Consider the following 72,089-nt stretch of genomic DNA (forward strand, 5'->3'; position numbering starts at 1 on the left):
CTCCAGCAGAGATTTTGGGACTTATCCCACAGAAGCCTCAAGTACATTCTGCACCTCTGGAAAGTGCAGTTCCTTTTTGGTGAGCAGACTTTCCGAGAGGGAGAATAGGGTAACCCCTCCTGCCCGTGGAGTCCTATTCAGGCTGAAGAGAAGACCCTACCAGATCACGGCACCAACAGCACCAGTTTGGGCTGAGTATCTCTGCCCCATAGAGGGGTAGACGCTCAAATACAGTCTCTGCTGAGAGATCTGTTCTTTTTCACTCTTATTCAGAGCACAAAAAGGCTGCACAGCCCTGTGGAGCGGGAGCGATAGCGCGTTAGGCATAGCCCAGAGAAGCGCAGTTTTGCCGTTTTTAGAAATCATGTGGCAGTGAGCTTCCAGCGCAGTGCCAGTTCAGAGGAGCCGGGGGACTCTCGCTTACCCTTCCCCTTCACAACGTTGCCAGCCTGGCTTCCCGGCTTTCTCAGTGTGGGGCGGCACAGCTCGCATGGCTTGGGTTTGCAGCACGACGTGTGGGGGCTCTCAGCATGGCATGGGGCGGCTCCGGTTTCAGGTTTGCTGTGTGGGCGGGGAGGCTCTGTCTATCCCCTGATGCGGCACAGTGAGTTCCAATTCCGTGCTGCTGCCAGCAGCACTTTAAAAAGCTGTACAAGCAGCTGCGTTGTGAAGGGCTAAAGGTCTGCGTGTTTTCGCTTCTTAACCACAGTTATTGGAAATAGGTAGCTGATTGGTTTTGTTTTCGGTAGGCAGGATATTGTGCTGTGCCTTTTATATCTAAAATGGGCTCTAAGTAAAGCACAGCACAAAAAGGAGTATGATTGTTGGAATTTTAGTTAGTGGAAATGTAACATTTTCTAAAGGAAAATGGAAACATATTATAAGGTGGTTTTTTCTACACTTCCCACAAATTTCTCCTGAACAAGTCTATAATATTTAATTCTGGGATAAAAAAGGGCATGAATTGATAACTTTGGGAAAGTCCAGGGACATGTCCTCAGCTAAATTTGTGTTTTAGAGCTTACAAGTTGAATCAGCCTTACTCAAACAAAGAGAAGTGGAGAAAAAGCCACACAAGGAATGTACCTCTGCCCTTCCTCCCCCCCAGCTCTGAACCCTCTACCCCAAATCTTGGTATTTTTAGGAGAGCAGATTCTGCTCATGCCCAGGGAAGCCGGCTCCCTGAGCACCTTAAAATGCCTGAGTTCAACTGTCCACAAAGTCCTGGCCAGACCACGTGGAACTCTCCCCATACCCCTGTGTCCCCTGCTCTGAAACCCAGAGCACATGTTCACTTTTAGGAGAGCAGTGACCCCCAAAATGGCTCCCAGACCCCAGGAGGCCATGAAAATGGAGGATGCCACGTGGCACCATGCCATATCTGGTCTCCTTCTTCCCATGATTCCCTGAAGCATCCCAAAAATCCCTCCTCACCCTCCACCCTCTCTGATCCTCATGACACCTTCCCTCCCCCCACCTTGCCTGCCATACCCTCAGCTCCACCCCTCTCCCCCTCCCAGCGGGCGTCTGCCAATGTGATGTCACCAGGTGTCCCCGCCCCTGCCCGCCCCCTGTCCCCACCCCCTGTTCCCACAATGTCCCCGCCCCATCCCACAGTGAGGGTACGGCCACTGCTTGTCCCCATGGCTGTACCTGTGATCCCAATGCTTCTGATTCAAAGGATATAGGGCAGGGAACTGCCAACCCAATACAGGGTTCCACTTTGTCATTTGTCCCTGTTACATATCAGCATGCAGGGCAAGGGGGAGGAGCCCCAACTGCTAATTGAAAAGTTTTTGGACAAGAAATGATAAGAGAGGTCTGCAAAGCACACAAAGAGCATGTGGCCCACATAGCCCACATAGCCTATACTTCCATGTCCTTTTAAATACCAAACTGGGTAGGACTGTAATAGTCCCACATGATTTAAAACAGCTTTTTTTGTTCCTCATGGCCTCTACAGAATTCAAATTATGGGAATTGGCATGGAAACAACTGCTAAAAGAAGCTCTCCTAGACTTGCATGCTGATACAAACACAGAAAAAGATGCCAATGGCATGCCAATCAACATTGAGCATCTCTCGAATGGTCCTTAGCGCCAGTCTAAGCTGCAGTATTCCTGTAGAAGCACTTGAGAGAGTCAAAGAAGCAGCTGAAAAAGCCTTCTTTACCCTACAACCTGAAGGCCCATTTAACCCATACAGTAAGATCAAGCAGCCACCATCAGAGCCTTTTTTAAAATTTGTAGAAAGGTTAACGAGCTATTGAAATCCAAGTTAAAAAAGAGAATGCAAGGGAAGAAGTTTTAGAGGAAATGACAATTACAAATGCATATGAACAGTGTCAAGCAGCAATTTTAAACTTACCTCTAGAACATCCCTTCTCCTAGGTTCACTTTATGATGCTTTTATCCCCAATTGTCTTCTTCTGTTAATGTTGAATAATAAGTTTTGCACCTTTAAAACTTTTTCCAGAGAGTGAAGAGGGGAGAGAAGAAGTTTGTTTTCAGATACTGCACTCACTCCTCCACATTCTTGCTCCTAGACTGTGTTGTCTGTAGATAGACAGACAGTGAGACAGAGCTCTCCTTTGCTTTTAGTTAGTTTAGCTAGCTGAGGCAAAGAAGTTCCCTGGACTCTACTTTTTTTTTCCTTTCCCCTTTTCTTTAGACCTGTTCAAACCTGCTCTGGACTGAACACCAGAAGAGTACTGGAAGGTTGCACCTGTGGCCCACCAGGCCGGGCCTGGGTCATGGCATTTCCAGCTCCAGAAAGACTGATAAGAGACTGAGTGAGCTGGGCTGCAACCTAGGGAAGGGACTTTCTGAATTTGTCATCTCTTTTGGAGCAGCAAGGAGTTTTATTGATTAATATTGTTTAGGTTTTATTGTTTAATAAACAGGTTTTTTCCACTTTTCTCCAAAGAGCTATTTTCTCCCGGACCAGGTGGAGAGAGAAGTCAAATGAATCTGCTTTCCTAGAAGAACCCCTTTAGAAGTTCTCTTCCAAATTTGCCATGAACCAAGACCCTCCACTACACTAAAAGATAATGCTTCTAGTTTGTAACAGGAAAGTGCCTCTGGTGAGTGTTGCTGAAGACACCAGACCAAAGCTGCTGTCAAGACCACCAAAAAGAGTTGCCGTTGCCAGCCCAGCGCCCATTCCCTCAGCCCAGCTGTACCCTGGGCAGCAGCAAAGACCAGCAATGGTTGACCCCACAAAGCCATGCCTGCTTTGTAACAACCTTGGGCACTGGAGTAACCAGTGCCCCCTGAACAAGCAGTTTGATGAATTCAGAAATAGCAGGGGAGGAGAAATACAAGCGCTTTCTGGGGGTGAGCAACAACAATAAAACTGAATGTGGAGTGTCAGCCTGCCAGGCATGCAGACACAAAAAGAGCAGGCACACGGAATGGGCGAACGAAAAAAGGCCAAGTGCGCGGTAACATCCCTATTCCTCTGAGTGAAGCAGATGCTTCAAGGACCAATTCTGCTGGTCCACCGCTGAAAGTGAAAGCAAATAACCTGTGTTATGACTTAGGTGAACCTATGTTAACCACAACTTCTATTACTGAGCCTTTCACTTTGCAGCTGACAGAACCACTCAACTTGAAAGACACTAACTGGCATTTTGTCTCCGTCAGCCCACAACAACAGGGTACTTGGCACTGAATTCGCTGTAAGTGCATCATCATTGGGGACACCAAACACACACCACTAAAGATCAAAATTGCTCCAGGAATGACAACATCAGATCCTGAGCAATTAGTTCTCAGCCTGCACTGTTTCCACCCACCCGTTTCTTCCCGAAGGACATATCCTTGCACAAGTGCGGCGAGGTGTATGTGGCCAATAAGGCAATGTCCGGCTAGCAGAGGGTCAATGGCTGACACCCAGCTGCATAAACTGCCAGCCCCCCTCGGCGTCTGTTGGCCTAGGGCTGAGCTGGCTTGCAGACGGAACTCGCTGCTGCTGGGACGAGGAAAGGAGCTGCACACTCACTGGGGGTGAAGGTTGGTTTATTAATGAAGTAGCCAACTGAGGAGCACCAACCAGAGAATGGCCCCGAGGGGAGGGAAAAGTGAGGTTTTAAAGGAAGGGGGTGTATATGGGAAGGATTTACAGGGAACCAATAGGGAAGGGTGAAAGGATGAACTTAACATAACTGACATAAGGGAGAAACCAATAGATACAAAGTAAAGGAGGGGCCCTGGGACCTCAGCCAACCACAACCCCCAGAGAGAAGAAGATTCTGGAAAGCTGGGAGGAGTGGAGGGTGATTGACTGGGCCCAGGGAGGAGGAAAAGTTTACTTATAAGGACATAGGGGGAGGAGAAATTATATAACTTAGGTAACTGAAATTACCAAGGGCAGGGGTAACCATAGTAACATAACCAACGGTAGAGCTACGGCGGGAAAACTGGGGAGGGCAGAAGCATTTACATTAAACAGGGGGAAACAATACATAAAATGGGGGAGTAATGCAATTAACTTAACAACACACTACAACACACAAGCTATCCCACTGCTGAGTTTACCTGACAGCAATGTCCACAAGACAGGCCAATTGATGTCGGTCTGACCTGCCATTCAAATTTATCATCTCAGATCAGTTGCCACACCTCCATGGAATCATTTTCCAGCAGGAGAAAAAACAAACACCTAAGGCTAAGGAAACACCTAAAAAGGGCCAGGATCAGAAGGATCGTCTCTTGATCATAGACTGAGTTTTCCTCAGTCACCAAAGATCCAAGAGAATGACAAAGTCCCAAGAGCTGGTAGCACAACTGATCTGCAAAGCTAGGACCCGGATCAGGGAGCTAGCAGGATGTGACTTCAAGTGCATTCATATTCCATTCGAGTTCAAATCAGGCCAAATTACTAAGAAAATGTTAGAACATTTGCTTCAGGAAAAGGAGGTGTTGCAGTTTGCTCTGGATACCTACTCAGGACAAATTTCTATCCATCAGCCTGCCCACAAAATTTTCAAACAAGAGGTTCAATTTACTGTGAAACTGAGAAGTGTTCAAAGTAGGAGACCTTTAAAAAAGGCTCTGACCATCTTTACAGACGCATCCAAGAGGTCCCACAAGTCCATTATGACTTGGAAGGATCCTCAAACCCAGCACTGGGAGATAGACATTGCTGAGGTGGAAGGTTCACGTCAGGTTGCTGAGTTGGCTGGAATTGTTAGGGCTTTTGAAAAGTTCTCAGAACCATTCAATCTGATTACAGACTCTGCATATGTGGCACGAGTGGTATCCAGGCCAGATGAAGCAGTACTGCAAGAAGTGTCTAACATTGCACTTTTCGAATTGTTCTCAAAACTCATAAAGTTAGTTTCCCCCTGAGAGCAACCATTTTATGTGATGCATGTCAGGTCACACACTGACTTGCCAGAGTTTATCGCTGAAGGCAACAGAAGGGCAGATGCTCGTGCTGCGCCTGCAGAGATGTCCCCTCTCCCAAATGTTTTTGAACAGGCAAAAATCAGCCACCAGCTTTTCCAACAAAATGCACTTGGCCTGGGTTGTCAGTCTCACATCACTCAAGAACAGGTCAAAGCAATTGTGGCCACTTGCTTTATTTGCCAGCAACATGCACTCCCTACAATGAGTACGGGAGCAAACCCAAGGGGGTTGAACAGTTGTGAACGGTGGCAAACAGATGTAACACACACAGAGTCATTTGGACAGCAGAAATACATTAATGTTAGTGTAGATATCTTTTATGGAGCAGTTCATTCCTCTGTCCACACAAGAGAATCATCTTCCAAGGCCATAAAACACCTCTTACTGGCTTTTTCTTTCATGGGCATCCCCAAAGAGTTGAAATATGATAGTGGGCCCACTTACAAATCCATGGAATTAAGGAGTTTCCTGCAGCAATGGGAAGTAGAGCACAAAACAGTCATCCCCTACTCCCCTACACATCAAACCATAGTAGTAAGGACTCACTGTGATATCAAAAGAGTCCTGGACCAGCAACATCAGGTTCTGAAGGTGAAACATCCCCACATCCGGTTGTCCAGGGCACTGTTCACAATCAATTTTCTGAACTGTTCTTTTGACAGCCTGAATCTGCCCTTCGTGCGCCACTTTGGGGGGAGCAGTCAGATGTTAGTGAAAGAAAAACCTTCAGTCTTAATAAAGGACCCTGAGACTTGGAAGATAGTGGGACCTTATAAATTCGTTACATGGGGACGTGGATACACCTGCGTGTACACCCTCTCTAGTTCAAAGTGGGTTCCTTCCAAATGGGTAAGGCCCTAGGTCCCCAAGTTCTTAGGGAAGTCTACAGAAGCGCCCCAGGTTGCTAATGCTGCTTTGGAGAAGGAAACACTGCGCGTGTTCCCTGGAAGAAATTCCATTTAAGCTTCCTATCTGGAATAGTTTGTAATATATGTTTTTCTGAAGTTCCTTGTACCAATTGAGATCACACTGTTCGTGTGCAGTCTCCATGAGACCGAGCCTGCTCCTCCCAATCATTTCACCAGCAATCTATTGGATTGTCCGTCAGTACAAAGCAAATGTATGGACCACCCTGAAATTATGACATCAAGAGAGAAACATACGACTGGCTGAGAGGACTGTTCAAGGGCTGGGGACTCTCACGCTGGTTGGGACCTATGCTGAAAACTGTACTTTAGTATTGTTTATTCTAGTTATTGTTATTGTAGTCATTAGCAATGTTTTCGGACTAATCAAGCACATTAATTCACAAGTTCACAAGTTAATTTCAAGCTCATCTTCCCCTGCGGAAGTCTACCATTTGGAAGCCCTCAGTCTTCCTGTAGATGATGATATGGAAGCTGCAGAAGAAAACACTGACCCTCCTGAAAAGGAGGAACCAATTTACCTACCGTGGTTTGGCAAGGATTTTCCCCCCAAACCCAGTCCTCTTCATTTTAAACAAAACAAGGGGGACATGCAGTGTGATTTCATGGGTTGCCTCAGATACCTTGGGTTTCTCCCCGTAGATTTCTTCCCCAGGTGTGTCAATCACCTCTCCTTTTCCCCACCCTGACCCCTGCTGAGCACTGTCTCTCAGTCCTGGCATTCCAGAAGGGCATTGAGTGATTGGTAGAGTTCAAAAAATGCCTTACACCCCTGGAGGACATTGGGCCATCCTGGTGTCATTTGCCCTCAGAGACTTCTCCCCCTGCACCTGGTTGGTGAGAACCCTACCTCTTTCCTCCCCCTCTCCCTGAGGTTAAAAGGAACAGCAACCACACAGGTCGAGAGGTTCTGTTAGAGCTGTCACTGGATTCAGAGGCCTTTGGGGCCAGGAATAAAGCTCTGGATTGAAACTCTCTAGCAGAACCCAACTCCTTTCCTTCATCCTTGCCTTAAAGCTACTCTGCCAAGGTAAACCTGAGATCCTGCATGTCTGGACTTGTCTCTAACACCCAGCTGCAGCATCCAGCTTAGCCAAAAGTGTCTCTGAGGTGAAAACACCACAGTTGCGGCCTTTTAGTCAAGCAGCAAGGGCCGGACAAGCCTGTAAATTTCTGTTGATCGCAAACAAATATGGTTGAATCTGACTGTCCTCAAGCCTAGGGTGTCCCGCCGGTATCCCATGCTTATATAGCATTCCATATAGCATTTCGAAGGGTGAGAGCCCAATCTCCGAATGAATTTATCATTGTCCTGATATTAAGCAACGCTAAAGGCAGGCATTTCATCCAAGACATTTGAGTTTCTAAAATTAATTTGGACAACTACACTTTCAAAGTCTGATTCATTCTTTCCACCTGTCCTGAGCTCTGGGCATGCCACAGAGTGTGGTATTCCCACTGAATGCCTAGTGCCTCTGCAATCTGCTTAATAAATTTTGACATAAAATTGGTTCCTTGGTCCGAATCAATGTAATTCACCACCCATATTGGGGCACAATTTCCTCTAGCAATTTTCTGGACACTGTCTAAACTGTTGCCCGAGGCCTGGGGAAAGCCTCCACCCAGTGGGTCAATTTGTCCACGATCACCAGCACGAATTTGAACCTCCCCACTTTGGGCAATTCAGTGAAATTGACTTGAATCCTTTCAAAGGGTTGGTACGCAATGGGGCAACTCCCCAGAATGGCCTGTCTTGCCTTAGTCTTATTAATTTTCTGACAAATCAGGTGTCCTTGTACCTCTTGTTTGGCCAATTCATAAATTCCCCTGCACTCGAAAAATTTTAAAAATTGTTCCACTAGGGCCTGCGCCCCCCATTGTGTTCACTGGTGCAGTGTCCTCAAAATCCTCCTGGTAAAACCCTTAGAGACTAGTTCTCTCCCATCTGGCAATTTTAACTTACCGTCCTCCAATTTCCCCCCAATCTTCTCATAGCTTTCAATCTCCTTTTTGGAGGGTTGAGGAGGGTAGTCTGGGACCTCGATCCCTTCAATTTCCGGGGTACTTACCATCATCAGTGCCACGGTCTTGGCTTCCTGGTTTGCCAAATTGTTTCCCTGCTGGGATTCATAAAATTAGAGGGTTTTTAGAAAAGTGGTTAAAAAGGCAGGCCTCTGACAGCAGAATTGTGAACATTGCGAATACAACGAAAAGTTTTCTAAGCAGTAGAGCAGAGGTGAGAAATAGCACAGTAAACTTTTGTAATGTCTTCATAGATTGCAATAACGTTTTTTAATATATATCTTTAGAAGGTTAGTATGAATGAGTGTCTGTGCTTTGTCTCTCATGAATGAGCCATTGTGTTAACTACCATTAGGTGTTTCATATGATTGGATAGAATTTTTGTCAATATGTCTTGCTCTATGTGTAATTGGCTGAAATCTATGCTGGGATGGCTTTATGCTATGCTGTAATGTAACACCCCCTTGGCATTTCCTTTGGATCAGAGAGCTGTTAACATAATCTGTCTCCATTGTCCTAACAATGTACTGAGACTGATGCGTTGAATAAATAGCTCACGACACTGGTTCGGAGTGCCCTGTCTCATTCGTGAATGTATATAGTTGCCAGCGGCAAATAGTGTACCTCGTGCGAGGAAAGTAGACTAGGATAAAAAAGAAAATTGTGGAAAACCTGGCCGCTGGAGACCCAGGTGTTAATCAGGAGGACTTTACCATCCCCCTTGCTGCCTGCAGCCGACGTGTTTGTAAGTAATCATTTTCAAGGGGGCACCTGGGTGACGAAAATGAGAAATCTCTTAACTAAAGCAGAATGGGATGTATTTTAGCAATTAGACACAATGTTACATGAGAAAGGATGTTCCGATATCTCAAAAACTGAGCTTAAAAATTTACTCATCTAGGTGAAAGCAAATACTCAAAATATAAATTTGAAGTCTGCTTTTACCTTGGATTTTTGGGATCAGATAAACTGGAGAATCTATAACTTGTTCTCTCTCAAAAAAGATGAGAGCCTAAGGGTGCTTGTACCAGTCTCTAGGGCTTTGCTGGAGTGTTTTAAAAAGACTGATACTAACCAGGACAGTTCTGACTCACAAAACGAAATATCTTGCGCTGACTCTTTAAATCCAAGTAAAATGGATCTTGCATGCTTATCGGGTGTATCTCCAGACTCTGTGGACAGTGTTGCGTCCTCTGTTTCTCCCGGGCTTCCTAGCATCCCTGCAGCCAAAAACAGCCTTCTGTCCCTCCTCTGGGAAAAAATGAACTCTTACCTTGTCAGGAAAACTGTTCAGACTTTTCGTTGCGTTCTGGGAATGTGAAAATTTGTGAAACTTGTTCGGGGAAGTGGGTAAGATTGTAGACAGGGGAGATAAGAAGAGGTTTTGTGATAAAGAAACTGTGTGTTCTAAAGTTATGCATGCAAGGACAGTGAAAACTGATTTGGAGTCTACTCTCCCTGATGGGGGGGTTGGAGCTGTGGGGGTTGCTCCTTCTCGGGAAATTGCCGCTCCGAGTTCAGTTCAAGCATGTTGGGTGCTTGGGAATTCGGGGAGTTCTTTTTTGGTGAACTGTTCCAATAATTCAAGGCCTGGATTTTCTATGGTTTGCCAAGCTATTAATACAGAGAAAGAAACAGCAGCTTTGCTTCCAGAGAGCAGGGGAGTAGAATCAAATGTAATGATTGGCAGTGGTAGCCAGGAATTGAGTCAAGCTAGAGGGAGGAAAGAGCTGGATGAAAGAGCAGAACATCTTCAAAAGTTCTCTGGAAAAACACAATTTGAAGTTTTAAAAACCCCGGAGTTTGTTCCTCTTACTTTGGAGAAAAAAGATAGAAGTTTAAATCCTCAGTTTGATGTTGGCAGCCCTCCAGCTGAGTTTTCGTTGGCAGGGACATGTCCCGTTCTCGGCTGTTTTTGATGGCCTGGAAAGGCTCGGGACGGCCTTGGACAGCCCGCGCTCCAAAGGACAAAAAGAGTCTTCAGGTTTTTTCTCAGTCTTTAGTGTTTATTAGTTTTTATCTACAAGATTTTCTCTCGGCCCGACAGAGGTCTGCACAGCACGCCAGCCATGAGCACACTGCGAGCCCTCGGGGCGGTCACTTATCTTTATACCCAAAACTACGTATAAGATACTTACCTATTTTCCCCAATGCTTTTCACCCTTATTGACAAGCGCACTTTTAGTAAGAACCAATCCCAAAGTGCCACCACCACCACAGAAGATGGAGGCCAAGAAGAAGAAGAAGAAGAACAGGACACATCCCAATTCCTCCATCTTACTTCTCTAGACCCCCCCCTGTACCGAAATTCTAAAACCTGTGTTTCACACTATAATTAACCTATCCCTTCACCATTTATCCCAGTGAGATCCTCCCATCCTCATACAGGTGTCGTCTCCTGTGCAGGATCAAGGTCCAGCCACCAGACACTTCTGGCAACATTCCAGGACCTCCGAGCCCCCCAAGGGTTGTCTCGGTGTCCCTGCACATCAGGACTGATGTGCTGAGATCCCACAGGGAGACACTGTGAAACATGTAGTAATGCTTCTAGTGTTATCAGAGATATAAATTCGAGAACGAACACTGAGGCAAATTTTGGCTTTGTTCCTGGATTCGGGGAACACGCCTCCTTCCCGGCCCCTTTGGGCAGGGCTTCCGAGGAGGCGTGTTTTCTGATGGACCCCTCACCTGTCCTTCATGGCAGGGCTCCAAGGGGGCTATGCTGTTTGGAGGTCTCTGCCAAGAATCTGGAGGTGTGTCCTCATATTCACACTGACAGAGTTCCCGGAGCTGGCCAAGTTCCCGGAGCTGGACGAGTTCCCGGAGCTGGACGGGTTCCTGGAGCTGGACGAGTTCCCAGAAAAGCTTACAATGTCCCTGTCAAGAATTTGGACATGAGCAAAATGCCTGGAATGTCTGGTATTAGTGAAATGGTCTGCTTTCCAGAGTCAGAAAAGGTATTGATGAGAGGTCAGAGGTAACATGCAAACTACAATCGAACAAAGTGAAAATTCTGATTTCCCATTAAGGTTGCCAGATTGGCCTTACATTAATCAGAGGTTAGAAAAAGATTTAGACTCAAAGAAACAATTCCTTGCATTACCAGTAAGATATGGTAGGAATGACTGAAACCCACGATATGAAAGACTCAGTCACCATGATAGAAAGGAATTACGTCAGGCTTTGAAAGAAAGTGGATTCTCTTCTCCCTATTTTAACAATGTGTTGAAAAATACTTTTAACTCTTATGATTTAGTCTCTGCTGATGGTAGGAATGTGACTTCTCTGATTTTAACCAATTCACAGTACCGCCTATGGGAATTACAATGGAAAAAACTTCTTAATAAGTTCCTTGAAGGATATGCAAATACTGATTATGCAGATTTAGATGTTGCTCAATTAGCAGGTGACTCACCTTACCATAGAGCTGAAAATCAACCAGTAGACCTGCCTCGGCCTGTATTAAAAGACATTAAAGATGCTGCGAGAAAGGCCTTGTTTTCAATTGAGCCAGCTGGCCCAAATTTAAATTCTTATCCACTGATCAAACAAGGTGAAACAGAATCCTATGGCTCTTTTTTGGATAGATTAACTCAAGCAGTCGAAAGGCAATGTACAGATGAACAAGCCCATTCCTATATTGTTCAAAACCTTGTTTATGTAAATGCTAATGATGAATGTAGAAAAATTATTTTAACTTTGCCTGATCAGCCTCCAACCATTACCCAGATGCTAACAGCTTGCAGCAGACTTATGGGTTCACAAAATCCTTCCAATTCACAGGTAAATGCTTTGGGAAAAATATTGGAAGACAATTTGACACAACGAATGGATAAAATTGAAAAGCTGTTAGCACTGGCAGTTGGATTCTGACAAAAGGCCTCATTGCTTTGTTTGTTGTAAACCTGGTCATGTTAAAAAAGGATTGTCATGTGTAAACATTTCAACCAAAATAACTTTCTACCTGTGATAAGATATGATTGTCATGATGTATATGATCTGCTAATGTCTTGTTGTACAAGTTTTGTCCTCAGTTCACAGAAGTTTCCAAGATTCCAGATTCTCCACGACATAGATGATTTGCTCATTGCAGCTTCAACGCAGACAGAGATGCAGCAAACCTGTGCTAGTGGTGGGACTGAAATCCAGCCTGCTGGACTTGACATTTTTATGACCAAAATCCTAGGATACAACAAACATCCAAGGCTGAGACATCAACTCTCCAAAGAAGATAAGCTCATTGCTGTGTTCCGGAAAATCCTGCTGTAGTTCGGGCTTTTCAGCTTTACCCTCAAACCTTTTAATTTAATCACAGATTCTGCTTATGTTGCTAATGTGGTTAAGAGATTAGAAGGGACAATTTTAAAGGATGTTAGCAACGAAATTTTATATTGTTGGCTTTCATGTCTTTATACAACTTTGCAGTATAGACCTAATCCATATTTTGTTTCTCACATAAGGGCTCATTCTTCCCTTCCTGGATTTTTAGTGGAAGGAAATGCAAGAGCGGACAAACTGACAATGGTTATTTCAAACACTTTGCCAAACATTTTTGAACAAGCAAAATCGAGTCATGCTTTTTTTTCACCAAAATGCAGAAGCACTTGTACAAATGTTTCAAATCTCTAAAAATCAAGCTAAAGCTATCAGTACTTGCCCTGACTGTCAGCTTGTGCAACCTCCTGCTTCTACAGGAGCGGTCAACCCCCGAGGTTTGCAAAGCCTGCAGTTGTGGCAAACAGACATCACTAAATACCCTTCCTTTGGTAAATTCAAAAAAATTCATGTTTCAGTGGACACATTTTCTGGTGCAGTTTAGCTTCCCTTCACACAGGTGAAACAGGCAATCATGCCGTCATTATTTCCTGCAAGCTTTTGCTTCATTGGGTGTACCCCAATAAGTAAAAACTGACAATGGTCCTGCATACATATCTCAAAAATTTGCCACGTTTCTCAATGAATGGGGTGTTCGGCACATCTTTGGTATTCCCCACTCTCCCACAAGCCAAGCAATCATTGAAAGGACACATCAAACCCTAAAATGCACTTTAGATCAACAGAGAGGGGGAATGGAGATCACACCACAGATGAGGCTGAACAAGGCTCTGTATGTTTTTAATTTTCAAAACAATTCGAGTGCAGAACCTGATCCACCAATCTTTAGGCACTTTTCAAATAACACACAGGCAAAACGGAAAGAAAATCCTGCTTTTCTAATTAGAAACCCTGAAACTGGACAGATTGAAGGTCCTTTTCGATTAATAACGTGGGGCAAAGGGTATGCTTCTGTCTCTACAGGTGCTGGAATTAAGTGGGTCCCTGCCAAAAACATCAAACCATATCACACCTCAGAACCTGCTGACGAACCCAGAACAGAGAAAGCAAGTACGCAGACGTGACCGAACAGCAGGATCCCGGGTCTCGCCTCACATTCCTTGTGCCTGACGTTCTTTGTGCATCGGTGGAACCTGCAAACTCTGATTCTGTGGTAATGTTATTTATGAGTGTGCCAATTGTATGTTGAATGTTTGTTTAACAGATCTAATTTTTGGCAAAAGTTTAGGTTATTGTTTTTGTTGAGAACAAAATTTTAAAATTGATATATCTGTAAGGATTCTGCCAAAACTTAGCTCATGAAAAAGATGGAGCAAATTCAAGTTGTATGTTTGTATTGGTGGATTTTAATTGTTTTTTGTTGTGCAGATTTGCCTGTGGAACAACCGAAAACAAATGTTTGGGTGACCTTAGCCAAGGCAGCCGGCTTGGATATTATATGTTTGTCTAACTCGGAACCAGAAAAACCTTTTTCAACCTGTCTGGTTGGTGTGCCAGTAAAAGAGTTGCCTTTGATCAAAAAACAATCCAATGGTAAGCCAGGTGGAATTGACAACGGAAACAATCCCTCATTGAACTGGAACATTTGATCCAAAAAACTTCTCAAGGCAGCATCTGAACCTCAAGAATTAGAAATCCTTGGCTCTTTGACCATGGATTTTTGTTTTACTTTCATAGCTCGTGCCTGGCGAAAAGGTCATCCCCCAAAGTACAATGTTACCCCCCATTATTTTGCATATAGGAATTTGATATTTTGGTGTAATTTTGCAAACAGTTGGGATGTGCTTTCTGAGTCTGATCAATATCCACGGCAATTGCCGAAGGGGTATTGGTTCATTTGTGGAAACAGAGCTTGGCAAGGCATTCCAGCACACCTTGAAGGTGGCCCTTGTAGCATTGGTATGCTCACTATAATTGCCCCCACTGCCAAAGCAGTTATGAAAAAGAAACAAAGGAGAACGAGAGCTGTTCCTCATTATGAGGAGAACTGTCAGAGTGATTTTATGCCTTGGAATGCTGCCAGAAGGGTTTCAGCAGGTTTGTTTTTACTCCAATTGGCTTCAGCAGTGGCATTGAAACAATTAGATCGAGTTGGATGCTGGCTGAGCAAACAAGCTAATGCCACATCCTCTGCAATTAGTGATATGTTAACCAATGTTGATAGTGTTAGACATCAAACTCTTCAAAATAGAGCAGCAATTGATTTTCTTTTCCTGGCACAAGGACATGGTTGTGAGGAATTTGAAGGATTGTGTTTTATGAATTTGTCCGATCATTCTGAATCCATGCACAGAAGCATACAAAAACTGAAAGATCTGACAGCTCAAATTAAAAAAGATGGTGGTTCCTGGCTGGATGACTTGTTTCAAGAATGGAGCTTTGCACCTTGGCTAAGACAACTTTGCAAGATAAGTCTTTATGTGTTGGATGTTCTGGTATTGATATTGATAGTAATACCCTGCATACTTCAGTGTGTAAGGAGAATAGATGAACAAAACGGTCCGAGAAGTTTTTGTCATACAAGAGAGAGAATTGGGAAGTAGAAGCACAGAGAGTGTTCAAAATCTCACGGAGGTAGTAGACGAAGGTGTAGAGATGGAGGAAGGTTTTGAATTAAGACCCTGGAATCGATCAGAGTTTTTTGAACAATGACTTGTAACTATTGTCAGACATGATTCATATCTCTTTCAAGGACTGGGTCTTCACAGCATCAAGCTGCTGTGCTGTAACATAGCAATGCTTAAGATCAGCGCAGATAGGCCTCCAGCAGATAATAAGCAGAAATTTTACAGTAGAGCTATGAAAAGCAAGTAGTAAACGACAAGAAAATGCAAGTTTCTGTTTGAGTCAACAGAGAGGGGGAATTGCTGGGATTCATAAAATTAGAGGGTTTTTGGAAAAGTGGTTAAAAAGGCAGGCCTCTGACAGCAGAATTGTGAACATTGCTAATACAGCGAAAAGTTTTCTAAGCAGTAGAGCAGAGGTGAGAAATAGCACAGTAAACTTTTGTAATGTCTTCATAGATTGCAATAACGTTTTTTAATGTATATCTTTAGAAGGTTAGTATTAATGAGTCTCTGTGCTTTGTCTCTCATGAATGAGCCATTGTGTTAACTACCATTAGGTGTGTTTCATATGATTGGATAGAATTTTTGTCAATATGTCTTGCTCTATGTGTAATTGGCTGAAACCTATGCAGGGATGGCTTTATGCTATGCTGTAATGTAACACCCCTTTGGCATTTCCTTTGGATCAGAGAGCTGTTAACATAATCTGTCTCCATTGTCCTAACAATGTACTGAGACTGACGCGTTGAATAAATAGCTCACGACACTGGTTCGGAGTGCCCCGTCTCGTTCACGAATGTATATAGTTGCCAGCAGCATTTCCCCAGGTTCAGAACTGTATCCCTGCCTGATGCCCTTCACATGGACCACCAAAATTTCCTCTGGCCCACTTAGTGCTTCCTAGATTTGCCGGATCAATTCTCTGTGCATCAGTCCCTTTCCCCACATGTTGATCAACTCCCTTTCTTCCCAGATTTTCCCGAAGGTGTGAACCACCCTAGAGGCATAGCTAGTCTGTAAAAATTGTTCCCTTCTTCCCCTTCAGTCCTTTCAAGGCTCTCAGAACTGCTGTGCTGGTTTAGGGCAAATTTGGTAGAGAATTTCCAAAGGAGGGCCCCATCCAGAAAGCAAACCCACACGGCCCTTTCCCCAAACTGGTTCAGGAAGAATTCCTCAGAGAGAAGTGGAAAGAACCTGTTTATTTAACAGGCACTGCACCCCCCAGCACACAGAATGAACAATACCAGATGACACCACTCTGAAAAAGATGACAAATTCAGAAAGTCTCTTTTGGGGGTGGTCGCTCTGTTCTCAGTCCCTCTGGCGCTGGGGCAGCTGCTGCAGGCCACAAGGTGTAAACTCTCGGTGTTCCCAAGTCCCAGTCCGGAGCAGGTTCAGGATGGTAGAAAAAGGAGAGGAGAAACAGTCCAGGAAGCAATTTGGACTGTTTAGCTAAACTAGCTAATGAGCAGAAGCAAAAGCACGCAGGAACGAAGCAAGCAAGAGCGAGAGTAAAGCAAAAAGCAGCAAAAGCCGCAGTCCCTGTGTCCCAGCCAGGCTGATAAGAAAACAAAAACAAAACTTTCATTCTTCAGAGCCAGTCTTAAAGGTACAGAACATAATATCCAACATTAACAGAACATATGAATGGGGATACAAGCATCCTAATGTCACGCTAGGACAACTGCGTACAGTTCGCAAGCCTGTGCTGACCAACCCACACTCAGGGGGCCCGCTTCAATCACTTTTCCCATTTGTCCATCCACAACTGCATACCTTGACCTTCTTTTCGTGTCAATAACCCTGCTTGACCCATCTACAAACCATTTTTCCCCTTCATCTAATGCTTCCTCCTCCAAATCCTCTCTGACTTTTGTCTGCAACTCAACCACTTCCACACAATCGTGAACGAGTTCCTCCAAAGCTTCCACAAACAAGAACTGCGCAGGGTTTTGCGTCGTTGTTGTCTGCAATTCCAAATACTGTGAATGAATCAAAATGGCCTCGTACTTTAGAAATTTAGCATCAGTGAGCCATTTATCTGCTTTCTGTTGTAGTATACCCCACACATTGTGCAGTGCAAATACTACCAAAGGTGCCCTGAAGGTTACTTTCTTAGCTTCCTCCACCAGCAATGCTACAGTGACAATCGCTTGCAAGCAGGTGGGCCAGCCTCTGCTGACCCGGTCCAAAAGCCTTGACAAGTAACCTACTGGTTTCCTGACCCCTGCCCAGTCCTGTGTCAGCACCCCATGTGGTGTGTGATTGCTCACGTCCACGAAAAACTGGAATGGGTGCTTCACATCAGGGAGGCTCAGCATTGGTGCTGCCATGAGTGCTTCCTTGACTCCCCTAAATTTATCCTTGCCTTTTCTGTCCATTTGACTCTGTCGGTTGTGAGTTTCTTGTATAGAAACTTCACCTTCTCACTGTACCCTTCAATCCACGGCCGGCAGTATCCCAACAGACCCAAAAGTTGTCTGACTTCCCTTTTTGTTTGCAGGGGTGGTAAGGCAATATTCCCTGCCACGCTTTCTGGATCCAATTTCTTTTTTCCCTTGGTTAACCAATGTCCCAAGTACCTGACCTCGGGCTCTGTGAATTGCAACTTCAACTTCGACACCTTCAACTCCTTTTAGCCCTAGAAAGTTCAAAAGTTCAATGGTACTCGCCGGCACAACTTCCTCCCTTGGACTTCCAACCAACAAATCATCTACATATTGTAGCAATTTTGTCCCCTCCGTTGGTACAAAGTGACTCAGTACCTGCTCAAGTGCTTGCCTGAATAAGTTTGGGGAATCAATGAAGCCCTGAGGCAACGATGTCCATCTGAGCTGCTGCTTTCTGTTCGTCTCCGGGTCTTCCCACTGAAATTCAAAATAATCTCTGCTGTCCTCTGCTAAAGGACAGGTCCAGAAAGCATGTTTCAAATTAATCACACTGTACCACGTGTCCTCAGGAGAAATGTTATTCAGCAGGGTGTAAGGATTTGAGACCATGGGGAATAAAGTCTTAGTTCTCTAATTCACAGCCCTTAAATCTTGCACTAGCCTGTAGCTACCGTCCATCTTTTTCACAGCCAGAACTGGGGTGTTGTGTCAGGACCTGCACGGCTCCAACTTTCCTTTCTTCATTAATTCATCAATCACTGGTTTCAATCCCTTCCTCCCTTCCATGGAGACGGGGTACTGTTTGACCCAAATGGGGTCCTCTGATCTCTCAATTTCAACATGGATTGGCTCTATGTCCAGCCTCCCCTTGGACATACCAAACCTTCGGATCTATTTTCTCCTCGTTCTGGACGGTAAGTTTATACAGTCTCACCCTGAACCAGGAATTTTCCACTGCCAAACCAATTTCCAGGGCTACCATCAAGTCCTGCTCTAGCAAATTAAAGTCCACGTCCTTTATCAATAACATATTTCCTGTACATCTTTTGTTTTCTGTCTCTATCTCAACATCTTTTATGATACCTATTTGCCCCAATTACCATCATTGAGTCGTTGCTTAGAGAGCACCTTTGCGGTAGCTGTTGCACCGCAGTTCGTTCTGCCCCAGAATCTACTAAAAAACACAACTCTTGCTTGTAGGATCCTATTCTTAATTTTATCAAGGGCTACCTCAGTGTTCTGGACCCCAAACTGAAAAGCCCCTGACACTCCTAATCTTCCTGAAACACCCCCTGGTCCTTGGCTTTGTTGGGACAATTCCTTCGAATGTGTCCCTTTTGCTTTCAGTAATAGCACTCAAAGCCCTTCTTTTGGTTATTCGATCCTTTTCCTTCAGAAGGGTTTTGCTTCTTTGCTGGCGCCGCTTTTGCCATGTCTCTGACCTGTTCCTGTTTCTGCAGCTCCCAATACCTTTGCTTGAATCTTCTGTTTTTCTTCATCTCTTCTCTGTAGACCTTCTGGGCTTCTCGGAGCAATTCCTGCAATCCCTTGTCCTGCCATCTGTCTGTCTTCTTTAACTTTTTCTCTATGTTCGCCCAATATTTTGTCCACAAACTGAGTTTTCAACAAAACCACCCCAATCAGAGAATCGGGATCTGTCCCTGAATACATTCTCAGACTCTTTCGGAGCCTCTCCAACCACTCCTTGGGCATTTTGTCCTTTCCCTTGCATTCTCTGAGTACCTTACTCATGTTCCGCCCCTTGGGTAGCGGTTCTCTGACACCCTGAATTATCATGTTCCTTAGATTTATCATTTTCTGCCTCCCCTTCTCCGTCTGGGCACTCCAGGATGGTTTCTGGTTTGGCCACCTCTGGTCCCTGCTCTCCCCATTGGGATTTCTACGTTCCCAGTCTTTGATTGTGGCTTGTCTGATCATCTGTCTCTTCTCATTGCTGAACAGCGACCTCAGGATCGCATTGAGATCCTCATAAGTGTAGGTGCTGGTCCCTAGAAATTCATCTAGTCTTTCTGCCACCCCCAAAGGATTGTCCATCAATTTTTCCCTCTCTTTCTTGAATGCCCTCACATCTCCAGTATCAACTGGCACGTGTACGAAACCAATAACTCCCGGAGTCGTCAGCACCTCCCATAAAGGAGAGATGCCAGGCTTCTCCTCCTCATCCTCACTGTCTCCAGTGGTTGCCCTCCTCGTTTGCCGCCTCGTTTGATGGGCCAGGGGAGAGCTGATTTTCTTGGGAAAATTACCTGATTTTCTTTGGTCGTGGGGAGGGTTGGTGGCAGCGGCTGCTCACATGGGGGCGGAGGCGCCACTGCCTGTTAACATGGGAGCGAAGGCACCGCAGCCTGCTCCGGTGGGAGCGGCGATGCCGAGACCTGTCCCTGAGGGATTGCCGCCTCAGGAGGCAATGTGGGCACCAGTGATACCTGGGCTGGTCCAGGCTGGGGTGGAGGGACAAGGTAGGGGGTAGGGAAGGATTCTCCAGGGGTTCCCACTCCTTTCCCCAGCTCATACCAGGTATAAACCCATACAAGCATATCTCCACATCTCAGCATACTCAATTTCCTCAAAATCCTGCGGGCGGCAATTGAATACATGGTCGTAAAGGGACTCACATGTCCATGCCTCAAAAGTGCTGAACACTGGCCAAACCACATCTTTTCTGATCTCTTTTCCTCCCCATTTTTCCATGCAAAAATGTATCATTTTTTCCTTGGACCTCCCCACTCTCCTGGGGCTGTTGTCCCAATGTTTTAACATCCATCCCAACGGATTTTCCCTTGGAATTTCTGGCAGAACCTTCCCAGGACTCTGGGGAGATTTTTCTTGGGGCTTTTTCTGGAACCTGCTTTTTCCCAACCCCATTTTTCCAAAAATCCCACCTGCGAATTTTCTCACCTTGTCTCCTCCGGCTGGGATGCTCGATGTGGGTCCCGAGTCTCTGTCCAATGTTGATTTCCTGAGCTTGCGAAACGCCACCAGTCTTACCCAGTCACGCAGAGAACTGTTCCGCAGACTTTTAAACTGGTCTCAGATTTTCTTACCTGTTCCTCCAGATCAGAAGGCAGACAGGCTATCAGAATTTTCCAGGACCATCTTTATTCCCTTTCTGACCCAACCATGACCAATTCCCCCCTGAACTCCCTACGAGTCTTGGGTCCCACGTGTGTTAAGAAAAAGTGTCTGCTTCCCCCTTGACCAACCACATCCCTCATGAGATAGTAGAAATGCAATCGTGTGGAATGTGGAAATCCACACTCTCTTCATGATAGAATCACGTCTCACACACACACTCGGTCACACCCCACTCAACCACGTCATACTCACGGTTCCTTTCCCGTGAGGATTCTTTGTGCATGTTGATTTCCGAGTGGATCCCCTCCGGATTGTACCGAGTTTCCGAGAACTGGGCCTCTTTTTATCCCTCTTTGGCTGTGGCTCTGGTTTTGGTTCAGTGATTTTTGATTGGTCTCACAAACTCCCAATCCCATTCAGACTGCTGAAATCAGCGGGGCGCCTTCTGGCTGGGAAGGGGTCCACGAACCCCAAATTCAAATCATGTTGGGGTCACCAGAATTGTTAAAAATGATCAATTGTGAGCCAAATTATCAAAAATTGCAAAAAGATTTATTAATCTTTCTGCACGACCGAATTATGGTCTTCAAAACCACCACAGCCAAAGAGGCAGCGTCAAACCTGGATCTGACCTCTATCACATGGGAATTCCCCCCAGTTCATGAGAACTGCTTCTTACGGTGAGGTTTTATACAGTTTATTGTGCCTGAGGCGAAGGAGTCCAAATTTCTTTTGTAACTCTTCACATTCATCGCTGCTCCTTTCAGTGTGCAGAGTGGGACAAAGATCGTCTCCAGGTGGATAGTAAGCGTTGGGCCCTGGGGGAACCTTGTATTCAGATATATAATTCTGGCATTGCTGGCTATCTTGATTGATGCTATCAGCAGGGCAATGATCGCTCTTAGGCGGTATCCGATGACTCGAGATACTGGTGATCATCATCCTGGAAGCATCTATTCTTACACTAAAGCATTGATCGTTATCTTAGCTGTGTCTGGGAATTCGTTTGAATCTGAATGGACATCCGCTCTCGGAGCCGTGTGTGGTCAGAGACACGTTTTGGATTTTACAATCCTCATAACATACATTCTTTAATAGCATGAATTATTTCTACCATATATTACACTTTCTTTCCCTTGAATGCATTCCAGCTACCTTCTTAGCAGGAAGACTCTCTCTATCATCAACGCCAAGATACCCACTTGCACACATTAAGCACTGTAATAGGGGAATACAGGAAAAAGTTGCCTGCTAAAGCTAAAGGAATTCACAAGACTAAGCCCCATTTGTTATTACGCTTGAATATTTTCCCAGCACTTCTCCTTCATATTCTGGGTATCAAACACAAACATTTTGTCATAAAGTCCTGCAAGTGCTATTGATGAATGAAGACACATTACAAATTTCTTTCTGAAATTAATGTAGAAAACACAAAATGCCTACTAAAATTATTCTGCTCCCTTCCTAATCACTACTCAGGGAAAACCCTCAGGCACATCTCCCAGCAGCTCAGAGCTGCATTGCACAGTGCTTGCTGTGTGCCAGACAGCACAAAGCAGGCTGGCCCGGTGGGCCTGAATATTCCTGCAAAACACTCTGCATCTCACACCTTTGCTCGGGCTCAGTGCAGAGCTTCAGGATTGCAGGCACTTCCTTCCAGAGCTGCGTGAGGTGCTGGCTCCTGCAGATGTGCCCTGCCAAGCTGTCCCTGCCTCACGCTAGCCTCGCTTCCCCTGGCACAAGAGCCGGGCCTGAAGGAGGCTGCCCTGGGCTCCAGCCTGCCGAGCAGCCCAGCTCCCTGCCCCGGTGCCCAGAGTGCTGCACACACTGCTGACCTTTGCCAGGAGTTGCAGGGCAGCCGGCAGAAGAGGAGGAATCCTCAGGCAGCCCAGCGGCCCTCGGCTGCCCTTGGCCTTTCTCTGCTGCTGGGCACACTCCAGACGGCCAATGCCTCCAGGCTGGGCTGTGTCCAGCATGGCTGCGCTTCCCCTCAGCAGCAGCCAGCTGCCACCTGGGCTCTGAGAGTGGAGGATTCACCCGCTGCCAGAAACAGGCACCCAGGGCCCGGCTGCTGCCTCTTGCAGCTCCAGGGGCCTCCTTCCAGCCTGCCTCTGCCGGGGCTCTGCTGGGGCTCCACCCCCGCCAAGGCCAGGCCCGCTATCACCTCCCAGACGCTGACAGCTCTGCACCACAGGAGATCTTCCCGAGCACCCTCTCTGATCTTTCTGCTTTCTCACTTGAACAAGGCCCTCCTTCTGCCAATGAGATTGCACTTAGGCATACAAATCCAAGCGGCAGGAACTCAAATGCTCTTGAGTGACAACTGAAGGCCTGAATCCACACAGGATGTCTTGGCTGCCTCTCCCCTCCTTTGGTTTTGCCTGCAAATGCCATTACTTTTTCTGCCTCAACTAGAAATACCACAGCTGTGCCAAAACCAGCCAGTGGGCCATATTCCAAAGGCAGTGTGGTCTGGAGAGAATGAATGAAGAAGAACCTTCTCCACTTACGAACCACACCAAAGAAGCCATAAGTGTGACTTAGCACCAGGAAGTGGTCATTCAGAAGAAAATGCTGAGCTGTCTGAAGGGGTCTGAAGGAGGGGAATCTTCCAAATGAGTTGATGTTTCAGAAACTTTATTTAATATTAATCCTATTCTATAAACCTAAACTATAAACTTACTCTATAAACCAAAACTACTCAACAATCCTATTCTAGAGTCCTACTCTACAATCCTACTCTAAATTGGTTACGGAGATAAGACCTTGATTATTACATTCTTTTTCTCCACTCCTCCTTCTTCTTTTTGATTGCGCTGATGAGTGGTGCTAGGATACATGTTGGCTTGGCTGAACGTATAAATGGATGCTGTCCACAGGAAAAAAAACAAAACAAAGAATATTGAACCATGACTTTCCAGGCTCAGTGCTTCAGAGACTCAGTCAGGGTTCCTCTAGATCCTAAAAAGACCCAGAAAAAGCAGCAATGGGACCATCTCCTCCCCCAGTCATCATGTGCATGACCTTGCCATCACAGGCAAACCTGGCCTGCAATCCCACTCATCTGTTTTATTATGATGTCTTCATCTTTCTGGGATTTTTGCCCTGCAGGTGCTCTAGAAATGGTGCTTTCTGTCCCTGGGGTTTCTTCCTTGCAGGAAACTCCAATGACTTACATAGGTCCCTGCCTTTGCAAGACAGGCACTGTGCAAATTTCCACAGGGACAGAAAGCAGTGTCTACCTTTCCATGCCCTGCTCCTCTTGTGCCACTTTCCAAGACTTCAGAGTGGTTTTGAAGAAAGTGGGGACATCTTTTTTAACAGGTCCAGTTACAATAGAATGTGATGAATATTTTTAATCAAAATGGGGATCAAGTCAGACTAGGTCTAAAGAAGAACTTGTTTACTCAGAGCATAGTGCAATACTGGCACAGGCTGTCCCAAGAGCTTGTATGTGCCTCATTCCAGGTAAGACGCCAATGAGCTCTGAGCAACCTGATTGCTTTAAAGATGTCCTTGCTCATTGCATCAGGAAGGACCTTTACAGGGCCCTGCCAGCCCAGCCCAGTCTAGGATTCCTCACCATTTTCACTGGAAGAGCAGCAAGAGTGGAGGTGAGGAGGAAGGGGGCTCATGTGATGCCTTGGACTTGAGTGGAGGAGGAGCCCATCCCTCAGAGTCTGTTTCACCTGCAGCCCCTTCACATTTTACCTGCAGGAGCTCCTTGGCAGACCAGCGACACTTCACATCTATTTGCAGGCAGCAGCTCAGGAAGTCACGCAGGCAAGACGAGAATCTGTTGGGCTGCCGCAGCTCTGGTCTCTCTCCCCTGGCTGTCAAGAATTGTGCCTGCAGTAAAAGGAAACACCAGGCTGCACCTGCTACTTTCACATCTCTAGGTGCTCTCCCAAATCCCTTTGTTTAACCTCTGTTCTTCAGTGGTAGTTTCTGCCCTGGCAGAGACCCAGAGATGAGTTTCCTTTACCAACCAAAAACCCAAACCCCGATGCAGCCACAGATTTTCCACCATCCTGCAGATCTTGCCTTAGCAGCTGATTTCATTGACTGACCTAGTAAGTGGGAACTACATCAGCAAAGCATGTTTCCTTCCCTGAGGATTCACACCAGCTTGACAGGCTTTTTGGAAGAGGGACTTTGCTATACTAACTAATTTCAAGGATTAGTACATGAAAGGCATCTCTGCAGTGCTTGTTGGTCACTGAAGCACAACTGCCATAAAACAAATCTCATTGAGCTTTTTTTCCTCTTCTAGAAAAGAGTGGTAAGTGGAAGGAAAGAAAGGAAATCCACCAGCTATTCCTCAGGAAAGGAAAACAAACATTTGGAATCTCAATTTCAACACAGACACATTAAGATGTATGCACAAATATATTGAGATGAAAATGCCTGCTTGGGTGCACAGGAGCCACCTGTAGCTCTCTCTCTCAGCTGCACATTTTTGCTTCTTTATGTGGCAAAAGGAAACCTTTTCATGGTCAAATCAGAAGAAGAAGTGCCATGCCTATGGTCACTCTCTGCTCATTTGGATGCTCAAGTCAATGCATTAAAGGCGTACCCATCGCAGAAAGTATTGGGTAAGAAATGGGAGGTTTGGCAGCATCTCTATGACCCCAGGCTGTGGCCTGGTCTCCATAAAAATGCCCATCACAATGCAAACATCTCTGTGCTGGTGGCACTGAAATAGATGGTGACCAAAGAGACTTTGTTATTATCCTCTTCAACCCAAAGGAAAATTTCCAAGCCTAAAACAACAAACACATTCTGCTTGAGTGTAAATAATTAGGACAGCTTTCTTTCTTTTCCCACACCACCAGAGGTTACAAAGGTGGTTTTATCCTGTCCCTCTGCAGCTTGCTCAGCCACTGGCCATGGTGGGGAGCTGGAGTCCTCACTGTCATTAGAACTGTGCAGGCCAGGGATGGCCCTGCCCCTATGGTAAAGAAACACAGAACTGGTGACAACTGCCCACGTTGGATCCCAGCCCAGGCACCTGCCTGCAAGCTCATCAACTTGTTAAAGTACCAAGAAACAGCCAAGGGTTTGGTGTACAATTCTAACTGCAGTTGGAGAAAAACGCATCCTAAACATATCCAGGCATCCCACACACGTGACTGAACAATGTACAGATGACTTGAAAATCTGAAAGTTTCAAAGACCCACAGGATTTGAAAAACATGCTACAGTAGGGAGGAAAATTGATGTGCTGTGGTTCAAAAAGGGAAAAGAAAGCAGAACTGCTTGGGCATTGCTTTGGTGGTTGTTTCTCTTTCACTTTTTCTTTTTCTGTAAAATTGAAACTGGGAAGACTCAACCTCCATTTCGAAGGATATTTATCACACATCCAACCGTTCCACTGAAAAATTCCTGTCCTTCAGAGCCAAAGCTCCAACAGGGTTCAAAAAGCAAATGAGAAATGTCAGGCATGGCTGGAGGCCAAAATGGCAACTTTCTGAACTGGTTAGGTTTCTGAACTGCCACTTCTCTTCTGATGCAACCAAATCTATAGTGGATGCTGATGTGCTGCAGGGACATTTTTAGAAGGGGAACTCGGTGGAAGTGGTGTCAGCAGATGGCAATGGGATTTTGTCCAATGGCACACAGAACATGGGACAGGTGAGAAAGACACTGGGATGAGTCAGTATTTGTTCCTTACCGAAACAGGAGTTGCATTCCTGCAAGGAACTTCTCGTTCCACCATTTCAATGCCCACGATTCCCAAAGACCATATGTCCACTTTGGGGCCATATGGTTGGCCTGTCACCACTTCAGGCGCCAGCCACCCAGAAGTGCCGGCCACGGAGCTCTGTCTGCTCTGCTCAGGGGTGAGCTGAGCAAAGAGGCCAAAGTCAGCTGTGGGGAAAACAACAAACCATGAAAGCCAGCTCTAATTAGGAAACTAAGCAAAGAATTCCCCAATCTCAGTCTAAGAATGTGCTCTTGAATCTCCCAGAGAACTGTCCACGCTTGATTTCCTTGGGGCTTTAGCCAAGGTAGTACTGAATTGGCCACATCCAAAAAAACCCCAGGTTTTTTAATGCTCCCTCCAACAGTGTACTTTATTCCCCTGAAGCTTTAGATTGTAGCTCCCTCCCTCTGGAAGGGACACACACAGACCAAGAGCAGTCTTGAGTTCTTGTGGTTTCTTCTCATACCTCTGTGCACATTGCAACTGTGCCCTCAGCTCACAGCACCTGTCCCTGCACTGCCACCAGCACCATTTTTGGGGAGCTGGCAGTCACTCAAAGCAGCCCTACACCCCACATCCCTGGAATGCTGCACCTGACCAAGAATACACTGACCCAGCTTGACAGAACCATTGGTTCTGAGAAGGATGTTGCAGCTCTTCACATCTCGGTAGATCACATGGTTTGAGTGAAGAAAATACAGTCCTCGCAGGCACTGAGATAGAAAAGAGAAAGAGGAGGGCAAAAACAAGTGATGGGATTTCATCACACAAGAAAGGAAACAAAGATTCTAACAGATTCCCTCTCCAGGAGAATGGGTAGTAATGGCAGAAAACAGTGCCACTGAGAGGAAGAGCTGCTGCTCCAACACTTGCAGAGCAGGACCTTTCTGAGGAAAGGCACGTCAGCTTTTGAAAGAAATATGGCACCTGCTGTTGTAGACTGTCCCCTGCAAACCAGCCAGGATGACTGCTGCTGCAGTGCATGTGCTATCTCCATGCAGAAGACAAATGAGGGTTTTGCCAAGAAAGAAAAAGTCCCTCCCTTTGGTGTGAAGCAGATCACTTTTGGGTAGGAGGCTGCATGACAAAGGTTTTATTGCTGGCCCCAGCACAGACTTGGAAGTATCACAGCAGTTACCTTCATGAAGTAAAGAGCATTTTGGCTGCACTACTATCCTTTTCAGGGGAGGACTGTGAGAAATGAGTCTCTCTTTTTTCTGTGCTGCTTTTTTCAAATCCTGCCACCAGTACCTTTGATTTCATTGGCAAGGAATGCAGTGAAAACAGGCTCCAGGCAAATGTTTAGAGAGGCAAAATGGAGAACAGCAAATACAAATACAAGAGGAAGAGTCAGAGTACAACAGAAGGAGATAGGAGTACTGGACCTGAGTACAGTGAATGCAGGGGAACTGGCAGGCCTTTCACTTGAAGTGCTTTTACTTGCCCATTGCATACCAGCCACACAGAAACAAAGCTCGGCACATGAAAACTCTCCTGTTCTGAGCCCCTGTTTCCCAGACAATCCTGCCCAAGCCCTCAGAAACACAGATGGGATTGCTGACCTCCAGACAGATGGCTGCCATCTGGTCTTCAGACAGGCAAGTCTTGCTGATGATGTCGCTCAGAGTGCCTCCATCCATGAACTCCATTACTAGCCAGAGTTCATCACCCACAAGGTAGCTGAAAGAAGGAAACAAGGGTGTGGAGATGAACATGCATGGCTAGGGTGTGTTCTTGATTGAGTCTTGTTTCCAGGTTCCTTTGTGAAGAGGACAGAATCAAAGGAATAGACATTCCCTCTCAGCTGTGCATTGATTGCAATCTGTGCAGTCTCAAGAAGAAAGGCACAGCTGTGAAAAAGGAGCTTAAATGGTCAGCAAGTAAAAAATGCAGTTTATTAAGACATAAAAAACCTGTCACACTGTGTGTTTCTGGAAATAAGCACCTAGTCTTCCTGGCATGCAGAGCAATGGAAAAACAGGGGACACAATCCAAGGGAAATTCATATTAGTCTATCTGGATGGAAAAAGACACTTGATAAAAATCAAGCCCCAAAACAAAGTGGTGGCTGTGAACTTACAGGCTATTGAATTAGTAAGATATGACTGATCCAGGTTTTTGAGTAATTTTACAACTATGTATGCCAGAGAAGACTCATGCAGACAAGATGCACTCTCTTCCCATCCATTAGAGATGAGCAGAGCAATAATAATTGGCCAATAATTACAGCTCTCTTTTCTGCCACTGACCAAAGTGGGATTTTACCTTGCATATTTGCTCTCTGTAAAAAAACATTCACAAAATCTCACCAGTCTAAATAGTTGACCAGGTTGGGATTCCTATTAATCTTCATGACCATGAGTTCATTGACTTTTAATTTCTTCTTCCTCAGTCCTTTTAGATTTATTTTCTTTATGGCCACCTAAAATGACATTGAAAATCAGTAACTTGAGAAGTTGGTGGCACAAGACCACAACGCACATGGAGCGAGTGATTTTGCAATGACGCAGCTGAGCTGTGCCAAACTGCCTTGTGATTAGGCACTGCAGTAATTAGGAACTGACATTCCAACAGCCCATTTCTCTTCTCCCTTGGGAGCCAGTTACAGGACACCTGCAGCCACTGACGTTTTGCCTTGTCCACTTGGTAACAGTGGTGTCTAAACTATCACCCACAAACCTCTGACCACACTCTCTGCTGCTTTGTTTGGGATTCAGAAGAAGTAATCCATGCCTTAATACTCTGTGGATACATCTTGGGCTATGGGCATGGCTTAGGGCTTTTAGGGCACCTTGCAGATCTCTCCCTATGTGCAGTTGCCAAGTGCAGCACTGCAGGTGGCTAAGGAGCTACCAGTAACTTTCCGATGGATTTGCTGGCAGCCAGAATCGAGAATTCAGGACTCTGAAGCTGTAGCCCCAAAGAGCAGGGAGGTGCTCTAAGGCACCACCTCTGTTTTAGCAATGGAGAGCGAGTAAGCGCGTCCTTGTCTGAAAGGAAGCGCTGCCCTGCGTGCCTTCCTTCCGGCAGCTGAGGAGGACAAAGACTGTGCCAGATGTATTTTGCAGGCTGGCACCAGTCTGTGCTTCTTGTACCTTTTCAGCACGCCTCTGCCCAAATCTCCAGCCACAGCTCACACCAGAGGGGAAAGCCCCTCAAGAGCAGCAGAGTCTGCGGGGCCTGTTGACATTTACCTCTCCTCCAGTGGCATTGTCAACTGCTCTGCACACATCTCCAAAAGTCCTACAAACAAAAAAACCAGCAATGAAAGTAGAAGCCATTTAGATCTTTCAGGGAAAGCCAGCCCACTCAGGACATCTCTGCTCTGAGTGTCAAAAACCGGCAGGATGCAGGAGAGCTCTGCCAGAAGGCAGATGATGGATTTCCCTCTCAAGTGCAGGCACTGGGCCTGTTCCAGAAGTGCTTGGGTTTACTGCCTCAGCTCAAAAATAGAGCTGTGTCTTTCATCTCGGGTTTCAGTTTCTAAACTGTTCAGTTTTTATCCTGACCACAGAGTATTTCCTTCAGCAAACTCTCAGAAAGAAATGCTCCTGAGAACTGTTATCTGACAGCTAACAGGGAGGAGGTTTCTCTTTCAGGCAAGCAACTTTCTTCCCTCTTTATTAGGATGGCAGTATGAATTGGAGATATAAAAAAATGCTAAGGAAATTAACACAGAAGTGTCTCACACTTGAGAGATGAGATTTTCCAGGTCCTGTTCCCTGCTGCAGGCAAGACTTTGGCAGCATGGAGGTGTCTCTGACAGTGCCTTCTGAGCAGCAAATACACAAATTCTGAGCAGCACTGAGAGATGGGACACTGGGATAGATGGGTCTATCCCTAGTGTGGGAACAGGGGATAGATGTCTGTTTGCAGCTTGCCTGACTTCATGGTGGATAGACATTCCACCACAAAAACACCTGGCCCATGCTTATGTAGAAGTAACTGTGGTTGGACTCACCCGCTGCCAATATATTCCAGAATGGTGTATTTCATCCAGGGATTTTCCTTGTTTACTATTTTCCCTGAGGGAAACAAAATGCAAGATGCTGATATTAAAGCAGAGACCTCAGCTTCCAGGAGATACAAAAGGCAGCCCCAGTGCCTGGAGCTCTGAGCCCTTTGTGCTCAGCTGGGTAACAACAACAACAACCAGGCAGACAGCTCTGCAGCACAGGTGGCCAGCACAGAGACTGATTTTCTACAGCAGTTCCTGTGGGGACTCATAAATGTGCCCGTGACACCAAACTCAGGAGAAACATTTGGTACGGCTATGCTGACACCTGCACACAATGCACTGTCCCTCAGACAAGAAATACAGCAGACGTACTCAGTAGCTCCAGAGAGTCACCCTCGACCTCCTGTTGCTGAGCAGCAGCTGGGTCAGCACGGGAGGTGAACAAACTGCCCTGGCTCCACTTCTCAGGTCGGGGAGAAAAGGCTCCTTTAGACGATGCTGCTGCTGCTGCAGCAGGTTTGGTGACAGAGCCCATGTAGATCTGGGAAAAGTAATGAGTTGATGTCAGAAAGGTGGCTGGCAGAGATTACCCTGAGATCCCTTTTTGAAATGCAAGCCCTTAGAAAGGTGCTGTCAGCAACATGCAGGGCTTTTAAATGGCTTTTTTCTGATGTCCACTTCTCAAACTGGATGGATCAAAACCATAGGCTAGTTTTACTCGAGATCATGGCCAGATTCATGTTCCATTTTCGTGGATTTTCCAAAGGATGACTGCCACAATCACCATTCTACTTCCTCTCAAGGATTCCTTTCCCACTCCAGGAGCTGCAGACACACTTGCAACTCCTTGTTTAAGTGTTCTGCCTCCTCCCACTGCGTTCTCTTTTCCTGCACCATATTTAGGTCATGTCCAACCTGCAGCACTTCTGGTGGGCACTGTTCCTGCGCCTCACTCCAAACCTGGGGCCCTTCAGTGGCAGACATTTGCTGGAAATCTTCACAGGCTGCCCAGTCAGATGTCAACACTCGCTCCTCAAATTAAACAGAACAAAGCAGTCAGACACTACAGCTTTTTCCTGTCAGCCAGGAGTCATCGACTGTGAGGAGAGGGAAAGAACAGATTGACAAGGGATACAGACAGCTTGTTTCAATCCTCCATCTGGGTCACCATGTTCCACTGTAAAAACACATCAAGAAACAAGGAGAGCAGGAACAGGCCAGCAGGAATCAATTTGGATGACTGCTGGCCAAAAGGCCAAAGGACAAGTCCCTCTATCCAGGGCAGCAGAAGAGATTCAGCACACCAGGAAATGTCCTTCAGAGTGACTGTGATACACACTACAGCAGGATGGCACTCAGAGGCATCACCCCACTCCCTGCTGCTCTGCACTGGAAAGGCAAGAATGGCAGAAACCACCAGTTTGGTGACTGCAGTGACTGCATCTCTCATTCACTCACTTGCTTTTGTAGAGCCTGAGGGAGGGGATTAAGTTTCTTTCTGATGATTTTCATTTCATCCTCCAGCCTCTTCAGCTTTGCCTTCATCCGAGTTTGAGCTGTCTGAAGCTCTGCGTTCAGCTGTGCCTTCATCTTCTCTAAAAAAAAAGAGAGAGGATGTTTCATGGGTGGAGTGCCTGCCACTTTTGCACTCACCTGGTTTTGCTGATCGCCCCTCTGCTGCTGGATATTCTCCTCTTGAATACTTCTCAAGTCTTCCTTGCTCTTTCTCTTCATGTCCATGATGTCACTCTGAGCTTCGGGCAGCTCTGCTTGTGGCTCCGCCTTGATCTTCTGTACACACAAATGCAGAGCAAGTGACTGGCAGCTGCCATCAGGCTCAGCTTTTTCCTCTTGCAGCCCCAAAATCACATTTATTCAGCCACTTCTTACTGCTTCCCTACCCATATCTGCTTCCAATGTAACCCTCCTGTCCCAGGGCTGATCTCTGCAGATTTCAAGGCTCTGTGCTTCCAGTGCCTGTGGGACTCCTGGCCTCCTCAGTCCCAAGAGCTCTGGTTTATGCCCCTCTCCCTGCCTTTCTCTCTGTCACCTGGCCAGTCAGGATTACCTGGCCATTCTCCTGTGGCTCTTCCACCTGCTGCCCGAGCTGTTCTTCCTGCTTTTGGGCTGGGAACAGCTCACCCTGAGTCTGCCATGGCATCTCTGATGAAGCACTCTGCTCCTGCTTTCTCTCTAGAAGCACCTGCACAGAAAAGCAAGAGAAGATGGGTCTCAACTTCCCATACAAACTTTGTGGGCCAAGACTCAAAGACTGCTGGGCTCACACATTCCCAAAGCACTGTGCTGCTGCTCTGCTGGGTCATTCTCTGTTCAAGGGGAGGCACAGATTCCAAAGTGACCCTAGCCCTACAAATCAGGGGCCATCTGTGACTGAAGCTCCAACAGCCTCTCAGGCAGCTGACAGGGAAGCTGGGGAATTTCTCAAGGGTCTGGTGAGGGCCTCCCTCTGCTTCTGCCATGTCCTGTCAGTAGTGACTGACAGCGTGCCCTGTCTCACAGCTCCATCCTGGCTCTGCAGGTGCTTCCTGGGTGAGCTCAGCCCTTGTCAGAGACACTTCCAGAGTTCATATTCTCTTCAGCACCTAAAACATGGAATACTTCACCACTCTAGGACAGGCAGAAATTTAAAGAATTAACATGGGAGCTTCAGGGAAGAAGAGGCTGAAGGAGAAAAACAGCTCTGAGGGGAAAAAACCACAATATCTGAAGGAGGAGGCATCTCTGCCTGCTCTGAATTGGTCGAGGGAACATGTCTCTAATCCACTCCTGAAAGGGATGCTTTAGGTGACCTTTGCACCTCCAACTGCCTTGGACCAGAGTCGGCTAAGATTCAATTATGTAAATGTTACACAGTGTAGATAGATAGACAGACACACTGATGGATCTCACCACTATCATCTCTCTTTACTGTCCTCTCTGTTGCTACACACATCAACACTCGGTCGCAGAACCCCGCTCAGCAGCAATCCTGAGATTGCTTTCCTGTTGCTCAAAAACCACATTCTTGGGGAATCTGGAGCATGTAAGTCCTTGTGGAAAAGGATCAGACCCAGGGCATTGGACTGGGAACTGCACTCTTTGTGCATCTGTGCTCAGGCAAGTTCTTCTCTTGCACTTGACCACACACGTGGTGCATAGGGAGCTGTAATCAGCCCCTCCTAGCTGCTCTGATCCCTGAGCACCAGCCGGAATGCAAGGGCATTGATTTCCTGCCCAAATCCAGGCACAACAAAAACTGCTTACCTGGCCTGCAAAAAGATAGAGGTACTGTTAATTTGAATGGGAGGTGCAAGGTGTAATTAACTAGCCTGGAACAAGAAAAGTTCCATCTGCACGAACACGCGTGTCTCAAACTAAGTGCTCTCATGAAAATGTATTGCATCTTCAAGAACTGTCAACAGGCAAAATGAAATTTTAGCAGAATTTCTCCTAGTGCCGGAAAATGGCAAAAAAGACACAGGAAAACCAACACAATCAGCACCGTGCACCTTATCAAAACCCAAAAGGCCAGAAGAGGGTGTAGAACTGAAGACTTACTCAAGAAAACTGCAGAGCACTCTCACAAGCCAAACACACCTTGCAAAAGAGTAAAAAAAAACAAACAAAGCCCTTTGACCTCCAGCACTACCACGTGCCCTCGGCCATAGCGCTGAAAAAGCCCAGAGACAGAGCTTCCCTGAGCCAAGCAGCCAGATGCTCTCCCAGAGGCAACAGGGCTTGGGGGCCTCAACATCACTGGTCAAAGGTCAAGTACTGCTGTCACTGCCTGCAGCATATCCCTAGCTCCTGGCAGCACTCCAGCAATCAGCATCCTCAGCCAGAAACAGGAAGCGCTGGCTGCTCTGAAACTTGCACCTCTGCCTTGCTCTAAAGACAGCAACACCCACAACTGGCACTTACAGGCTCAGGATATCCAGGCTCGTCTGTGACCAATGATGGAAACTGGAGCTTGTCCGCCTCAATTTGCTCCTCTTGGGCTTTTTCTCCAGGAGCAGAGGGAGCCAGGGGAGAGACGGCTCTTGGTTCTGTCAGCTGTGGCAGGGAGAGAAGCATGAGGGACAGGCCATCACCTATCATTTAGAAACTCATTTCTTTTCACATCTGCCACCACATCTTCTAAGGAGAAATCACAACATTCTGTAGCATCATAGGGAATATATATCCCACAGACCAAGTTAAAACGGGCCCATTAAAGAGAACTGTGGATGGAAATGAGGTTGATATTCCTCCCTGGCTTCTATCAGCAATCAACCTTGTTTCTGTAAAACAGAACTTTTACTTCTTGAATGCTATGAAATGGAAAAGCAGGAAATCGACAGCAATGCCTTTACTACTGCTGCCGCAGACACCGAAAACTCCAACTGGATCACCATCTCATCCAGGGCTGGAAAGGGGCAGGAAACGTTGCGCCGAGTAATCTTTGGTTGCTGGAAAAAGGGAAAATGAACACAGCAAACCTCTCCTAGAAAACCGACAAACCAACAAGGCACACGATAGAAGTGTCACACACTGCAGTGTCAAAAGCACTTGGTTTCACTAAGGGCATGTTTAGTAGGGAAACAGCCCGTGTGGTGAGTAATGTCACATAGGGACTGATGGAAGTCTGCCTGAACGTCCTCCTATGCCCCGCATTGTCCAGGGGCTAAAATTCCCTCAGCACTTCCTCATTGGCCTTGTGCTCCACACCCTTAGCACCTTGCCCATTTGATTTCAAATACTGCATCAGCCATTTCTAGATGGCCTACCTCTTCTGAGCAACATAAGGAAGCAGTCAAGGACTTGCAGCTTCACCCACACTCGAGGCTCTAAGGCACTTGCGAGACCTCCAGACTTCATCACTAAATGCATCAACACAAACTTGCCAACACTGATTTTGCCTCACCAGGAGGCTTCCCTAACAACTCACTTTCTTTGGCAACATGGAATGAGAATGGCCCTGCACAGCTTCATACAGTTAAAAACCATTTCCTTGAGTTTAATCAAAAGCCAAAAGATAACTGGACCAAAAGACTCTTTAGAACTGAAGAATAACTCAAGAATAGTGCAGAGCACTCTCAAATGCCAACCACACCTTTCCAACAAGGGAAAACAACCAAAGCCCTGTGACCTCCACGACTACATCCTGTGCCGTCGGCCGTAGCAGAAGCCCAGAGATAGAGCTTCCCTGTGCCACGCAGCCAGATGCTCTCCCAGAGGCACCAGTCTTTTTGGGGCCTCAAAATCACAGGTCAAAGGTCAAGTACTGCTGTAACTGCCTGCAGCATATCCCTAGCTCCTGGCGACACTCCAGCACTCAGCATCCTCAGCCAGCAATACGAAGTGCTGGCTGTTCCAAAAGTTGCACCTCTGCTTTGCACTCAAGAAAACAGAACCAACAACTGGCACTTACGGGCTCAGGATATTCAGGCGCTGCTGTGACCAGTGATGGAAACTGGAGCTCTTCTGACTCAATTTGCTCCTCTTGGTCTTCTTCTCCAGAGGCAGAGGGAGTCAGGGTAGAGATGGCTCTTGGTTCTGTAAGCTGTGGCAGGGAGAGAAGTATAAGGGACAAGTTATCACCAATTATTGAGAACCTCATTTCTTTCAGATCTACCACCACATCTTCTAATGAAAAATCAGAACATTCCGTAGCGACATAAGGAATCTAATCCCACCGACTAAGTTAAAACGGGCCCGTTAAAGAGAAATGTGGATGGAAATGATGTTGATATTCCTCCCTGGCAGCTATCAGCAATCAACCTTTTTTCTGTAAAAAAGAACTTTTAACTCTTGAAAGTTCTGAATAGAAAAAGCAGGAAAACGAGAGCAATGCCTTTACTACTGCTGCTGCAGACAACGAAAACGCCAACTGGATCACCATCTCATCCAGGGCTGGAAAGGGGCAGGAAACATTGTGCAGAGCAATCTTTGGTTGTAGGAAAAAGGGAAAATGAACAGGCAAACCTCTCTTAGAAAACCAACATCGAACAAGCCAACAAGGCACAAGATAGAAGTGTCACACACTGCAGTGTCGAAATCACTTGGTTAAACTGAGGGCATATTTAGTAGGGAAACAGCCAATGTGGTGAGTAATGTCACATAGGGATTGTTAGAAGTCTGCTGAAGATCCCTCCGATGCCTCCCATTGTCCAGGCTAAAGCTCCCTCAGCACCTCCTCACTGGGCCTCTGCTCCACACACTTGCCCAGCTCCTGTGTCCTTCTGTGCACATGCTGAAGCCCATCAGTGACTTTCTGCTTCCCAGGGCCCACAAGTGCACACAGCACTCCAGCTGTGCGCGCAGCGCTGCCCAGCCCAGGGCCACACTCACTGCCCTGCTCCTGCTGCCCCACTGCTGCTGACACAGGCCACCACGCCCTTGGCCTCCTTGGACACCTGGTCCAAAGCTGGCTCTTCTTCTGCTGATCTTCTACCACACCCGTGGGTCTTTTGGACCCACACAGCTCCCCAGCTGCAGAGTTGTACATTTGACTTCAAATACAGCATCAGCCATTTATAGATGGCCTTCCTCTTCTGAACAACATAAGGAAGCAGTCAAGGACTTGCAGCTTCACCCGCACTCCAGGCTCCAAGGCACTTGCCACACCTTCATCACTTAATGCATCAACACAAACTTGCCAACACTCATTTTGCCTCACCAGGAGGCCTCATAACTTCTCCCTTTCTTTCTTTCTTTGGCCACACACGATAACAATGGCCCCGCACAGCTTCATACACATAACAACCATCTCCTTGAGTCTTAACAAAAGTCAAAAGATAACTGGGCAATAAGACCCTTTAGAAATGAAGAATAACTCAAGAAAATTGCAGCGCACTCTCACAAAACAACCACACCTTTCCAACAAGGGAAAATAAACAAAGCCCTGTGACCTACAGCACTACCCCCTGTCCCCTCGGCCATAGCACTGTAGAAGCCCAGAGATAGAGCTTCCCTGAGCCAAGGAGCCAGAGCTCTCGCAGAGCCACCAGCCCTTTGGGGCCTCAACATCACTGGTCAAAGGTCAAGTACTGCTGTCACTGCCTGCAGCATATCCCTAGCTCCTGGCAGCACTCCAGCAATCAGCATCCTCAGCCAGAAACAGGAAGCGCTGGCTGCTCTGAAACTTGCACCTCTGCCTTGCTCTAAAGACAGCAACACACACAACTGGCACTTACTTGCTCAAGATATCCAGGCTCTGCTGTGACCAGTGATGGAAACTGGAGCTCCTCCGCCTCAATTTGCTCCTCTTGGGCTTCTTCTCCAGGAGCAGAGGGAGCCAGGGGAGAGACGGCTCTTGGTTCTGTCAGCTGTGGCAGGGAGAGAAGCATGAGGGTCAGGCCATCACCTATCACTCAGAAACTCATTTCTTTTCACATCTGCCACCACATCTTCTAAGGAGAAATCACAACATTCTGTAGCATCATAGGGAATCAAATCCCACAGACCAAGTTAAAACGGGCCCGTTAAAGAGAACTGTGGATGGATATGAGGTTGATATTCCTCCCTGGCAGCTGTCAGCAATCAACCTTGTTTCTGTAAAACAGAACTTTTACTTCTTGAATGCTATGAAATGGAAAAGCAGGAAATCGACAGCAATGCCTTTACTACTGCTGCCGCAGACACCGAAAACTCCAACTGGATCATCATCTCATCCAGGGCTGGAAAGGGGCAGGAAACGTTGCGCCGAGTAATCTTTGGTTGCTGGAAAAAGGGAAAATGAACACAGCAAACCTCTCCTAGAAAACCAACAAGCCAACAAGGCACAAGATAGAAGTGTCACACACCGCAGTGTCGAAAGCACTTGGTTCCACTGAGGGCATGTTTAGTAGGGAAACAGCCCGTGTGGTGAGTAATGTCACATAGGGATTGTTAGAAGTCTGCTGAAGATCCCTCCTATGCCTCCCATTGTCCAGGCAAAAGCTCCCTCAGCATTTCCTCACTGGCCTTGTGCTCCACACCTTTGGCAGCTTGCCCATTTGATTTCAAATACAGCATCAGCCATTTCTAGGTGGCCTACCTCTTCTGAGCAACATAAGGAAGCAGTCAAGGACTTGCAGCTTCACCCGCACTCCAGGCTCCAAGGCACTTGCCACACCTCCAGACTTCATCACTTAATGCATCAACACAAACTTGCCAACACTCATTTTGCCTCACCGGGAGGCCTCATAACTTCTCCCTTTCTTTCTTTCTTTGGCCACACACGATAACAATGGCCCCGCACAGCTTCATACACATAACAACCATCTCCTTGAGTCTTAACAAATGTCAAAAGACAACTGGGCTATAGCACTCTTTAGAAAGGAACAATAACTCAAGAAAATTGCAGAGCACTCTCACAAACCAACCACACCTTTCCAACAAGGGAAAATAAACAAAGCCCTGTGACCTCCAGCACTTCCACCTGTGCCCTCGGCCATAGCACTGCAGAAGCCCAGAGATAGAGCTTCCCTGAGCCAAGGAGCAAAAGCTCTCGCAGAGCCACCAGCACTTTGGGGCCTCAACATCACTGGTCAAAGGTCAAGTACTGCTGTCACTGCCTGCAGCATATCCCTAGCTCCTGGCAGCACTCCAGCAATCAGCATCCTCAGCCAGAAACAGGAAGCACTGGCTGCTCTGAAACTTGCACCTCTGCCTTGCTCTAAAGACAGTACCACACACAACTGGCAATTACAGGCTCAGGATGTCCAGGCTCTGCTGTGACCAGTGATGGAAACTGGAGCTCCTCCGCCTCAATTTGCTCCTCTTGGGCTTCTTCTCCAGGAGCAGAGGGAGCCAGGGGAGAGACGGCTCTTGGTTCTGTCAGCTGTGGCAGGGAGAGAAGCATGAGGGTCAGGCCATCACCTATCATTCAGAAATTCATTTCTTTTCACATCTGCCACCACATCTTCTAAAGAGAAATCACAACATTCTGTAGCATCATAGGGAATCAAATCCCACAGACCAAGTTAAAACGGGCCCGTTAAAGAGAACTGTGGATGGAAATGAGGTTGATATTCCTCCCTGGCACCTGTCAGCAATCAGCCTTGTTTCTGTAAAACAGAACCTTTATTTCTTGAATGCTATGAAATGGAAAAGCAGGAAATCGACAGCAATGCCTTTACTACTGCTGCCGCAGACACCAAAAACTCCAACTGGATCACCATCTCATCCATGGCTGGAAAGGGGCAGGAAACGTTGCGCCGAGTAATCTTTGGTTGCAGGAAAAAGGGAAAATGAACACAGCAAACCTCTCCTAGAAAACCAACAAGCCAACAAGGCACAAGATAGAAGTGTCACCCATTCCAGTGTCGAAAGCACTTGGTTCCACTGAGGGCATGTTTAGTAGGGAAACAGCCCGTGTGGTGAGTAATGTCACATAGGGATTGTTAGAAGTCTGCTGAAGATCCCTCCTATGCCTCCCATTGTCCAGGCTAAAGCTCCCTCAGCACTTCCTCACTGGGCCTCTGCTCCACACCCTTGCCCAGCTCCTGTGTCCTTCTGTGCACATGCTGAAGCCCATCAGTGACTTTCTGCTTCCCAGGGCCCACAAGTGCACACAGCACTCCAGCTGTGCGCACAGCGCTGCCCAGCCCAGGGCCACACTCACTGCCCTGCACCTGCCCCACTTCTGCTGACACAGGCCACCACGCCCTTGGCCTCCTTGGACACCTGCTCCAAAGCTGGCTCTTCTTCTGCTGATCTTCTACCACACCCGTAAGTCTTTTGGACCCACACAGCTCCCCAGCTGCAGAGTTGTACATTTGACTTCAAATACAGCATCAGCCATTTCTAGGTGGCCTACCTCTTCTGAGCAACATAAGGAAGCAGTCAAGCACTTGCAGCTTCACCCGCACTCCAGGCTCCAAGGCACTTGCCACACCTCCAGACTTCATCACTAAATGCATCAACACAAACTTGCCAACACTCATTTTGCCTCACCAGCAGGCCTCATAACTTCTCCCTTTCTTTCTTTCTTTGGCCACACACGATAACAATGGCCCCTCACAGCTTCATACAAATAACAACCATCTCCTTGAGTCTTAACAAAAGTCAAAAGATAACTGGGCAATAAGACTCTTTAGAAATGAAGAATAACTCAAGAAAATTGCAGAGCACTCTCACAAACCAACCACACCTTTCCAACAAGGGAAAATAAACAAAGCCCTGTGACCTCCTGCACTACCCCCTGTCCCCTCGGCCATAGTACTGCAGAAGCCCAGAGATAGAGCTTCCCTGAGCCAAGGAGCCAGAGCTCTCGCAGAGCCACCAGCCCTTTGGGGCCTCAACATCACTGGTCAAAGGTCAAGTACTGCTGTCACTGCCTGCAGCATATCCCTAGCTCCTGGCAGCACTCCAGCAATCAGCATCCTCAACCAGAAACAGGAAGCGCTGGCTGCTCTGAAACTTGCACCTCTGCCTTGCTCTAAAGACAGCACCACACACAACTGGCTCTTACTTGCTCAAGATATCCAGGCTCTGCTGTGACCAGTGATGGAAACTGGAGCTCCTCCGCCTCAATTTGCTCCTCTTGGGCTTCTTCTCCAGGAGCAGAGGGAGCCAGGGGAGAGACGGCTCTTGGTTCTGTCAGCTGTGCCAGGGAGAGAAGCATGAGGGTCAGGCCATAGAACTTTTACTTTATAAAAGCTCTGAAATGGAAAAGCAGGAAAACGACAGCAATGCCTTTACTACTGCTGCCGCAGACACCAAAAACTCCAACTGGATCACCATCTCATCCAGGGCTGGAAAGGGGCAGGAAACGTTGCGCCGAGTAATCTTTGGTTGCTGGAAAAAGGGAAAATGAACACAGCAAACCTCTCCTAGAAAACCAACAAGCCAACAAGGCACAAGATAGAAGTGTCACCCATTCCAGTGTCGAAAGCACTTGGTTCCACTGAGGGCATGTTTAGTAGGGAAACAGCCCGTGTGGTGAGTAATGTCACATAGGGATTGTTAGAAGTCTGCTGAAGATCCCTCCTATGCCTCCCATTGTCCAGGCTAAAGCTCCCTCAGCACTTCCTCACTGGGCCTCTGCTCCACACCCTTGCCCAGCTCCTGTGTCCTTCTGTGCACATGCTGAAGCCCATCAGTGACTTTCTGCTTCCCAGGGCCCACAAGTGCACACAGCACTCCAGCTGTGCGCGCAGCGCTGCCCAGCCCAGGGCCACACTCACTGCCCTGCTCCTGCTGCCCCACTGCTGCTGACACAGGCCACCATGCCCTTGGCCTCCTTGGACACCTGGTCCAAAGCTGGCTCTTCTTCTGCTGATCTTCTACCACACCCGTGGGTCTTTTGGACCCACACAGCACCCCAGCTGCAGAGTTGTACATTTGACTTCAAATACAGCATCAGCCATTTATAGATGGCCTTCCTCTTCTGAACAACATAAGGAAGCAGTCAAGGACTTGCAGCTTCACCCGCACTCCAGGCTCCAAGGCACTTGCCACACCTCCAGACTTCATCACTTAATGCATCAACACAAACTTGCCAACACTCATTTTGCCTCACCAGGAGGCCTCATAACTTCTCCCTTTCTTTCTTTCTTTGGCCACACACGATAACAATGGCCCCGCACAGCTTCATACACATAACAACCATCTCCTTGAGTCTTAACAAAAGTCAAAAGATAACTGGGCAATAAGACTCTTTAGAAATGATGAATAACTCAAGAAAATTCCAGCGCACTCTCACAAAAAAACCACACCTTTCCAACAAGGGAAAATAAACAAAGCCCTGTGACCTACAGAACTACCCCCTGTCCCCTCGGCCATAGCACTGCAGAAGCCCAGAGATAGAGCTTCCCTGAGCCAAGGAGCCAGAGCTCTCGCAGAGGCAACAGCCCTTTGGGGCCTCAACATCACTGGTCAAAGGTCAAGTACTGCTGTCACTGCCTGCAGCATATCCCTAGCTCCTGGCAGCACTCCAGCAATCAGCATCCTCAGCCAGAAACAGGAAGCACTGGCTGCTCTGAAACTTGCACCTCTGCCTTGCTCTAAAGACAGTACCACACACAACTGGCAATTACAGGCTCAGGATGTCCAGGCTCTGCTGTGACCAGTGATGGAAACTGGAGCTGGTCCGCCTCAATTTGCTCCTCTTGGGCTTCTTCTCCAGGAGCAGAGGGAGCCAGGGGAGAGACGGCTCTTGGTTCTGTCAGCTGTGGCAGGGAGAGGATCATGAGGGACAGGCCACCACCTATCATTTAGAAACTCATTTCTTTTCACATCTGCCACCACATCTTCTAAGCAAAAATCAGAACATTTTCTAGCATCATAGGGAATCAATATCCCACAGACCAAGTTAAAACGGGCCCATTAAAGAGAACTGTGGATGGATATCAGGTTGATATTCCTCCCTGGCAGCTGTCAGCAATCAACCTTGTTTCTGTAAAACAGAACTTTTACTTCTTGAATGCTATGAAATGGAAAAGCAGGAAATCGACAGCAATGCCTTTACTACTGCTGCCGCAGACACCGAAAACTCCAACTGGATCACCATCTCATCCATGGCTGGAAAGGGGCAGGAAACGTTGCGCCGAGTAATCTTTGGTTGCAGGAAAAAGGGAAAATGAACACAGCAAACCTCTCCTAGAAAACCAACAAGCCAACAAGGCACAAGATAGAAGTGTCACCCATTCCAGTGTCGAAAGCACTTGGTTCCACTGAGGGCATGTTTAGTAGGGAAACAGCCCATGTGGTGAGTAATGTCACATAGGGATTGTTAGAAGTCTGCTGAAGATCCCTCCTATGCCTCCCATTGTCCAGGCTAAAGCTCCCTCAGCACTTCCTCACTGGGCCTCTGCTCCACACCCTTGCCCAGCTCCTGTGTCCTTCTGTGCACATGCTGAAGCCCATCAGTGACTTTCTGCTTCCCAGGGCCCACAAGTGCACACAGCACTCCAGCTGTGCGCGCAGCGCTGCCCAGCCCAGGGCCACACTCACTGCCCTGCACCTGCTGCCCCACTGCTGCTGACACAGGCCACCATGCCCTTGGCCTCCTTAGACACCTGGTCCAAAGCTGGCTCTTCTTCTGCTGATCTTCTACCACACCCGTGGGTCTTTTGGACCCACACAGCTCCCCAGCTGCAGAGTTGTACATTTGACTTCAAATACAGCATCAGCCATTTCTAGGTGGCCTACCTCTTCTGAGCAACATAAGGAAGCAGTCAAGGACTTGCAGCTTCACCCGCACTCCAGGCTCCAAGGCACTTGCCACACCTCCAGACTTCATCACTTAATGCATCAACACAAACTTGCCAACACTCATTTTGCCTCACCAGCAGGCCTCATAACTTCTCCCGTTCTTTCTTTCTTTGGTCACACACGATAACAATGGCCCCGCACAGCTTCATACACATAACAACCATCTCCTTGAGTCTTAACAAAAGTCAAAAGATAACTGGGCAATAAGACCCTTTAGAAATGAACAATAACTCAAGAAAATTGCAGAGCACTCTCACAAACCAACCACACCTTTCCAACAAGGGAAAATAAACAAAGCCCTGTGACCTACAGCACTACCCCCTGTCCCCTCGGCCATAGTACTGCAGAAGCCCAGAGATAGAGCTTCCCTGAGCCAAAGAGCCAGAGCTCTCGCAGAGCCACCAGCCCTTTGGGGCCTCAACATCACTGGTCAAAGGTCAAGTACTGCTGTCACTGCCTGCAGCATATCCCTAGCTCCTGGCAGCACTCCAGCAATCAGCATCCTCAACCAGAAACAGGAAGCGCTGGCTGCTCTGAAACTTGCACCTCTGCCTTGCTCTAAAGACAGCACCACACACAACTGGCACTTACTTGCTCAAGATATCCAGGCTCTGCTGTGACCAGTGATGGAAACTGGAGCTCCTCCGCCTCAATTTGCTCCTCTTGGGCTTCTTCTCCAGGAGCAGAGGGAGCCAGGGGAGAGACGGCTCTTGGTTCTGTCAGCTGTGGCAGGGAGAGAAGCATGAGGGTCAGGCCATCACCTATCACTCAGAAACTCATTTCTTTTCACATCTGCCACCACATCTTCTAAGGAGAAATCACAACATTCTGTAGCATCATAGGGAATCAAATCCCACAGACCAAGTTAAAACGGGCCCGTTAAAGAGAACTGTGGATGGATATGAGGTTGATATTCCTCCCTGGCACCTGTCAGCAATCAACCTTGTTTCTGTAAAACAGAACTTTTACTTCTTGAATGCTATGAAATGGAAAAGCAGGAAATCGACAGCAATGCCTTTACTACTGCTGCCGCAGACACCGAAAACTCCAACTGGATCACCATCTCATCCATGGTTGGAAAGGGGCAGGAAACGTTGCGCCGAGTAATCTTTGGTTGCTGGAAAAAGGGAAAATGAACACAGCAAACCTCTCCTAGAAAACCAACAAGCCAACAAGGCACAAGATAGAAGTGTCACACACCGCAGTGTCGAAAGCACTTGGTTCCACTGAGGGCATGTTTAGTAGGGAAACAGCCCGTGTGGTGAGTAATGTCACATAGGGATTGTTAGAAGTCTGCTGAAGATCCCTCCTATGCCTCCCATTGTCCAGGCTAAAGCTCCCTCAGCACTTCCTCACTGGCCTTGTGCTCCACACCCTTGGCAGCTTGCCCATTTGATTTCAAATATAGCATCAGCCATTTCTAGGTGGCCTACCTCTTCTGAGCAACATAAGGAAGCAGTCAAGGACTTGCAGCTTCACCCGCACTCCAGGCTCCAAGGCACTTGCCACACCTCCAGACTTCATCACTTAATGCATCAACACAAACTTGCCAACACTCATTTTGCCTCACCGGGAGGCCTCATAACTTCTCCCTTTCTTTCTTTCTTTGGCCACACACGATAACAATGGCCCCGCACAGCTTCATACACATAACAACCATCTCCTTGAGTCTTAACAAATTTCAAAAGACAACTGGGCTATAGCACTCTTTAGAAATGAACAATAACTCAAGAAAATTGCAGAGCACTCTCACAAACCAACCACACCTTTCCAACAAGGGAAAATAAACAAAGCCCTGTGACCTCCTGCACTTCCACCTGTGCCCTCGGCCATAGCACTGTAGAAGCCCAGAGATAGAGCTTTCCTGAGCCAAGGAGCAAAAGCTCTCGCAGAGGCACCAGCCCTTTGGGGCCTCAACATCACTGGTCAAAGGTCAAGTACTGCTGTCACTGCCTGCAGCATATCCCTAGCTCCTGGCAGCACTCCAGCAATCAGCATCCTCAGCCAGAAACAGGAAGCACTGGCTGCTCTGAAACTTGCACCTCTGCCTTGCTCTAAAGACAGCATCACACGCAACTTGCACTTACGGGCTCAAGATATCCAGGCTCTGCTGTGACCAGTGATGGAAACTGGAGCTCCTCCGCCTCAATTTGCTCCTCTTGGGCTTCTTCTCCAGGAGCAGAGGGAGCCAGGGGAGAGACGGCTCTTGGTTCTGTCAGCTGTGGCAGGGAGAGAAGCATGAGGGTCAGGCCATCACCTATCACTCAGAAACTCATTTCTTTTCACATCTGCCACCAAACCTTCTAAGGAGAAATCACAACGTTCTGTAGCATCATAGGGAATCAAATCCCACAGACCAAGTTAAAACGGGCCCGTTAAAGAGAACTGTGGATGGAAATGAGGTTGATATTCCTCCCTGGCACCTGTCAGCAATCAACCTTGTTTCTGTAAAACAGAACCTTTATTTCTTGAATGCTATGAAATGGAAAAGCAGGAAATCGACAGCAATGCCTTTACTACTGCTGCCGCAGACACCGAAAACTCCAACTGGATCACCATCTCATCCATGGCTGGAAAGGGGCAGGAAACGTTGCGCCGAGTAATCTTTGGTTGCAGGAAAAAGGGAAAATGAACACAGCAAACCTCTCCTAGAAAACCAACAAGCCAACAAGGCACAAGATAGAAGTGTCACCCATTCCAGTGTCGAAAGCACTTGGTTCCACTGAGGGCATGTTTAGTAGGGAAACCGCCCGTGTGGTGAGTAATGTCACATAGGGATTGTTAGAAGTCTGCTGAAGATCCCTCCTATGCCTCCCATTGTCCAGGCTAAAGCTCCCTCAGCACTTCCTCACTGGGCCTCTGCTCCACACCCTTGCCCAGCTCCTGTGTCCTTCTGTGCACATGCTGAAGCCCATCAGTGACTTTCTGCTTCCCAGGGCCCACAAGTGCACACAGCACTCCAGCTGTGCGCACATCGCTGCCCAGCCCAGGGCCACACTCACTGCCCTGCTCCTGCTGCCCCACTGCTGCTGACACAGGCCACCACGCCCTTGGCCTCCTTGGACACCTGGTCCAAAGCTGGCTCTTCTTCTGCTGATCTTCTACCACACCCGTGGGTCTTTTGGACCCACACAGCTCCCCAGCTGCAGAGTTGTACATTTGACTTCAAATACAGCATCAGCCATTTCTAGGTGGCCTACCTCTTCTGAGCAACATAAGGAAGCAGTCAAGCACTTGCAGCTTCACCCGCACTCCAGGCTCCAAGGCACTTGCCACACCTCCAGACTTCATCACTAAATGCATCAACACAAACTTGCCAACACTCATTTTGCCTCACCAGCAGGCCTCATAACTTCTCCCTTTCTTTCTTTCTTTGGACACACACGATAACAATGGCCCCGCACAGCTTCATACACATAACAACCATCTCCTTGAGTCTTAACAAAAGTCAAAAGATAACTGGGCAATAAGACTCTTTAGAAATGAAGAATAACTCAAGAAAATTGCAGAGCACTCTCACAAACCAACCACACCTTTCCAACAAGGGAAAATAAACAAAGCCCTGTGACCTCCTGCACTACCCCCTGTCCCCTCGGCCATAGTACTGCAGAAGCCCAGAGATAGAGCTTCCCTGAGCCAAGGAGCCAGAGCTCTCGCAGAGCCACCAGCCCTTTGGGGCCTCAACATCACTGGTCAAAGGTCAAGTACTGCTGTCACTGCCTGCAGCATATCCCTAGCTCCTGGCAGCACTCCAGCAATCAGCATCCTCAACCAGAAACAGGAAGCGCTGGCTGCTCTGAAACTTGCACTTCTGCCTTGCTCTAAAGACAGCACCACACACAACTGGCTCTTACTTGCTCAAGATATCCAGGCTCTGCTGTGACCAGTGATGGAAACTGGAGCTCCTCCGCCTCAATTTGCTCCTCTTGGGCTTCTTCTCCAGGAGCAGAGGGAGCCAGGGGAGAGACGGCTCTTGGTTCTGTCAGCTGTGGCAGGGAGAGAAGCATGAGGGTCAGGCCATCACCTATCACTCAGAAACTCATTTCTTTTCACATCTGCCACCACACCTTCTAAGGAGAAATCACAACATTCTGTAGCATCATAGGGAATCAAATCCCACAGACCAAGTTAAAACGGGCCCGTTAAAGAGAACTGTGGATGGAAATGAGGTTGATATTCCTCCCTGGCACCTGTCAGCAATCAACCTTGTTTCTGTAAAACAGAACCTTTATTTCTTGAATGCTATGAAATGGAAAAGCAGGAAATCGACAGCAATGCCTTTACTACTGCTGCCGCAGACACCGAAAACTCCAACTGGATCACCATCTCATCCATGGCTGGAAAGGGGCAGGAAACGTTGCGCCGAGTAATCTTTGGTTGCAGGAAAAAGGGAAAATGAACACAGCAAACCTCTCCTAGAAAACCAACAAGCCAACAAGGCACAAGATAGAAGTGTCACCCATTCCAGTGTCGAAAGCACTTGGTTCCACTGAGGGCATGTTTAGTAGGGAAACCGCCCGTGTGGTGAGTAATGTCACATAGGGATTGTTAGAAGTCTGCTGAAGATCCCTCCTATGCCTCCCATTGTCCAGGCTAAAGCTCCCTCAGCACTTCCTCACTGGGCCTCTGCTCCACACCCTTGCCCAGCTCCTGTGTCCTTCTGTGCACATGCTGAAGCCCATCAGTGACTTTCTGCTTCCCAGGGCCCACAAGTGCACACAGCACTCCAGCTGTGCGCACATCGCTGCCCAGCCCAGGGCCACACTCACTGCCCTGCACCTGCCCCACTGCTGCTGACACAGGCCACCACGCCCTTGGCCTCCTTGGACACCTGGTCCAAAGCTGGCTCTTCTTCTGCTGATCTTCTACCACACCCGTGGGTCTTTTGGACCCACACAGCTCCCCAGCTGCAGAGTTGTACATTTGACTTCAAATACAGCATCAGCCATTTCTAGGTGGCCTACCTCTTCTGAGCAACATAAGGAAGCAGTCAAGCACTTGCAGCTTCACCCGCACTCCAGGCTCCAAGGCACTTGCCACACCTCCAGACTTCATCACTAAATGCATCAACACAAACTTGCCAACACTCATTTTGCCTCACCAGCAGGCCTCATAACTTCTCCCTTTCTTTCTTTCTTTGGCCACACACGATAACAATGGCCCCGCACAGCTTCATACACATAACAACCATCTCCTTGAGTCTTAACAAAAGTCAAAAGATAACTGGGCAATAAGACTCTTTAGAAATTAAGAATAACTCAAGAAAATTGCAGAGCACTCTCACAAACCAACCACACCTTTCCAACAAGGGAAAATAAACAAAGCCCTGTGACCTCCTGCACTACCCCCTGTCCCCTCGGCCATAGTACTGCAGAAGCCCAGAGATAGAGCTTCCCTGAGCCAAGGAGCCAGAGCTCTCGCAGAGCCACCAGCCCTTTGGGGCCTCAACATCACTGGTCAAAGGTCAAGTACTGCTGTCACTGCCTGCAGCATATCCCTAGCTCCTGGCAGCACTCCAGCAATCAGCATCCTCAACCAGAAACAGGAAGCGCTGGCTGCTCTGAAACTTGCACTTCTGCCTTGCTCTAAAGACAGCACCACACACAACTGGCTCTTACTTGCTCAAGATATCCAGGCTCTGCTGTGACCAGTGATGGAAACTGGAGCTCCTCCGCCTCAATTTGCTCCTCTTGGGCTTCTTCTCCAGGAGCAGAGGGAGCCAGGGGAGAGACGGCTCTTGGTTCTGTCAGCTGTGCCAGGGAGAGAAGCATGAGGGTCAGGCCATAGAACTTTTACTTTATAAAAGCTCTGAAATGGAAAAGCAGGAAAACGACAGCAATGCCTTTACTACTGCTGCCGCGGACACCAAAAACTCCAACTGGATCACCATTTCATCCAGGGCTGTAAAGGGGCAGGAAATGTTGCGCCGAGTAATCTTTGGTTGCTGGAAAAAGGGAAAATGAACACAGCAAACCTCTCCTAGAAAACCAACAAGCCAACAAGGCACAAGATAGAAGTGTCACCCATTCCAGTGTCGAAAGCACTTGGTTCCACTGAGGGCATGTTTAGTAGGGAAACAGCCCGTGTGGTGAGTAATGTCACATAGGGATTGTTAGAAGTCTGCTGAAGATCCCTCCTATGCCTCCCATTGTCCAGGCTAAAGCTCCCTCAGCACTTCCTCACTGGGCCTCTGCTCCACACCCTTGCCCAGCTCCTGTGTCCTTCTGTGCACATGCTGAAGCCCATCAGTGACTTTCTGCTTCCCAGGGCCCACAAGTGCACACAGCACTCCAGCTGTGCGCACAGCGCTGCCCAGCCCAGGGCCACACTCACTGCCCTGCACCTGCCCCACTGCTGCTGACATAGGCCACCACGCCCTTGGCCTCCTTGGACACCTGGTCCAAAGCTGGCTCTTCTTCTGCTGATCTTCTACCACACCCGTGGGTCTTTTGGACCCACACAGCTCCCCAGCTGCAGAGTTGTACATTTGACTTCAAATACAGCATCAGCCATTTCTAGGTGGCCTACCTCTTCTGAGCAACATAAGGAAGCAGTCAAGCACTTGCAGCTTCACCCGCACTCCAGGCTCCAAGGCACTTGCCACACCTCCAGACTTCATCACTTAATGCATCAACACAAACTTGCCAACACTCATTTTGCCTCACCAGGAGGCCTCATAACTTCTCCCTTTCTTTCTTTCTTTGGCCACACACGATAACAATGGCCCCGCACAGCTTCATACACATAACAACCATCTCCTTGAGTCTTAACAAATGTCAAAAGATAACTGGGCAATAAGACTCTTTAGAAATGAAGAATAACTCAAGAAAATTGCAGAGCACTCTCACAAACCAACCACACCTTTCCAACAAGGGAAAATAAACAAAGCCCTGAGACCTCCAGCACTTCCACATGTGCCCTCGGCCATAGCACTGCAGAAGCCCAGAGATAGAGCTTCCCTGAGCCAAGGAGCAAAAGCTCTCGCAGAGGCACCAGCCCTTTGGGGCCTCAACATCACTGGTCAAAGGTCAAGTACTGCTGTCACTGCCTGCAGCATATCCCTAGCTCCTGGCAGCACTCCAGCAATCAGCATCCTCAGCCAGAAACAGGAAGCGCTGGCTGCTCTGAAACTTGCACCTCTGCCTTGCTCTAAAGACAGTGTCACACACAACTGGCACTTACAGGCTCAGGATATCCAGGCTCTTCTGTGACCAGTGATGGAAACTGGAGCTCCTCCGCCTCAATTTCCTCCTCTTGGGCTTCTTTTCCAGGAGCAGAGGGAGCCAGGGGAGAGACGGCTCTTGGTTCTGTCAGCTGTGGAAGGGAGAGAAGCATGAGGGTCAGGCCATCACCTATCATTCAGAAATTCATTTCTTTTCACATCTGCCACCACATCTTCTAAGGAGAAATCACAACATTCTGTAGCATCATAGGGAATCAAATCCCACAGACCAAGTTAAAACGGGCCCGTTAAAGAGAACTGTGGATGGAAATGAGGTTGATATTCCTCCCTGGCACCTGTCAGCAATCAACCTTGTTTCTGTAAAACAGAACTTTTACTTCTTGAATGCTATGAAATGGAAAAGCAGGAAATCGACAGCAATGCCTTTACTACTGCTGCCGCAGACACCGAAAACTCCAACTGGATCACCATCTCATCCATGGCTGGAAAGGGGCAGGAAACGTTGCGCCGAGTAATCTTTGGTTGCAGGAAAAAGGGAAAATGAACACAGCAAACCTCTCCTAGAAAACCAACAAGCCAACAAGGCACAAGATAGAAGTGTCACCCATTCCAGTGTCGAAAGCACTTGGTTCCACTGAGGGCATGTTTAGTAGGGAAACAGCCCGTGTGGTGAGTAATGTCACATAGGGATTGTTAGAAGTCTGCTGAAGATCCCTCCTATGCCTCCCATTGTCCAGGCTAAAGCTCCCTCAGCACTTCCTCACTGGGCCTCTGCTCCACACCCTTGCCCAGCTCCTGTGTCCTTCTGTGCACATGCTGAAGCCCATCAGTGACTTTCTGCTTCCCAGGGCCCACAAGTGCACACAGCACTCCAGCTGTGCGCACAGCGCTGCCCAGCCCAGGGCCACACTCACTGCCCTGCACCTGCCCCACTGCTGCTGACACAGGCCACCACGCCCTTGGCCTCCTTGGACACCTGCTCCAAAGCTGGCTCTTCTTCTGCTGATCTTCTACCACACCCGTGGGTCTTTTGGACCCACACAGCTCCCCAGCTGCAGAGTTGTACATTTGACTTCAAATACAGCATCAGCCATTTCTAGGTGGCCTACCTCTTCTGAGCAACATAAGGAAGCAGTCAAGCACTTGCAGCTTCACCCGCACTCCAGGCTCCAAGGCACTTGCCACACCTCCAGACTTCATCACTAAATGCATCAACACAAACTTGCCAACACTCATTTTGCCTCACCAGCAGGCCTCATAACTTCTCCCTTTCTTCCTTTCTTTGGCCACACACGATAACAATGGCCCCGCACAGCTTCATACACATAACAACCATCTCCTTGAGTCTTAACAAAAGTCAAAAGATAACTGGGCAATAAGACTCTTTAGAAATGAAGAATAACTCAAGAAAATTGCAGAGCACTCTCACAAACCAACCACACCTTTCCAACAAGGGAAAATAAACAAAGCCCTGTGACCTCCTGCACTACCCCCTGTCCCCTCGGCCATAGTACTGCAGAAGCCCAGAGATAGAGCTTCCCTGAGCCAAGGAGCCAGAGCTCTCGCAGAGCCACCAGCCCTTTGGGGCCTCAACATCACTGGTCAAAGGTCAAGTACTGCTGTCACTGCCTGCAGCATATCCCTAGCTCCTGGCAGCACTCCAGCAATCAGCATCCTCAACCAGAAACAGGAAGCGCTGGCTGCTCTGAAACTTGCACCTCTGCCTTGCTCTAAAGACAGCACCACACACAACTGGCTCTTACTTGCTCAAGATATCCAGGCTCTGCTGTGACCAGTGATGGAAACTGGAGCTCCTCCGCCTCAATTTGCTCCTCTTGGGCTTCTTCTCCAGGAGCAGAGGGAGCCAGGGGAGAGACGGCTCTTGGTTCTGTCAGCTGTGGCAGGGAGAGAAGCATGAGGGTCAGGCCATAGAACTTTTACTTTATAAAAGATCTGAAATGGAAAAGCAGGAAAACGACAGCAATGCCTTTACTACTGCTGCCGCAGACACCGAAAACTCCAACTGGATCACCATCTCATCCATGGCTGGAAAGGGGCAGGAAACGTTGCGCCGAGTAATCTTTGGTTGCAGGAAAAAGGGAAAATGAACACAGCAAACCTCTCCTAGAAAACCAACAAGCCAACAAGGCACAAGATAGAAGTGTCACCCATTCCAGTGTCGAAAGCACTTGGTTCCACTGAGGGCATGTTTAGTAGGGAAACAGCCCGTGTGGTGAGTAATGTCACATAGGGATTGTTAGAAGTCTGCTGAAGATCCCTCCTATGCCTCCCATTGTCCAGGCTAAAGCTCCCTCAGCACTTCCTCACTGGGCCTCTGCTCCACACCCTTGCCCAGCTCCTGTGTCCTTCTGTGCACATGCTGAAGCCCATCAGTGACTTTCTGCTTCCCAGGGCCCACAAGTGCACACAGCACTCCAGCTGTGCGCACAGCGCTGCCCAGCCCAGGGCCACACTCACTGCCCTGCACCTGCCCCACTGCTGCTGACACAGGCCACCACGCCCTTGGCCTCCTTGGACACCTGCTCCAAAGCTGGCTCTTCTTCTGCTGATCTTCTACCACACCCGTGGGTCTTTTGGACCCACACAGCTCCCCAGCTGCAGAGTTGTACATTTGACTTCAAATACAGCATCAGCCATTTCTAGGTGGCCTACCTCTTCTGAGCAACATAAGGAAGCAGTCAAGCACTTGCAGCTTCACCCGCACTCCAGGCTCCAAGGCACTTGCCACACCTCCAGACTTCATCACTAAATGCATCAACACAAACTTGCCAACACTCATTTTGCCTCACCAGCAGGCCTCATAACTTCTCCCTTTCTTCCTTTCTTTGGCCACACACGATAACAATGGCCCCGCACAGCTTCATACACATAACAACCATCTCCTTGAGTCTTAACAAAAGTCAAAAGATAACTGGGCAATAAGACTCTTTAGAAATGAAGAATAACTCAAGAAAATTGCAGAGCACTCTCACAAACCAACCACACCTTTCCAACAAGGGAAAATAAACAAAGCCCTGTGACCTCCTGCACTACCCCCTGTCCCCTCGGCCATAGTACTGCAGAAGCCCAGAGATAGAGCTTCCCTGAGCCAAGGAGCCAGAGCTCTCGCAGAGCCACCAGCCCTTTGGGGCCTCAACATCACTGGTCAAAGGTCAAGTACTGCTGTCACTGCCTGCAGCATATCCCTAGCTCCTGGCAGCACTCCAGCAATCAGCATCCTCAACCAGAAACAGGAAGCGCTGGCTGCTCTGAAACTTGCACCTCTGCCTTGCTCTAAAGACAGCACCACACACAACTGGCTCTTACTTGCTCAAGATATCCAGGCTCTGCTGTGACCAGTGATGGAAACTGGAGCTCCTCCGCCTCAATTTGCTCCTCTTGGGCTTCTTCTCCAGGAGCAGAGGGAGCCAGGGGAGAGACGGCTCTTGGTTCTGTCAGCTGTGGCAGGGAGAGAAGCATGAGGGTCAGGCCATAGAACTTTTACTTTATAAAAGATCTGAAATGGAAAAGCAGGAAAACGACAGCAATGCCTTTACTACTGCTGCCGCAGACACCGAAAACTCCAACTGGATCACCATCTCATCCATGGCTGGAAAGGGGCAGGAAACGTTGCGCCGAGTAATCTTTGGTTGCAGGAAAAAGGGAAAATGAACACAGCAAACCTCTCCTAGAAAACCAACAAGCCAACAAGGCACAAGATAGAAGTGTCACCCATTCCAGTGTCGAAAGCACTTGGTTCCACTGAGGGCATGTTTAGTAGGGAAACAGCCCGTGTGGTGAGTAATGTCACATAGGGATTGTTAGAAGTCTGCTGAAGATCCCTCCTATGCCTCCCATTGTCCAGGCTAAAGCTCCCTCAGCACTTCCTCACTGGGCCTCTGCTCCACACCCTTGCCCAGCTCCTGTGTCCTTCTGTGCACATGCTGAAGCCCATCAGTGACTTTCTGCTTCCCAGGGCCCACAAGTGCACACAGCACTCCAGCTGTGCGCACAGCGCTGCCCAGCCCAGGGCCACACTCACTGCCCTGCACCTGCCCCACTGCTGCTGACACAGGCCACCACGCCCTTGGCCTCCTTGGACACCTGCTCCAAAGCTGGCTCTTCTTCTGCTGATCTTCTACCACACCCGTGGGTCTTTTGGACCCACACAGCTCCCCAGCTGCAGAGTTGTACATTTGACTTCAAATACAGCATCAGCCATTTCTAGGTGGCCTACCTCTTCTGAGCAACATAAGGAAGCAGTCAAGCACTTGCAGCTTCACCCGCACTCCAGGCTCCAAGGCACTTGCCACACCTCCAGACTTCATCACTAAATGCATCAACACAAACTTGCCAACACTCATTTTGCCTCACCAGGAGGCCTCATAACTTCTCCCTTTCTTCCTTTCTTTGGCCACACACGATAACAATGGCCCCGCACAGCTTCATACACATAACAACCATCTCCTTGAGTCTTAACAAAAGTCAAAAGATAACTGGGCAATAAGACTCTTTAGAAATGAAGAATAACTCAAGAAAATTGCAGAGCACTCTCACAAACCAACCACACCTTTCCAACAAGGGAAAATAAACAAAGCCCTGTGACCTCCTGCACTACCCCCTGTCCCCTCGGCCATAGTACTGCAGAAGCCCAGAGATAGAGCTTCCCTGAGCCAAGGAGCCAGAGCTCTCGCAGAGCCACCAGCCCTTTGGGGCCTCAACATCACTGGTCAAAGGTCAAGTACTGCTGTCACTGCCTGCAGCATATCCCTAGCTCCTGGCAGCACTCCAGCAATCAGCGTCCTCAACCAGAAACAGGAAGCGCTGGCTGCTCTGAAACTTGCACCTCTGCCTTGCTCTAAAGACAGCACCACACACAACTGGCTCTTACTTGCTCAAGATATCCAGGCTCTGCTGTGACCAGTGATGGAAACTGGAGCTCCTCCGCCTCAATTTGCTCCTCTTGGGCTTCTTCTCCAGGAGCAGAGGGAGCCAGGGGAGAGACGGCTCTTGGTTCTGTCAGCTGTGGCAGGGAGAGAAGCATGAGGGTCAGGCCATCACCTATCACTCAGAAACTCATTTCTTTTCACATCTGCCACCACATCTTCTAAGGAGAAATCACAACATTCTGTAGCATCATAGGGAATCAAATCCCACAGACCAAGTTAAAACGGGCCCGTTAAAGAGAACTGTGGATGGATATGAGGTTGATATTCCTCCCTGGCAGCTGTCAGCAATCAACCTTGTTTCTGTAAAACAGAACTTTTACTTCTTAAATGCTATGAAATGGAAAAGCAGGAAAACGACAGCAATGCCTTTACTACTGCTGCCGCAGACACCGAAAACTCCAACTGGATCACCATCTCATCCATGGCTGGAAAGGGGCAGGAAACGTTGCGCCGAGTAATCTTTGGTTGCAGGAAAAAGGGAAAATGAACACAGCAAACCGCTCCTAGAAAACCAACAAGACAACAAGGCACAAGATAGAAGTGTCACACACCGCAGTGTCGAAAGCACTTGGTTCCACTGAGGGCATGTTTAGTAGGGAAACAGCCAATGTGGTGAGTAATGTCACATAGGGATTGTTAGAAGTCTGCTGAAGATCCCTCCTATGCCTCCCATTGTCCAGGCTAAAGCTCCCTCAGCACCTCCTCACTGGGCCTCTGCTCCACACCCTTGCCCAGCTCCTGTGTCCTTCTGTGCACATGCTGAAGCCCATCAGTGACTTTCTGCTTCCCAGGGCCCACAAGTGCACACAGCACTCCAGCTGTGCGCACAGCGCTGCCCAGCCCAGGGCCACACTCACTGCCCTGCACCTGCCCCACTGCTGCTGACACAGGCCACCACGCCCTTGGCCTCCTTGGACACCTGCTCCAAAGCTGGCTCTTCTTCTGCTGATCTTCTACCACACCCGTGGGTCTTTTGGACCCACACAGCTCCCCAGCTGCAGAGTTGTACATTTGACTTCAAATACAGCATCAGCCATTTCTAGGTGGCCTACCTCTTCTGAGCAACATAAGGAAGCAGTCAAGGACTTGCAGCTTCACCCGCACTCCAGGCTCCAAGGCACTTGCCACACCTCCAGACTTCATCACTTAATGCATCAACACAAACTTGCCAACACTCATTTTGCCTCACCGGGAGGCCTCATAACTTCTCCCTTTCTTTCTTTCTTTGGCCACACACGATAACAATGGCCCCGCACAGCTTCATACACATAACAACCATCTCCTTGAATCTTAAGAAAAGTCAAAAGATAACTGGGCCAAAAGACACTTTAGAAATGAAGAATAACTCAAGCAAACTGCAGAGCACTCTCACAAGCCAACCACACCTTTCCAACTAGGGAAAACAACCAAAGCCCTGTGACCTCCAGGACTACCCCCTGTGCCCTCGGCCATAGCACTGCAGAAGCCCAGAGATAGAGCTTCCCTGAGCCAAGGAGCCAGAGCTCTCGCAGAGCCACCAGCCCTTTGGGGCCTCAACATCACTGGTCAAAGGTCAAGTACTGCTGTCACTGCCTGCAGCATATCCCTAGCTCCTGGCAGCACTCCAGCAATCAGCATCCTCAGCCAGAAACAGGAAGCGCTGGCTGCTCTGAAACTTGCATCTCTGCCTTGCTCTAAAGACAGTATCACACACAACTGGCACTTACAGGCTCAGGATATGCAGGCTCTTCTGTGACCAGTGATGGAAACTGGAGCTGGTCCGCCTCAATTTCCTCCTCTTGGGCTTCTTTTCCAGGAGCAGAGGGAGCCAGGGGAAAGACGGCTCTTGGTTCTGTCAGCTGTGGCAGGGAGAGAAGCATGAGGGTCAGGCCATCACCTATCACTCAGAAACTCATTTCTTTTCACATCTGCCACCACATCTTCTAAGGAGAAATCACAACATTCTGTAGCATCATAGGGAATCAAATCCCACAGACCAAGTTAAAACGGGCCCGTTAAAGAGAACTGTGGATGGAAATGAGGTTGATATTCCTCCCTGGCAGCTGTCAACAATCAACCTTGTTTCTGTAAAACAGAACTTTTACTTCTTGAATGCTATGAAATGGAAAAGCAGGAAATCGACAGCAATGCCTTTACTACTGCTGCCGCAGACACCGAAAACTCCAACTGGATCACCATCTCATCCATTGCTGGAAAGGGGCAGGAAACGTTGCGCCGAGTAATCTTTGGTTGCTGGAAAAAGGGAAAATGAACACAGCAAACCTCTCCTAGAAAACCAACAAGCCAATAAGGCACAAGATAGAAGTGTCACACACTGCAGTGTCGAAAGCACTTGGTTCCACTGAGGGCATGTTTAGTAGGGAAACAGCCCGTGTGGTGAGTAATGTATCATAGGGATTGTTAGAAGTCTGCTGAAGATCCCTCCTATGCCTCCCATTGTCCAGGCTAAAGCTCCCTCAGCACTTCCTCACTGGCCTTGTGCTCCACACCCTTGGCACCTTGCCCATTTGATTTCAAATACAGCATCAGCCATTTCTAGGTGACCTTCCTCTTCTGAGGAACTTAAGAAAACAGTCAAGGACTTGCAGCTTCACTCGCACTCCAGGCTCCAAGGCACTTGCCATACCTCGAGACTTCATCACTAAATGCATGAACACAACTTGCCCCCACTGATTTTGCCTCACCAGGAGGCTTCCCTAACCATCCAGTTTCTTTAGCAACATGGAATGAGAATGGCCTGCATATCTTCATGCACTTAATAACCATCTCCTTGAATCTTAAGAAAAGTCAAAAGATAACTGGGCCAAAAGACTCTTTATAACTGAAGAATAACTCAAGAAAACTGCAGAGCACTCTCACAAGCCAACCACACCTTTCCAACAAGGGAAAACAAACAAAGCCCTGTGACCTCCAGCATAACCACGTGTGCCCTCGGCCATAGCACTGCAGAAGGCAAGAGATAGAGCTTCCCTGAGCCAAGGAGCAAGAGCTCTCGCAGAGCCACCAGCCCTTTGGGGCCTCAACATCACTGGTCAAAGGTCAAGTACTGCTGTCACTGCCTGCAGCATATCCCTAGCTCCTGGCAGCACTCCAGTAATCAGCATCCGCAGCCAGCAATACTAAGTTCTGGCTGATCCAAAAGTTGCCCCTCTGCTTTGCACTCAAGAAAACAGAACCCACGACTGGCACTTACGGGCTCAGGATATTCCGGCTCTGCTGTGACCAGTGATGGAAACTGGAGCTCCTCCGCCTCAATTTGCTCCTCTTGGGCTTCTTCTCCAGTAGCAGAGGGAGCCAGAGGAGAGATGGCTCTTGGTTCTGTCAGCTGTGGCAGGGAGAGAAGCATGAGGGACAAGTTATCACCTATTATTCAGAAACTCATTTCCTTTCAGATCTACCACCACATCTTCTAAGGAAAAATCAGAACATTCCGTAGGGACATCGGGCATCAAATCCCACAGACCAAGTTAAAACGGGCCCGTTAAAGAGAACTGTGGATGGAAATAAGGTTGATATTCCTCCCTGGCTGCTATCAGCAATCAACCTGGTTTCTGTAAAACAGAACTTTTAAGTCTTGAAAGCACTGAAATGGAAAAGCAGGAAAACGACAGCAACGCCTTTACTACTGCTTCCACAGACACGGAAATTCACACTGGATCACCAACTCCTCCAGGGCTGGAAAGGGGCAGGTGACATTGTGCAGAGTAATCTTGGGTTGCAGGAAAAAGGGAAAATGAACAGGCAAACCTCTCCTAGAAAACGAACAAACCAACAAGGTACAAGATAGAAGTGTCACTCACTCCAGTGTCGAAAGACCTTGGTTCCACTGAGGGCATGTTTAGTAGGGAAACCGCCCGTGTGGTGAGTAATGTCACATAGGGATTGTTAGAAGTATGCTGAAGATCCCTCCTATGCCACCCATTGTCCAGGCTAAAGCTCCCTCAGCACTTCCTCTCTGGCCTTTTGCTCCACACCCTTGGCAGCTTGCCCATTTGATTTCAAATACAGCATCAGCAATTTCTAGGTGGCCTTCCTCTTCTGAGCAACTTAAGAAAACAGTCAGGGACTTGCAGCTTCACCCGCACTCCAGGCTCCAAGGCACTTGCCAAACCTCCAGACTTCATCACTAAATGCATCAACACAAACTTGCCAACACTCATTTTGCCTCACCAGGAGGCCTCATAACTTCTCCCTTTCTTTCTTTCTTTGGCCACACACGATAACAATGGCCCCGCACAGCTTCATACACATAACAACCATCTCCTTGAGTCTTAACAAAAGTCAAAAGACAAGTGGGCTATAAGACTCTTTAGAAATGAAGAATAACTCAAGAAAACTGTAGAGCACTCTCACAAGCCAACCACACCTTTCCAACAAGGGAAAATAAACAAAGCCCTGTGACCTACAGCATAACCACATGTGCCCTCGGCCATAGCACTGCAGAAGCCCAGAGATAGAGCTTCCCTGAGCCAAGGAGCAAGAGCTCTCCCAGAGGCACCAGCCCTTTGGGGCCTCAACATCACTGGTCAAAGGTCAAGTACTGCTGTCACTGCCTGCAGCATATCCCTAGCTCCTGGCAGCACTCCAGCAATCAGCATCCTCAGCCAGAAATAGGAAGCGCTGGCTGCTCTGAAACTTGCACCTCTGCCTTGCTCTAAAGACAGCATCACACGCAACTTGCACTTACGGGCTCAAGATATCCAGGCTCTGCTGTGACCAGTGATGGAAACTGGAGCTCCTCCGCCTCAATTTGCTCCTCTTGGGCTTCTTCTCCAGGAGCAGAGGGAGCCAGGGGAGAGACGGCTCTTGGTTCTGTCAGCTGTGGCAGGGAGAGAAGCATAAGGGACAGGCCATCACTTATCATTCAGAAACTCATTTCTTTTCACATCTACCACCACATCTTCTAAGGAGAAATCAGAACATTCTGTAGCGACATAGGGAATCAAATCCCACAGACCAAGTTAAAATGCGGCCATTAAAGAGCACTGTGGATGGAAATGAGGTTGATATTCCTCCCTGGCTGCTATCAGCAATCAACCTTGTTTCTGTAAAACAGAACTTTTACTTCTTGAATGCTATGAAATGGAAAAGCAGGAAATCGACAGCAATGCCTTTACTACTGCTGCCACAGACAATGAAACCTCCAACTGGATCATCATCTCATCCAGGGCTTAGAGTGGAAGGAAACATTGTGCCGAGTAATCTTTGGTTGCTGGAAAAAGGGAAAATGAACACAGCAAACCTCTCCTAGAAAACCAACAAGCCAAGAAGGCACAAGATAGAAGCTTCACCCCTTCCAGTTTCAAAAACATTTGGTTTCACTAAGGGCATGTTTAGTAGGGAAACAGCCCGTGTGGTGAGTAATGTCACATTGGGATTGATGGAAGTGTGCCTGAAGGTCCTCCTATGCCACCCATTGTCCAGGCTAAAGCTCCCTCAGCACCTCCTCACTGGGCCTCTCGTCCACAGCCTTGCCCTGCTTGCCCATGTGACTGCAAATACAGCATCCACCCTTCCTAGATGGCCTTCCTCTTCTGAGCAACATAAGAATTAGTCAAGGACTTGCAGCTTCACCCGCACTCCGGCTCCAAGGCACTTGCCAAAACTCCAGGCATCAACACAACTTGCCAACACTGATTTTGCCTCACCAGGAGCCTCCATAACTTCTCCCTTTCTTTCTTTGGCCACACACGATAACAATGGCCCCGCACAGCTTCACACACATAACAACCATCTCCTTGTGTCTTAACAAAACTCAAAAGACAACTGGGCAGTAAGACTCTTTAGAACTGAAGAATAACTCAAGAAAACTGCAGAGCACTCTCACAAGCCAACCACACCTTTCCAACAAGGGAAAACAAACAAAGCCCTGTAGCCTTCAGCAGTACCACGTGTGCCTTCGGCAATAGCACTGCAGAAGCCCAGAGACAGAACCAAGGAGCCAGATGCTCTTCCAGAGGCAACAGCCCTTTGGGGCCTCAACATCACAGGTCAAAGCCCAAATTCTGCTGTTGCTGAACTTGTACCACAACTGGCACTTACGGGCTCAGGATATCCAAAGTCTGCTGTGACCAGTGATGGAAGGTGGCACTCATTCACCTCAGTTTCGTCCTCTTGGGATTCTTCTCCAGGAGCAGCAGGAGCCAAGGAAGTGATGGCCGTTGGTTCTGTAATCTGTGACAAGAGAGAAACATGAGCCACAGGCTGTCACCTATCATTCAGAAACTAATTTCTTGTCACATTTACCTACCACATCTTTTAAGGAGAAATCAGGAACTTTGATAACAATGGAATTTTAATCGCCCTGACTGATGTATAATTGGCTGATTCAAACACACTGTAAATTGCTCTGATTTAAATCTTCCACCCTGCCTACTGTCAGATAGCAATGTTGTATTTGTAAAACAGTGCTTCTAGTTCTTGGAAGTTCTGAAATGGAAAAGCGGGAATTAGGCAGTGATGCCTTTGGTTTTGCTGCTGCAGTCATCAAAATAGAATTTTTTCTGGCCTTCCCAGCTTTCCCTCTACGATCTATTGCCACTAGCCAAGCTCTCAGCTTGTTTTACAATTCCTAAAGACCATTTGTCACTCACCTCACGATTAGCATCTCTGAATACACGCTTCAGGTGACCTGTAATGGGGAAGGGAAAATGAACAAGATGCTGTGAGAAACCTGCTGAATCCCACAGAATGAGTCAACCCAAACAGAGATATCGCATTTCACAACTTCCCTCCAGGAGACGTATTTCATTCACAGCCAGCAAGAGATCAGGACAATATTCTTGCTTGTGCCTACACTTTAGCCTGTTTTGCTAGTAAATGAATACAAACACACGGTGCTCCTGTTCTACTAAACACATTAAGCAGCTTTTTTTATCCTCTCCCTCAGGTACTTTTTAAAAAAAATCAGTGGCATGCAATAATTCTCATTAATTCTCTTGCTGGAAACAGTTGCCCAGAAAAGCTTCCCCAAAATCCCCCTGAGCTGTAGCAGCTCTATTGTGAAACAGCACAGCAGCAGCTCCAGGGTTCTGGAGTAGACACTCACTGCTTTGGAATTTGCATTTCCTTGCAAAGGGAACCACTGTTTTAGCACTCAATAAAAGATCAAGTTAGACAGTCAAATCCTTTCAGGAGAAAATTTAGAAAGAAAGAAGCTTTCCCTGAATTCTGGGATCAACTGCAGAGTTTTTAGAAGGCCCTCCGAGAAGGTCTCCCATTCTACATTTCCAAAGGTGTCTTGCAATCCCAGTAAACTGAGGAAATGACAGACTCTGCTGCCACAAACTCTCCTGTGGAGGGAACAGAAGCCCTGCAGGTTGCCTTGTAAATGCTGCCCCTGTGGCTAAAGACACCCCCTTTTTAGCTGAATGACTTGACAGGACGTTCACCAAACGAGTGGCATTCTAATGTTCTTCCTGTTTCAGAATCAGAACCTCGGCCACTGAGAAAGAGCAGGAAGATATACAAAAGCCAAGTTAGGTTACACCCAGGGAAAACCTCTGCTTACGTGCCAGCCGAGTCAGGTAATATGCAGAATAATAAAGCGCATAAGCAGCGAAAATTGCAGCAGTGACTTTCTCCATCCTTGTGGCACTCGTCTACAACTCTGCTGGCTGTGCTCACACAGTAGAAGAAACAATGCTTTTGTCAGTGCACAGCTGTCCAATGACAAATGGCTTAACCAAGAGGATCCTCCTGCTCTCAGCAAGACCTATGGCTGCTCCCCTGTGCACCAAGGCAACCTTCTGATGGTGACATGGAAACCATGGACATCAGGACATGGAAACCATGCCCTGAAATCACAAAGCAATGTTCTATGTTTCTCCGTGAATTATGCAAAGCAATAACCAACCCTCCCTACAGCAAACTCAAAGTAGTCTACAAAGATCTCCTCTGTCAAAAAGCAGCATAAATTCCCCTCACGAGCCAAACCCTGTTGTTCAAGGGATCCAAGAGGAACTCCAAGAGTGCACAAAGCACCTACAGCCTGGACCCCAACTGAGCACTCAGATGGGACCCAAGCAAAGGAAACCAGGCCAAGAAAATGGCCCACAGCATTGCACAGAACCAGGAGAGAAGCCACTGCTGGCATAACAGCTGAAATCATTCCTAAAAAATCTCCCCACATATTTGCACATTATTGGACATGCCCAGGGCTCTGGTGCATGTACATCTCTGCCTTTATTCCCCTTTGGTAGCAGTCAAACTGGCAGCATCTGCCTGTATGCAGGAGCTGCTCCAGGCTGGGAATGTGACTGGCAGTGCTGATTTCCAGAGGCTTCTGTTTCCCAGGGGAAGCCAAGGCAGGAGCGGGTTGAACGGTGCTGGCACAGCTGCTGCTGTGTGCCAGAGAGCCCCGGCTAGGCAGGGCATGGTGTTCACTGCACTGCGGGCTCTTTCTCCTGCCTGAGCTGGGCACACCTGGAACAAGGCATGACAATTTGCGGGCAAACCAAGGGGTTTCTGGGGCTGCTCTGCTCTGCACACACCCAGGACACCTTGGCTCCCAAAAAGGTCAACCAGAGGAAAACATAAGGTGAAAATGTTTCATTTTGACCTTTCTTACCTGCTAAGAGAAGTTGCCAAAATGAAAGTTTCCAAGCAGGGCCCCATCCCTGCTGCCAGATCAGGGTTAGAAAGGAGGCATTACTGTATTTTAGTACTCGGTGCATAGGGAATCACTTCTCAGACGTATGTACACCCAGCAATCTCACTTACTACTTTGTATCCATGGAATTAAGACATATTCAATACTTTGCAGAAACTCACAGGCTAAAAATTACCCCAATTTATCTCACACATTTCAATTACTTCTCAGAATTTATTGACATCAGAGCAGGAGTGTTCTGTAGGTCCTTGGTGCTCACTGTCACAGGTTCAGGAGGAGACCCATGCACAAAAGAACCTAAGCCACAACCGGGCCTGCAAAGCAAATAATACATACCAACCCCTGGATTCCCAAAGTCTGCTGAGCCAGAGAAGGAGATGGATTGTGGTGCTCGGCACCAGGGGCAGGTAGGCAGTGCACTTCCAGGCCATCCCCTAAATCAAAACGCTGTGCATCTCATTTTCCTCACCCCTCCATCCCAGAACCAGGCCCTGTATCTCCGGTTCAGGAGTGGAATTTTCCCAGTTACAGCATCGGCCCACACATGGCCGGTGTGTGAGAGGAGGCCATGATGGCTCAGGATACCGACTCCCTGCCACCAAGGGCTCCATCATGCACTGTTCCCCTTTCAAAGCTTGACTGCCCACCGATTGACCAATACATTGTTTCTCTTTCAAGGGTGTCCTGGCTTGACTATATCATGCTTGTATCCCCAGTCATCTGTCCTGGTTTTGCTGAATAATAAGTTTTGCACCACTAAGACTTGTTCCAAGAGTAAAGTGGCGGGGAGAAGTAGTATGGAGTTTCATTCAGAAACTGCACTCACTCCTCCACATTCCTGCTCCTGCACTGTGATGTCTGTGGATGGACAGACAGCAGGACAGAGTTCTCCTTTGCTTTTAGGACATTTTGGCTAGCTGAAGTAAAGAAGTTCTCTGGACTGTGGGGTTTTTTTCCATTTTCTTTGGACCTGTTTAGACCTTCTCCAGACTGAACACCAGAAGAGCACTGGCAGCTCACACTTTGACTCACCAAGCTGGGCCTGGGCCGCAGTATTTCCAGAACCACAGGGATTGAAAGGAGACTGAGTGAGCTGAGCCACAGCCCACAGAGGAGACTTTCTGAGTTTGTCACTCTTTTGGAGTGGCAAGAGGTTTTATTGTTTAATATTGTTTAGGTTTTATTGCTTAATAAACAGTTTTTTTCCACTCTTCTCCAAGGAGGTATTTTTCCCAAACCGGTTGTGAGAGGCGCATATTGAATCTGCTTTCTAGAGGAACCCCTTCGGGGGTTCTCTCCCAAATTTGCCCTCAACCAGGACAAAGGGTCAAGTTCCCACCTGTTAAACAATATACTTTTCTTCATTACCTTGTCAACCCGCTCAAACATCAAATAAGGCAGGGCCTTGGACACAGTTGTTTGAAAAATATTCCCATTCCTCAAATTCTCCCTTGCTAATCAAGAGCATCCTAAAAACAGTTTTTTCCCTTGAATGCATTCCAGCTACCTTCCTCAGAAGGATCATTCTTTTTATTCTCACGGTTAAGATAGCCATTTGCAAACATTAGGCACTGCAATGGGGGAACACGGGGTTAAAGCCCAAGGAATTCACAAGAGTAGGCCTCATATGTTACACTTTAACATTGGCTCTCCTTCCTACTCTGGGAATCAAAACACAAGCATTTCTTCAAAAAGTCCTGCAAGTGCTTTTGCTGACTGAGGAAATATTGCATCTTTCTTTCTGAAACGAATAAAAAAACCCACAAATTGCCTACTGCAACCATTCTGCTCCCTTCCTAATCAGTTCACTACTCAAGCAAAACCCTCAGGCACATCCCTGATTCCCTCTCTCCCAACAGCTCAGAGCTGCATTGCACAGCGCTTGCTGTGTGCCAGACAGCACGAAGCACGCTGGCCTGGTGGGCCTGAATATTCCTGCAAAACACTCTGCATCCCACACCTTTGCTCGGGCTCAGTGCAGAACTGCAGGATTGCGGGCACTTCCTCCCAGAGCTGTGTGAGGCGCTGGCTCCTCCAGATGTGCCCTGTCAAGCTGTCCCTGCCTCATGCTGGCCTCGCTTCCCCTGGCACAAGAGCCGGGCCTGAAGGAGGCTGCCCTGTGCTCCAGCCTGCCGAGCAGCCCAGCTCCCTGCCCCGGTGCCCAGAGTGCTGCACACACTGCTGACCTTTGCCAGGAGTTGCAGGGCAGCCGGCAGAAGAGGAGGAATCCTCAGGCAGCCCAGCGGCCCTCAGCTGCCCTGGGCCTTTCTCTGCTGCTGGGCACACTCCAGACGGCCAATGCCTCCAGGCTGGGCTGTGCCCAGCATGGCTGCACTTCCCCTCGGCAGCAGCCAGCTGCCACCTGGGCTCTGAGAGTGGAGGATTCGCCCGCTGCCAGGAACTGGCACCCAGGGCCTGGCTGCTGCCTCTTGCAGCTCCAAGGGCCTCCTTCCAGCCTGCCTCTGCCGGGGCTCATCCTGCTCCGGCCTCTGCCGGGGCTCTGCTGGGGCTCCACCTCGGCCTAGGCCGGGCCCGCTCTCGCCTCCCAGGCACTGACAGCTCTGCACCACAGGAGACCTTCCTGAGCACCCTCTCTGATCTTTCTGCTTTCTCACTTGAGCAAGGCTCTCCTTCTGCCAAAGACACGGCACTTAGGGATGCAAATCCAAGTGGCAGGAACCCAAATGCTCTTGAGTCACAGCTCAATGCCTGAATCCACACAGGGTGTTTGGCCTGCCCCATTCTTCCTTTGCTTTTTCCTGCAAATGCCATTGCCCTTTCTGCCTCAACTAGAAATATCACAGCTAGGCAAAAACCTGCCAGTGGGTCCTATTCCAAAGGCAGTGTGCTCTGGGGAGAATGAATGAAGAAGATCCTTCCCAACTTTCAAGACACACCAAAGAAAGCCATAAATGTCACTTTACACATTTAAGAGACAACTGATAGATAATTCAGAGGGAAATGCTGAGCTTATTCACATGGTGAGAAATAATGGAATCTTCCAGATGAGTTGAAGTTTCTGACAATTTATTGATTTACAGTCCTACTCTACAGTCGTACTCTAAGCTAGTTATGGAGTAAATGGTCCTGATGTCATTATCACAGTGTTAACGTCTCCTTCCTCCTCTTCACGGAAATGATGAGTGGCACCAGGAATGAAGCAGGCTTGGCTGATGTTACAAATGGATGCTGCTCATAAATAAAACCCAAAGCAATAAAGAACAATGAAGCATGACTTTCCAAGCTGAAGTGCTTCACAGGCAGGCTCCATCAGGATTCCTCTAGTTCCTAGAAAGATGTAGAATAAGCATTGACAGGACATTCTGCACCTCCATCTTCATGTGCAGGATCTTGCCATCACAGGTAAACCTGGTCCAGAAACACACTCATCCATTTGTTCTGGTTGCTTCATCTTGCTGGGATTTTTGCCCTGCCAGTGCTCTAGAAATTGTGCTTTCTGTCCCTGGGGTTTCTTCCTCTCAGGAAACTCAGGGCAACAAAAACAAAACAAGGCAACAGAAACAGTCAGAAAACAGAGTATCTCCCTGTGGGAATTGTCCAAATATAGGGGTTTAGGGTATCTGGTGATGTATCTTCCTTATTAACGAGAAGCAACCTTTTGTAATAATGCTGAGATGCACTGCTTATCTTATCCTTTCCTGACTCTTTTATACAGTTTTGTATTACAGTAAATGACACTGTTCTTTCAGCTGGTGTCTGTGTCTGCATCTCTGACCCTCCCCAACATCTAAACAAACACACAGCCAGTTTAGCACGAGACCTGCCTCTCTCCCAGCCCACCTCTTGGCAAACACCACTGGTGGCCATCTCCACAAATGAAATTCCCACTTTGCAACTTCCTTTTCTGCAGGCAGGTGAGAAAAGGAGCCACTCCCAGTTCTGGACACCTCCGAAAACTAGCTGCTTTCAGCAGTCACAACCCTGAAATATCAACCTGCTTTCTTAACCTGCCCACAGGGAGCTCCCACCAAGAGGCCTTTTGTCCAACGATACCCACAGAAGAGCTCGAGGAGGGAGCAGATTGAAATACAACTGCTTCAGAGTTTAAACCTGCCTTTATCAAATGAGCACACACCAACCTGTCCCAAAGGGAAAGCAGGCAGGAAAGAAAAGCTCCTCTCCCACAACAGCAAACTCTGTGCTTCCTTCTGTTCCAGCTGGAGAGTGGAGGCCATGGGCTATACCTCACTTTGGGAAGGAGCCCTGGGAATTGGCCTGATCTGGGAGAGCAATAAAAGGAATTCCCCAAAAAGTAGGAAAAGATTCTCTGGAAGCAAAAGATGATGACAATATTTCTGCAGAAATAAATGAAAAACAAAAAAAAGAACACTTGAAGCATTTCAAAAAGTCCCCAGACTGAAATTTGTTTGCCAATACGACAACCTCAAAGTGTCTGTGGTGTGTCAGGAAGCTCAGCAGTGAACCTGCAAGGCTTGGATAAACATCACTGGTTTCCATCCCTCAGACCACAAGCAGCTCCCAACAAGACTTCAAGACCAAGGGACAAAGCTTCCCCCTTCACCTCTCCACAGCAGCTCTAGGGAGTCTCTCTCCACTGCAAGATCTTCTTTGTCAGTCTACAGTGACAAGAGTTGGCTGCAGGAGGCATTTGCATGGGAACTCTCTCCAGATGGGAGGAAGAAGAAGAAGAAGCGGTGATTCCTGAGAAAGGAAAAAGGCAACGCTGTTTGGGAAGACACCAGCATGAGTTTCCCATAATTCTAGGCCAAAAATCTCTTGAATAAAGCAACATCTCTCAATGGGGCAGCACTTCAGCTTTGATATGAATGCTGAAAAACTTCCTGCCCCTTTCTGCTACTGTAGCTGACTTAAAATCACAAGAAATGTGCCAACTCTGCCAAAGAGATGCAGACATGGTGAGATAAAAAGACCTAGCTGGCTGAAAAGGGGACCAAATGAATATTTTCTAACCTACCCCCTTTTTATCCTTTCCCCAGCCAAGCCAGAGCAATGTCCTTCCTGTCAGTCACCAATGGTCACCCAGGAATGGCATGCAGCGGGGGGACAGAGCCTGTCACTGCTCCCAGTGCCCTCACCAAGGGCTTCCACTGCCCTGCTCTGCCATACCAGGCCCTGCCCTTCCCTTCCCTGCCCTGCAGAGGCCAGTCAGCTGTGGGAGCTGCCCAGCCCGTGCTGTGCCCGCGGCCCCAGCTCTGCCGTGCTCGTCCCCACCAAGTCCGGCCCGCGCCGGGGCCGCGCTGCCGCTGCCCGCTGGGCTCAGCGTCAGCACCTTCCCTGCCAAGCTGAGGCACCTGGTGAACAGCCCCCACGTCCGCTCCGTGCGCTGGGACAGCCGGGCCCAGGGGCTGCTCATTGACCTCTCCCTCTTCCAGCGGGCGCTGCTCAGCCTGCGTGATGCCTGCCGGGTGGCTCTGTACTCCTTCCAAGCCACGCAGTTCTGCAGCTTCGTGCTCCAGCTCCACTGCTACAGCTTCCACAGGGTGCCGGGCTGTGTCAGCTCAGCTGTGCTGGGCAATGCTGGGGCCTGGCCCCACTACAGCATGGCCACGACCGCCCCAACTTCCTTGTCCGCACCAAGCGCTGGAGTGCGGCCAACAGGCAGCAGCAGGGCAGGAAGGTCACAGCCACTTCCAGCAGCTCCACAATGAGCAGGCAGTGCCCTCTTCCCCACCAGGCAGCCACCCAGAGCCGGAGAGACAGGGTGGGACCTGCGGGCAGTGTGGGCTGTGGCTGTGGATGCTCCCCAGCAGGGCAGGAGCGGGCCCTGCCCATGCTGGGGCTGCTCAGCGCAGCTGCCCTGGCTGGCACAGGGGCTGTCCTTGGGCAAGGCAGCTGTGCCGGCAGGGCCCGGGAGCTGTGCCGGCTCTGCCGGGCTGCCGGGGCTGGGGGACAGTCCAGCCGCGACTGCGCTCACCACAGCCTGGCCCGCTCGGCTGCAGCTGGCCCAGCCGTGTGCCATGGCTGGCGCTGCTCCTTGCCCTGCCCTGGGATGCTTGGGGAGCTCTCCGTGAGTGCGTGTGAGCCCAGGACTTGGTCCTGGTCACGCCCAGCTGGAGAGAGCCTCCTGTCCCTCTGGGGAACTGGGGAAAAGACCTGCCAGTGGGCTTTCTGGCAGCTGCCTCCTGCCAAGGAACAACAGCAGGACAGTTTTCCCAGACAGTTGAACTAATAGGGGAGAGCTAAATAGACAAGGCATTGCTAGTTGAATAGCCCCATAATATATGGGGGTATTTGTGTTCTGCTTTCTCGCCCTGTTTGGGATGTTGGGAGCTTTTGTTTTCCCTGACAGAAGTACAGTTGCTGCCAAGGGAAACACACCCAGAAACCAAGAGTGACCCAGCCCTCCCTTTGCTTCCTTTCTTCTTCCCTCACTGCCACACAGCATTCTCATACCAGGACCTCAGTGCTGCCTCCCCTGACAATTTAGAGCTGCCTCCAGGCTAAGTGCAGGTGCTCAAGACTCTGAGGTTTTCCTACCTTCTCCCAAGAAAGTGTTTGCCACATCTGGACTTCTTGGGATTTCATTGGAGGAGCCAGGCACAAGCAAATTTCATCTCAACTGTGAGCTCATCATTCTGCTTGGTCCCATGGACCTTAAATGCCACCCTGAGCTCATCCTTCCTCTGGTACTCATAGGCCATCCCAGCCCTTCCATGGCCTCTCCACAGAGAAGCAGCTGCACATCTTCACAGCAGCAGTTGCCAGCCCACAGCCCATCAGGTAGGGAAAGAGCTTCTACCCTTGCTTTCCAAGCAGCTCCTGGTAAATGACCCTTTCAAGTGTTTTCCTGCAGTGCTCTATCATGGGTACATCTCAAGTGAGATGCAGGTAGAAAGTGTCAAGGCGCCTAGGAAGAGGGTCCTTGAAAACAGAAAGATTCTCTTCCTGCTTTTCCTGTCCTCGCTGCAGATTTGGAGGGTGTTCTGGGCATTTTCCAGACAGCCTCTCTGTAGGGGAACAAGGGCAAGGTGAAAGATATTGCCTAACAAGTGGTCAGTGTTAGGTGGACTCCCCTCTTTTTCTGAATGAAGGCAAACTAGGACTCTGATAGGATATTGCAGATGTTTAAGAGTGTCTGCCCTGCAAATCAAGTTGTGTCATTGAAATGAGCTCTGTGTGCCCCACAACAGTTGGAGCTGCAGAATATAGCCTCACCCTCAAGGATGGTTTTAGGAAAAACTCACAGTTTAATTTCAGTGTGTGTGTCTGCAGATCTGGGCTCTTCCTGGCTGAATCCACTTTCTTTGGTTTTTTGTGATGAGAACCCAAATGTAGCCAAATCCTAAAACTGCTGGGAAGATGCAAAAGACTGTTATTATAAGGGGTTTGTGTGTGTATTTGTATCAGATTTCCAGTCCATGCTTTAATCTATGTACATGTCAATTCGGATAAATATTTTTAAGAGGAAGAACTCACTCCTCCAATCCCCTGGGAACTCTGAATACATTTCTGGAATTGAGGTTGCTGTGTGCTTCCTGTGATGTTTGATCCAAGGCAGCACTAGAGCTCTGCGTCCCAAAGACACATTGTGGAGCCTGACCAATGTGTTTGGATTCTTGCAGCCACCCCAGAAACTTCAGCCCCCAGCACTCCAGCTGCCAGTGCAGGTTTTGCAGAAGCCACAGCTGACTATGGAATACTCCTGGGAAAGAGGAATTGCCACCGCCGGATCTGGACATGGTGCTTGAGATGCTGGAGGAGATGTTTTCTCCCTCTGCTTGGGCAACTGCATTGGGCAGGGAAGAAAGGGGC

This window comes from Melozone crissalis, unplaced genomic scaffold, assembly GCF_028551555.1.
Source record: "Melozone crissalis strain CALT ecotype California unplaced genomic scaffold, PUWL_Pcris_2 ptg000005l_1, whole genome shotgun sequence".
Lineage (NCBI taxonomy): Eukaryota > Metazoa > Chordata > Aves > Passeriformes > Passerellidae > Melozone > Melozone crissalis.